At 33.8% G+C, this 72089-nt stretch overlaps 3 protein-coding genes across 3 annotated transcripts; 1 reads left to right on the forward strand and 2 right to left on the reverse strand.

Annotated features, from left to right (window-relative positions):
• Nucleotides 1–19604: 19604 nt before the first annotated feature.
• LOC140892976 (polygalacturonase inhibitor-like) lies at nt 19605–20906 on the reverse strand. The gene has a single exon (XM_073302039.1). It carries the CDS (start codon nt 20850–20852, stop codon nt 19839–19841), a length of 1014 nt encoding a protein of 337 aa, XP_073158140.1. The 5' UTR covers nt 20853–20906; the 3' UTR covers nt 19605–19838.
• A 4368-nt stretch (nt 20907–25274) lies between these two features.
• Nucleotides 25275–28680, reverse strand: LOC140890802 (uncharacterized). Its single transcript, XM_073298862.1, has 5 exons — nt 27806–28680; nt 26850–26934; nt 26589–26758; nt 26110–26384; nt 25275–25696 (listed from the first exon to the last, which is right to left on the reverse strand). Exons 1-5 carry the CDS (start codon nt 28179–28181, stop codon nt 25520–25522), a joined length of 1083 nt encoding a protein of 360 aa, XP_073154963.1. The 5' UTR covers nt 28182–28680; the 3' UTR covers nt 25275–25519.
• A 29802-nt stretch (nt 28681–58482) lies between these two features.
• Nucleotides 58483–61945, forward strand: LOC140892449 (probable mediator of RNA polymerase II transcription subunit 26b). The gene is made up of 10 exons (XM_073301326.1): nt 58483–58617; nt 58713–59295; nt 59557–59625; nt 59707–59789; nt 60271–60326; nt 60402–60535; nt 60644–60671; nt 60791–61182; nt 61268–61358; nt 61674–61945. The coding sequence occupies exons 2-10, from the start codon at nt 58837–58839 to the stop codon at nt 61790–61792; spliced, it is 1431 nt and encodes a 476-aa protein (XP_073157427.1). The 5' UTR covers nt 58483–58617; nt 58713–58836; the 3' UTR covers nt 61793–61945.
• Nucleotides 61946–72089: the final 10144 nt, after the last annotated feature.

Raw genomic sequence — 72089 nt, forward strand, 5'->3', positions numbered from 1 at the left:
ACATCCTATCCCTAGTATTTTAATAATTCTCCTTTGGTTAAAGATTTAGTATTTAATTTGAAATTCTTGTTATTTGGGTCATTTAACTGCATGTTAGAATAGGAAGCATGTTTTACTTGTGATTAGAATTAAGAACTTGTAGTGACTCGTTTGGGAAAAAAAAAATTAGAAGTGGTATGAAACTGTTGGGAATTTTCTGCGTGCAGGGAGAATTCTAGTTGGGGGCAACTCCACGTTTGCGTTGCTAGATTCAGGGGCTACGCATTCGTTTATCTCCCTGGAGTTTATCAGACGGGTAGGCATCACACCTGAGAGTAGTGACAGCGGGTATGCTGTTACTATGCCGTCAGGGCAGATTATGTCTACCTCGAAGGTTATTCGAGGACTGGAGTTAGAGCTGCAGGGACACTCCATTCGAGCAGATGTAGTAGTCTTGCCTTTGAGTGGTTTTGATCTTATTTTGGGTATGGACTGGTTGACAGTCAATGGAGCTTCGATTGATTTTCGTCGGAGATCAGTGTCAGTGAGACCTACAGGGGGCGACCCGTTCACTTTTTATGCATCTCAGAGCAGTGATATTCCTCAGGTGATATCCTATATTCAGGCGAGGAAGTTGTTGAGACGGGGTTGCCAGGGGTTTCTAGCGAGTATTGTCACGACTTCAGAGCCATCTAGCAGATCATTATCAGAGTTAGAGGTGGTTCGTGACTTTCCGGATGTCTTTCCGGAGGATGTGGCAGGAATTCCACCAGTGAGAGAGGTGGAGTTCAGTATTGACTTAGTGCCAGACACCGTGCCTATCTCTAAGGCACCGTACAGGCTTGCTCCTACCGAGATGAAAGAGTTGAAGGAGCAGATACAGGAGTTGTTAGAGAAAGGCTTTGTTCGACCTAGCTTTTCTCCTTGGGGAGCTCCGGTGTTGTTTGTGAAGAAGAAGGATGGCAGTATGAGACTGTGCATCGATTACCGAGAGCTTAACAGAGTCACAGTGAAGAACAAGTATCCACTGCCAAGGATAGAGGACTTGTTTGACCAGTTGCAGGGAGCTTCAGTGTTCTCCAAGATCGATCTGCGATCTGGTTACCATCAGTTGCGTGTTAGGGATGCAGATGTGTCCAAGACTGCTTTCCGGACACGATATGGGCATTACGAGTTCTTGGTGATGCCATTTGGGTTGACCAATGCTCCAGCGGTTTTCATGGATCTCATGAACCGAGTCTTTCAGCCATATCTGGATCAGTTCATCATAGTCTTTATTGATGATATTTTGATCTATTCTAGGAGCATCGAGGAGCATAGACAGCACCTTCAGACCGCATTGCAGACTTTGAGGGAGCATCGGTTGTATGCCAAGTTCAGCAAGTGCGAGTTTTGGCTTGAGCAGGTGGCATTTCTTGGTCACATTATTTCGAGAGATGGAGTTGCAGTCGATCAGTCTAAGGTGGAGGCAGTGCAGAATTGGGGCATTCCGAAGAATGCTTCAGAGATTCGCAGTTTCTTGGGTTTGGCCGGATACTACAGGAAGTTCATCAAGGGTTTTTCCTCTATTGCAGTACCCTTGACTTCCTTGACCAAGAAGAATGCGAAGTTTATATGGAGTTCAGACTGTCAGAGGAGCTTCGATCAGCTGAAGGAAGCACTCACTACAGCACCAGTGTTAGCGATGACAGTACCACACGAGGAGTTAGTGGTTTACACCGACGCGTCTAAACTTGGTTTAGGCGCAGTGCTTATGCAGTGTGGTAAGGTTATTGCGTATGCGTCGAGACAGTTGAAGATTCATGAGCAGAACTACCCGACGCATGACTTGGAGTTGGCAGCAGTGGTCTTCGCTTTGAAAATCTGGAGGCACTATCTTTACGGCGAGAAGTGCAAGATTTTCACCGATCACAAGAGCCTCAAGTACTTCTTCACCCAGAAGGAGTTGAACATGAGACAGCGCAGATGGTTGGAGTTGGTGAAGGACTATGATTGTGACATTAGCTACCATCCGGGTAAAGCTAATGTAGTGGCCGATGCTTTGAGTCGGAAGTCATCAGTGGTAACATGTTTGACTGTGCAGTTACCACTACAGACCGAGATTCAGAGATTTGGTTTGGAGTGCTATCCGAGTGGCCATGCACCGAGCTTGTCAGTGTTGACGGTGCAGCCAGTTCTGCGAGATCGGATTAGAGAGGGGCAGTCCACTGATGAGGAGTTACAGCGATGGAGACAGAGAGATGAGGCTAGAGGAAATCTCTTGTATACAGTGGAGGATGGCATCGTTCAGTACCGTGGGAGGATGTGGGTACCGAACGTCGATCAGTTGCGAGCTGAGATTTTGACAGAGGCTCACGCATCTCCGTACTCCATTCACCCCGGAAGTACGAAGATGTACAAGGACTTGCAGCTATTGTATTGGTGGCCCGGGATGAAGAGTGACATCGGGAGAGTGGTGTCAGAGTGCTTGACTTGTCAGCAAGTCAAAGCAGAGCATCAGCGTCCAGCAGGACTTCTTAGACCTCTTCCCATTCCGGAATGGAAATGGGAGAATATTACGATGGACTTTGTGGTTGGCTTGCCGAGGAGTGCCAGAGGTTGCACAGCGATTTGGGTGATTGTGGATAGACTCACCAAGTCAGCTCATTTCTTGCCGGTGAGGACTAACTATACTTTGACACAGTATGCAGAGCTTTACATCAGAGAGATTGTTAGACTGCATGGCATACCAGTGTCTATTGTGTCAGACAGAGATCCGAGATTCACCTCAGCATTTTGGAAGAGTCTGCACACAGCTTTGGGAACTAGGCTTTTGTTCAGTACAGCATTTCATCCCCAGACAGATGGCCAGTCTGAGAGAGTGATCCAGGTTCTCGAGGATCTTCTGAGAGCTTGTGTTATCGATTTTCGAGGATCTTGGGAGACTAGACTGCCTTTAGTGGAGTTTACCTATAACAACAGCTTTCAGTCGTCTATAGGTATGGCTCCATATGCAGCACTTTATGGGAGGAGATGCAGATCTCCGGTGCATTGGGATGAGGTTGGTGAGAGGATTTTGTTGGGTCCGGAGATTGTGCAGCAGACAGCTGACATTGTGACGCAGATTCGAGACAGGATGAGGACAGCGCAGAGTCGGCAGAAGAGTTATGCGGATGCCAGACGACGCGATTTGGAGTTCGCGGTAGGTGATCACGTATTCTTGAAGGTGTCACCTATGAAGGGAGTAGCGCGTTTTGGGCGGAGAGGCAAGCTTAATCCGAGATACATAGGGCCATTCGAGATCTTGGAGCGAGTTGGCACGTTGGCCTATCTTTTAGCTCTACCTCCAGGGCTAGCGGCAGTGCACAACGTATTTCATGTATCCATGCTTCGGAGATATGTTTCCAACCCGTCGCATGTGTTGGATTTTGAGCCCTTACAGTTGCCACCAGATCTTGTTTACGAGGAGAGACCAGTGCGGATTTTGGCTAGAGAGGAGCGGAGGCTTAGGACGCGGGTCATACCGATGGTCAGAGTCCAGTGGCTGAATCACTCGGAGGAGGAAGCTACTTGGGAGACCGAGGCTGACATGAGGACTCGCTACCCGGAGTTGTTCGGGTAAGTACTTTAATTTCGAGGACGAAATTCAATTTAAGGGGGGGAGAATTGTAACACCCGGTATTTTTAATTACATAAATCCGCCTGCATAATTAGGATATTTAATTATTTAAATTTATGATTTATGGGTTAAATAATTATGTGAATTATTTGTGCATGATTTAATTTATTTTTTTAAGCATTTAACCCATAATTAGTGATTTTTATGATTTTTAGTATTTTTATTATTTGATCGCGTAGACGGGACCGTGGACGGACGAGATGACAACTTTCGAGCCAAATTATTTTATGAGCCTTTTTGGAGCCTTAAAATATTATTTTGAGTTTTATTATCTCAAAATTTTAAGTATTTAATTTTATATAATTTTAGGAGTCCATTTTATTCAAAATTAGCCATAATATTGACTTTTTAGTATTTTTAAAATTCCCTTAAATTGTTATTTCGAGATTTTTATTTTGTTATCAGATTTTTTTTAAAAGTTTTAATTAGGAGTTTAAGTTGTATATTTAATATTTAAAACTTTTTATCCTTATTTATTTAACCTATATTTTAATTAACACAAAAATTAAACCTATTCTACCCAAACCCTATTGCCGATCGTTCCACCATCAGCCGCCCACTTCCACTATCCATTCTCCATCTTCTTCAACAGATAGCTTTCTCCAAGAACACCATAGCCACCCTTTTGAAGGTCCAAGCTCGTTTTCGTCGCCCCGTCGTCCCGGAACCGTCCCACGTTCGTGTTTCTCGTCATCTACGGTGAAAGGCATGATCTTTTCTCTATATTTTTGCGTCGTATCAGTGTATATGCGGGTGTGTGAGTGTGCATCAGAATTGTTTTAGAAAAATTTTTCAGAAAATGGTTGAAGCTTGTTGTTGCATTCATGTTCATGTTTCACGTTGTTTTGATAGCATGGTTTGGTTCAGGGCTGAGGGTTCGGTCAGGAGGGGTCCCTGGGTGCCTAAGGATCGAACCATGGTCAGGCTGTTGGCTGGGTGAAGGCTAGCCGATCGGGTTATGCTTGGAAGGAGTTGTGAGTGCAGTTTAGGGTTAAGTGGAAGAGGGGTTCGGGTTCGAGCTAGGGGCCATGGCTGGGGCTGAGCCATGGCAGGTTGGGACCGCCCAGATGTGGGCTACATCTGGGCGGCGGTGCTCCGGCCAGGGGCGGCCGGAGCCGGCCGGCAGCAGGCCAAGAAGGCCTGCTGCTCTCGGCCGAGAGGAAACTAGGAGGGGGGGGGGTCGGGTTTAGGGTCCTGCAGGGTTCCGGGTCGGGTTGTGGAACTTGGGTCGGGTCAGTAGGTTAGTGGGTCGGGTTAAGTGAGTCCGGGTCCGGGTTTGGTGGGCCGGGCTCGAGTCTTTTTATTTTTAAAACATTTTAAGAATTTTTGGGTTTTTGAGTCAATTAAATTAAAATAAAATTATTTGGACTCCCAAATAATTTTATTTGGACTTTTAAAATTTTAATTAAGTTAGTCCATTTATTTTATGGGCTTTTGGGCCCATAAAAGTTAATGGGCCAGTCTTTGAGTTTTTGGGCCCAATGGGCCAGCTTAAGTGTTATTGGGCTTAGTGTAATTTTAATGGGCTTTATTAATTTAATTGGGCTTAGAATAATTATGTGGGCTTAAAGTTTGAAATAATGGGCTTAAGTATGTTAATGGGCCAGATTTAAGTTAATGGGCTTGTGTGTAGGGCCAGCAGTCCAGGACCATCCATGAGAAAATTTGCATGTGTCCTGAATATATATTTAATTATTTATATGCATTTAAGTTATTTTAATATTTATATGTTAGTAAGAAATTAAATTAAATATATATGATGGACACACATTTTATTCAAGTACATGCATTCATGAAATAATATTTTATGCGTGATTTAATGTTTAAGTTGAGCAATAAAAATATTTTATGTTGGAAGTTGAAGTAGTGTGACAATTTAAGGGGGATTCGTCCCCATATGATTGAAGGGCAGTTTACTGCCAATTTAAGAGGTGATTCGTCACCGGCCACGTACGTAGGTTTCCACGCTGATCAGTATTTAATGTATGATTTAAGGTTACACTACGGATACAACCATGCTATGTTAGAAAATAAATTGCTCAATAATGTTATGTATTATGTTATGTATTATGTTTATTTAATTAAGTTATGTTATGTAATTTTTAAGCATGCTCATTCATGTATATGTATGTATTAGTATTAAATTGGTTTAAATTATTTTAAACCCTTGTTATGTTAGCATGTTGGGCCTCTAGGCTCACTACACTGGTATGGTGCAGGTGAGTACGTTGAGGATGACATTGTACCCACCGGAGGCGAGGACGTATGAGCATGCATGCAGTGGCCCCGTGACCGTGAAATATTCTGAGTCGCTATGCATGTTTTTGTGTTGTCAGCATGATACATATTTTTATTATTTTCAGTGCATGCAAACTTTTATTTATTTATGCAGTATATTTTAATTAATGTTTGACTCAGATATTTATTATTATATTTTTAAGAATGCAATTTTTATTTAAGTATTTAATTGGTTATTCATTTTAAATATTTTTACTCTGTGCATATATGTATGGGCATATATGTACATATTTTATTTAGTAAGTATATAAAAAAAAAAATTTTCCGCATATTTATTTATTATAGAGTTAGGGTCGTTTCAAAACCTGCTGCTCTAACAGAGCAGTAACTCCTGCCATCAAGGTAGCATTGGCCTGCTCCAATGCTGCAAGTGGGTTCTGCGGAGGTGGAGGTGTAGGTGTAGGTGGAGATCCCCCACGTCTGTTCATCGGTCTGGGAGGCATTCTGCACCACCACATATTTCTTTACGTAAATCGTCATGCATAACTAAGTGGTTTAAAAGTAATGCTAACTTAAATCCTTAAAAATATAAATCATACTATAAACACTTAAAACTTACAGACCGATAGCGTGGATTTCTGAGCTCACATAGCAGTAATGACCCCTCCAAGAACCGTGCTTTGATACCAACTGAAACGACCCTAACTCTATAATTAATATATAAATAAATATGCGGAAATTTTTTTTTTTTTTATACTTACTAAATAAAATATGTACATATATGCCCATACATACATGCACAGAATAAAAAGATTTAAAAATAAATAAATAACTCAAATTAAAATGCATCCTTTAATAAAATAAATATCTGAGTCAAATATTGAAGTAAAATACTGCATAAATAAAATGATTAAAGTTTGCATGCACTGAAAATATTTAAATAAAATATTTCAAACCACAACCACTCAAAATAATTAAAATGTATAACATGCTGAAGTATTCAAAACATGCAATGTGACTCAGACATCTATCACGGTCACGGGGATCACTGCCAGTCTGCTCATACGTCCTCGCCTCCGGTGGGTACTACATCCTCTACGTACTCACCTGCACCATACCAGTGTAGTGAGCCTAGAAGCCCAACATGCTAACATAATAAGGATTTAAAATAATTTAAATCACTTTAATACTAATACATAACATATACATGAATGAGCATGCTTAAAATAACATCATGACATAACATAACTTAAATTAACTTAAATATCGTAATACATAAATATTGTTGAGCAGATTATTTTCTAACATCGTATGGTTGTATCCATAGTGTAACCTTAAATCATACATCAAATACTGATCAGCGTGGAAACCAACGTACGTGGCGGTGACGAATCACCTCTTAAATTGGCAGTAAACTGCCCTTCAATAGTTCACATATGGGGACGAATCCCCCTCAAATTGTCACACTACTTCAACTTCCAACATAAAATATTTCCTTTTGCTCAACCTTAAACATTAAATCATGCATAAAATTATTTCATGAATGCATGTACTTAAATAAAATGTGTGTCCTTCATATATATTTAATTTAATTTCATACTAACATATAAATATAAAAATAATCTCCAATGCATAAAAATAATTAAATATATATTCAGGACACATGCAATTTCTCATGGATTGTACTGGACTGCTGGCCCTAACACTCAAGCCCATTTACTTAAATCTGGCCCATTAACACTGAGACTGGCCCAATAACATACTTAAGCCCAATAAAAATTATTCTAAGCCCAATTAAATAATTAAAGCCCATTATAACATTCTAGATCCAAAAAACAACTTAATCTGGCCCAATGGGCCCAAAAGCCCAAAGACTGGCCCAATAACTTCCATGGGCCCCCAAGGCCCATAAAAATTAGTAGACTCACTTAATTAATTTAATTAAGCCCAATAATAATTAAACTTAACCCAAATAATTAAATGAAACCCAAATCATTTTATTTCTAATTAATTGGCCCAAAAACCCATTAAATCATAAAATACTTTAAAATTAAAAAGACTAGAGCCCGGCCCACCAACCCGGACCCGGACCAACTTAACCCGACCCACTACCCTACTGACCCAACCCGGACCACTCAAACCCGGCCCAGACCCGAAATTAGCCCAACCCGTGACCCCCTACCCTTGCTCCCTCTCGGCCGAGAGCAGCAGGTCTTCACGACCTGCTGCCGGCCAGCTCCGGCCGCCCCTGGCCGGAGCCCCGCCGCCCAAACGTAGCCCACGTCTGGGTGGTCCCAACCTGGCCCTAGCCCACGCCCCATGCACCCCACAGACCATCAGCCGAACCCCCTTCCCCGAAACCCTAGCTGCGCTTCCATGGAGACCGATAGGCTCTTGGTTGTTTCCTGGGCTCGTTTGGCTCGAGCCACTCGAGCCATTCGAGTCTAGGCCTCCCTCACACATCCTAAATTCCCTTGACCAGCAGTAGTACGAATCATGGTTAATAAAAACATGAATATGATAAAAAACGCAAGAACACACGCATAAAACCCGCACTATTCTCGTTTTTTCTGAAAATTGTTGGAACAAATCTGATGTCTACACATTCACATACCTAATTTCTGATATGGCACGAAAATAAAGAGAAAGAATCATGCCTTGCACCGTAGTTTGAAGAGAAAGGAGTGCGTAGAACGATTCCGGGACGACGGGGCGATGACAACCGACTTGGAAGCTTCAAAATCGAGCTATGGAGGCTGAAGAACTTGAAGAACATGATGGAGATGGGGGTGAGAAACTGATGGAGGCGGCTGAGTGATCGGTTGAAGGGTTTGGGTAGGATAGGTTTAGGTTTAAGTTTTTAATTTAATTAAAATAGGTTTTAGGATAATTAAAATAATTAAAAGTTTTAAATATAAAATATAAAATTTAAAACTCCAAATAAAAGTTAAAATCTGATAACTTAAATTAAAAATATAAAAATCCCGAAATTATAAATTAAGGAAATTTTAAAAATAATTAAAAGTCATTAAAATGGCTAAATTTGGATAAAAATGAACTCCTAAAATTATATAAAATTAAATACTAAAAATATTGAGGAAATAAAACTCAAAATAATATTTTTGGGCTCTAAAAATACTCATAAAATAAATTGGATAGAAAATTGTCATCTCGTCCGTCCACGGTCCCGTCTACGCGATAAAATAATTAAAATACTAAAAATCCTAAAAATCACTAATTATGGGTTAAATGCTTAAAAATAAATTAAATCATGCACAAATAATTCACATAATTATTTAACCCATAAATCACAAATTTAAATAATTAAATACCCTAATTATGCATGCAGATTTACGTATTTAAAATACCGGGTGTTACAGATTCATTAGTGTAATATAATAATAGTATTAAATATGTGATTATCTGTGAAGGGAAAAATTCTGGCCCACGAGATCTTCCGGCAGTTCCAAATACCATACTTTGAATTACACGAGTAAAATTTTGTAATTGAAGATTTTGTGTCTTCCGCATCTGCTCCATTTCCACTTGCCTTTGTGCTTCTAGATCCTTGGTTGGTTTTGGGGCAAACACATATTCACATTAAGATCTAAAAAACATATGCAAAACATGAGGTTTATTTTAAGTTGAAACGTAACCAATAATTCATGCAAAAAAAGAAAAATAATGACCTTCTTCGTTATCATCAGTTTGTCCCGATTTTATTGAATCATTTTGTATCTGCGATAGAGAATTTGATCTTGAGTCTCGTGATTCAGGTTCATCTCCAGATCTCCTATTGTTTAATTCATCTCTTTCAGATCGTCTTCTTATATTTTGAAACAACATTCGCATTCTTTTGTTTGTCATATTCAAAATCAACCTAAAAATAATAATAAATATCTATTAAAAATAGTTTCAAAGTAAAATAGATGAAAACAAACGAAAAATCAAAAACATACCGAGGGATATGAAAGAAATTACAGCTGGAGGAAGAAGAAATGGATTTATTTAACTAAATAACCTCCGTTTGACCATGATTTGGAAATATAACCTTCTCAATTTTTTTTCTTTATTTTGTTTTTGCATTTTCTTTGTATTTGAAGGTCATTTTGCAAATTTTTTTTGAAAGAAGGTCATAAATCAAAAAATTTGATTGACCAAGGTCATTTTTCAAACTCTCCCAGAAAGAAATACAAGAGTAGGAGATATGAAAAGGTTTAAATAACAAAATAAACAAAATAGAAAGTTGTTGCTATAATTAGTTGTGATATAGCTTATCTTTAAAAATTGATCTCGACAGATTTGAATTCAAATTGGCCATACTATGATATACATTGGCGGTCTTTCCAAATAACTAGGTGGCTATTTGGTATTGGGAAAAAAATTGGCGGTAATTTTGATTTTATTTTGACATGATTAATTAATTGTAAGTTAAGCGAGGCGACCAGTCAGTTTCACAAAAATAAAATTTTTCATTTTTCGTTAGATTTTTGAAAATTGTTTTAGCATCAAGACACTTATTAAATTTTATGTGAGTTTTTTTGAAACTTTTTAAACTAATATTTTGATGTGTTTTAATATCTTATATTATTAGAATTTTTTTTCATAATGAAGTTTCTATTTATGTCATTCATATTATATGAGTATGTGAGGTTTTATACAAATATAATCGTTGCATTAAAATTTTGTATGATTTTTTATTGTGATATTTATTATTGTGTAAAATCACTAATATTTTTGTTTGAAATATTAGGTATTTTAGGTTTTTTTTCGAAATTAGTTAGTCTGGAGGGTCAATCCGCCACATTCGACCCTTACACCATTGTTCGATCACTTTAGTTACATAACAATAAATTAATATAACAATTATGTTACAAAGCCAACTTTTTAGACATGGTGGTGTTATCATGACCGTGTTAGAAACTTATAAGCTACATGTAACAAAAAATTTACCTCGAATTCGGTCTAGTAAGCAAGATTTAATTTCAATCTTCATTGGTCGGGTTGGATTTTTAACTGGGATGGGTCTACACAGACGAACAAGTGTTAAGAGATGCTGGATGTTTGGTTCGATTTCAGATTATATATGTCAAAATCGAATCGACCGAAAAAAATCAAAATTTCATTAAATTAAAAATTTTAATTAGATTATATATTTTAAGAGATGCTAGTTAGTGAATGAATTGTAATTTATAATAATTTTTAGTTTATTATTGTTTATTTTAATCATTTAAATTTCATCAAAATTAATAAAAGCATTTAATAGGAGTGTTATTTAAACACTTTTTTAAATTTTAAAAAAATCAATGGAACTGGTTTACAATAAAGTACATACAGATTGCTACAAAAAATATTTAATATCAGTGTTTTGTAAAAGTGCTCTTTGAAGTTAACCTATAGAAGTGTTTTATGGCATCGGTTCACATGAAACAATGCTCAAAGTTTCCAATATGAGTTCTTTTATGACCGTTTCTATAAAAGTTAAGGCAATACAAACGATAGTAGAAATCGATTCTATTGCCTGAACTTTTACGAACGGTTTAGAGAACGATTTGTATAAACCGCACATAAAAGTATTTTATAAGAGAGGTACTATAAAAATCGATCTTACAAATTAACGCAATAGAAACGGAATATAGAAACAACTGAATAAATCATTGTTAAAAGTACTCAGTAGAAGCGGGCTCAAAATTGTTCCTAAAGGTTAGCACAATAGGAGCAAATGATAACAACGGTTTACAAATAATTGTTGCTATAACTATTTAGTAAGACCAGTATCAGAAGTTCTCCTAAATATTATATCAATAGAAACAGTTGATATGAACGCTTTTATGACCGTTTCTAAAAGTTAACGCAATACAAACGATAGTAAAAATCGATTCTATTGCCTTAACTTTTACGAATGGTTTAGAGATTGATTTGTATAAACCACACCTAAAAGTATTTTATAAGAATGGTATAAAAATCGATCTTACAAAATAACAATAGAAATGGTATATAGCAACAACTGAATAAATCGTTGTTAAAAGTACTAATTAGAAGCGGGCTCAAAATTGTTCCTATAGGTTAGCACAATAGGAGCGAATAATAGCAACGATTTACAAATAATTGTTGCTATAACTATTCAATAAGACCAATATCAGGAATGCTCCTAAATATAATATCAATAGAAACGGTATATAGCAACGGTTTTTACAAACCGCTGCTACACGCAATCTGTAGTAGCGATTTCAAAAACGCTCTTAAAAGGTCAGACAACACAAACGGTTCACTCAAAACCGATCCTACTATGCAACTTTCAAGAGCGGTTTTGGAGACGCTCATAAAAAACTGCTTCTAAAAGAGGTGTTTTTTTTAGTGATTCATGCCTGAGAAATTATGATATTATGATGCCTTGTTGAGGATTGAAATGAGTATGAATTTGAAATGGTGATTGCATTGATGCCTTGTTCGTTTAGAAATTTCAGAAAATTTTGGCATATGGTTTGATTCAAAGTTTGTGTGTTGTTCTTGGTGCTTGGATGGTGAGTTAGAAACTACCATGGCTGAGAATGTAGCTCACATGGTAGTCCTAAGGATGGCTTGAAGTTAGATTTTAAGTGGGAGTTGAGGAACGCTTCGAATTGACTAGAGATTGGGCTCGGTTTTGGGTGTTATTAAAGGCTATCATATCAAGTTAAGTTGAGCTGGTTGGGGTGAGTTCTTGGGGGTTTGAGATGAGCCTAAGTGTTGGTCTTGATCCTAGGTTAGTGGCTTGGAACTTGGGAGTCATATAGCTAAGTTTTTGGTTGAGTATGAAAATAAGACTTGAGCAGAATTTTGGCAATGTTTGAGCTGTCCGGAAACTTATGACTAAGGCAGGGTTAAAATCAGAATTTGGTTAAGGTCTCGGGTCTGAAATTAGCCTAGGATGTTAGAAATATGTTGGTTCAATTGGGAATTAATTTGGTTAAGTTTTGATTGCGTTCTAGGCATTTGAATAAATACGTGCAGAATTTTAGACTTTTAAGCTTGCTATCCGAAATTCTGAAATTATAGCTTGGTTAAGCAAAGAAGGGTGCATTGAGGATGACTTTTTTTTATTTAGTTTCATGTGTGTGGGAGTTGTGATTTAAAGCGGAACTATTTTTGAATAAGAATTGAGTGAGTTGTAAGCTTTATGGGGGAACTGCTCGAAATGTCCTTAGCGCAAATTTATGGTTTAGATTTCCATCCTTGGTTTGCTCTCTAAATCACCATCTCGGTCATCTATATTTGAGTCTCTTGCATGATTATAGAGTAAATATTTATGAGTACATTACATCTACACATGCATGCTATGTCCCCGAATCAAGAATGAAAGAAAATATTTTTATGAACGAAGTGAGATGGTTGTGACTATATGAAAGTATGTGTTTGGACGAGCTGGGAGACGTCTGGGATTTTCTTACCAAATTTATGGTTTTGGACGAGTTGAGAGAAAACCTGGTTTTCCTTACCACCATATGGGTTTGGACGAGCTGGGAGAAATCTTGGATTCCCTTACCACCTATAGGCCAAGACGAGTTGGGAGATATCTCTACTTCCTTGTGGCATAGTATACTGCAGCCATGATCGAGATCGAAAGTACAGAGTCACAATTCAAGGATCTAAGTTCAAAATTTATATGACTATGTTTCAGTACAATGTATGCAGTTACATTGATTATGTTAGACTTAGTCATGCATATTTTATATTCATGTTCTCTCTCTTTTTAGAAGTCGATTTATGTTTAAAGTATTGGGCACAAAGTATTTTTAGTACAAGCTATTTTTAATCTTGCGTGTGCATGTATGTGTATATTACTCGTTATTTCACCACATATTCTTGTTGGGCCCCTAGGCTCACTACATCTACTTGGTGTAGGTTAGATTATTGTAGAGATCGAGGGGCAGGACTATTGAGTGGACTGCGATGCGGGCACGACACATCCCTCCGACCTATGCCAGTCTTCCGCAAATGTAGTTCAAGTTTTAATGATTTAAAGTCTTTATTTTGTTAATTCAATAGTTGTAAATGTAAAGTTAATATTTATAGAATGGTTTGTGGGCATGTATATATCGAATTGTTAAATCTTTTTGGTGTTTGAAGTGTCAAATTTTTTTCTCAGGTTTTCGGTTATTTTTCTCGAGCTAGTTTATTTAGTGTCGTTGTTTGCATTTTAAATTTTCTGTATGTGCCAGGTGGTTGTTATATAAATAGATAGGTCATGCCGAATTTTTTTAAAAAGTTTTGAAAATCCGTATTTTATTTAATTATTATTATTTAAGAAGTCGTTAGGTCGTTTCAGAAATGGAGAAGGACTCATGACAAGAGGTAGGTCTCACAAGAGAGAGCCAAGGAGTGAGTCCAGATACAATTGAAGCAGATCAAAATCCAGGACAAGGGGTAAGCTGAGATGTTTCACTTTCCATAAGGAAGGACATTTCAAACGAAATTGTCCTGAAAATAAGAGGAATGATCGTCTCAAGAGAATAGAATCAGGATATGTATCGGTAGCTACAGATGGCTATGAATCATTTTAAGTACTGCTTGCTGCAAAAACAGAATCAAACGAGAAATGGGTGATGGATTCTGGATGTTCCTTTCACATGACACCAAATCGAAAATGGTTTCATGAATTTCACGAAGTTAAGACAGGAAGTGTTCTTCTAGGGAACAATGTGGCATGTAACATCATGGGGATTGAAAACATTCATTTGAGATTGACTGATGGATGTCAAAGAATCCTTCAAGATGTAAGATACATCCCCGATCTTAAGAGAAATATTATCTTTGTTGGTATGTTAGATGCAACCGGTTGCATGGTTAGCATTGAAAATGGAATCATAAAATTTAAGAAAGGATCATTGGTGGAAATGAAGGGCACTAAGAAAAATGGTTTATATTTTCTGGAAGGAAAAACCATTGATGGCTCTGTAAATATCAAGTCAGAAGTAAAAGATACTACTCTCCTGTGGCATAAAAGGCTAGGACACCTGAGTGAGCGTGGATTGATTGAACTAAACAAACAAAGCCTCCTGGGAAAACATGTAAGTGGAAATCTGTGATTTTGTGAAGAATGTACACTTGGAAAAAGTTGTAGAGTCAAGTTCACCATCAAATATGAAGAGCAAAGGGATTCTGGATTATCTACATTCTGATTTATGGGGGCCTGCCCTAGTTACATCAAAATGTGGAGCAAGATACTTCATATCCATAATAGATGATTATTCAAGAAAATTGTGGGTAACAGTATTGAAGAGCAAAGATCAAGCATTTCAAGCCTTTAAAGATTGGAAAACTCTGTTTGAAACTCAAACTGGACTTAAGGTGAAGAAGCTCAGAACCGACAATGGACTAGAATTTTGCTCTGAAATCTTCAATCAATACTGTAAAAAGGAAGGCATTGGAAAGCACCACACAGTAGCCTATACACCGCAACAAAATGGTTTAGCTGAGAGGATGAATCGAACTATCCATGAAAGAGTAAGGTGCATGATGTCTAATGCTAAGCTACCTAAGAATTTCTGGGCAGAAGCTGTACAAACAGCAGCTTATCTCATAAACAGGTGCCCATCGTCAGCTTTAGAATTCAAAACTTCACAAGAAGTATACAGCGCTAAGGACTTTTGGTTGTTCTGATTTTGCTCATATTAAACAAGGTAAACTAAGTCCAAGAGCAAGAAAATGTATTTTTCTTGGATATCCAGAAGGTGTTAAAGCATACAAACTATGGTGTATGGAACCAGGAAGTGAGAATTGCATAATAAGCCGAGATGTTGTTTTTAATGAAGATGATTTCCCTTTTAGAAAGGATAACAACCAGGATGTGAAATCTAAGAAAGTTCAAGAGTTAAAAACATGAATTTGGACTTCAGAAATTGATGAACCTATTGAGAATGAGCTGGGAAAGGAGCCTATATCAAAAGTTCTTGATAAAACTAGCCAAGACACATCCAATTATCAGTTAGCCAGAGATAGACAAAGGAGAGTGATCAAACCACCTGACAGACTTGGATATGCTGTCTTGATAGCATATGTTTTTATCACAGCTACTGATCTAGTAGAGGTGGAGCCTATGGATTTTGAGCAAGCTGTAACATGTCCAGAAAGGTCAAAGTTGATACAGGCTATGAATCAAGAAATGAAAGCTTTAAAAAAGAATCAAACATGGATATTGGTAAGAAAGCCTATGAATCAGAGGTTGGTAGGGTGTAAATGGATATTCAAGAAGAAGGAAGGAATCTCAGGCCTTGAAGAACCAAGATACAAGGCCAGACTTGCAGCAAAGGGTTTCACACAGAGAGAAGGGGTAGACTTTACTGAGATATTCTCCCATGTAGTGAAACAAACATCCATTAGGTTCATGATGTCACTTGTAGCACAACTTGACATGGAATTGGATCAAATGGATCAAAATGGCTTTCCCACATGGAGATCTTCTTGAAGATATCTATATGAAGCAACCAGATGGATTCACACAGGGAGATTCAAACCAAGTCTACCTTCTCAATAAGTTTTTATATGGTTTGAAGCAGTCACCAAGACGTTGGTACTTGAAGTTTGACAGTTTCATGAGGTCAAAATATGATACGTGTGTCTACTATAAAAAGGCACACACACAGAGCTCCATCTATTTGCTATTATATGTCGATGACATGTTAATAACAAGCACTGACAGAAAGGAAATTAACAAACTCAAAGATCTATTGAGTAAGGAATTTGAGATGAAGGATATGGAATCTGCCAGAAAGATCTTAGGCATTGATATCAAAAGGAACAGAGAGGAAAAGAAGCTTCTTCTGTCAGAAGGTTATGTCATAAAGCTCCATGAAAGGTTTTCAATTATTTCAGCAAAACCAGTAAGTACTCCACTCGGGCAACACTTCAAGCTTTCTGCAACCCAGTCTTCAGATAATGATGAAGACAGAGAGTATATGGAAAGAGTTCCTTATGCTAATGTAGTAGGATGCATTATGAACTGTATGGTGTGCACCAGACCAGATCTTGCATATGACCACATTGGCAAGCACTAAAATGGGTACTAAGATACTTGGTTGGTACAAAAGATATTGGAATTCTATACTCTAGAACACATTTGCATGAAAATCTACTGGAGGGCTTTATGGATTCTGACTAAGCAGGGTGTTTGGACACAAGAAAGTCCTTGTCAGGTTATGTTTTCACAGCAAATGGTGGAGCTATCAGTTGGAGATCTAGCCTACAGAAATTTGTGGCTTTATCAACCACAAAAGCTAAATACATAGCAGCCACTGAGGCTATCAAAGAAGGAATGTGACTTCAAGGTTTTTCGAAAGAGCTTGGTGTAAACAGAGGTGAGATGGTCTTAAGCTGTGACAGCCAGAGTGCATTACATCTAATGAAAAATCCCATGTTTCATGAGAGGTCTAAGCACATTGATATCAAATTACACTTCATCCGAGAATTGATTGAAAGAGGGGATGTTAAGATGGTCAAGATAGCTACTGAAAATAATCCAGCTGATGCTATGACGAAAAGTTTACCTGTTTCCAAGTTTACCTATTGCTTGAACTTGGTACATGTGGTTAGAGCATGGTAAAGACAAGCAATGATGCAACCAAGAACAACAAAGACAACAAGGAAGACAAAGCCAGAGACAAAGGTGGAGATTGTTAGCAAATTAGTCTCTGCTTTGGAAGCTATCACAGGGGATATGCATCAAGATAGGGCCGTTGGATTATAGTTTTCTCAAATGAAATCAAGAAGTTGTTAGAGTCAGTTTTTTGGAGTAGTTATGTAGATAGAAATCAAGTAGCTCTTGTGTATAAAAACAATTGCATTGTACTGTGATTCACTCTGATTTTCTCTCTCGAAATTTCTCTGTGAATAAGTGAAATAAAATACTTGTTGGTTCTTGGTTGCTGTGGATGTAGGTTTAGAAACCAAACCACGTAAATCTTCTTGCAATTCATTTTTTCTGCTTTATATGATTTGTGATTGATCTTAGTGTGATCGAGTTCATCTTATTTTCGATTGAATCAATTTAAGTGCTTCGAAAGGGTATAATCAAGATCTATAAAATCACAACAACAATATCGTAGCATTGTAGAGATATACATCTTAGTTCCGTTGTGTGATAGCTAGATGATATTTTTTTATTTTTTTAAGTAAATTGCGTAAATTACTGATGATAAATCATTCAAAACCTTGCTTCTAATAAGGATGATAGAGTTATAATTATTGATTCTATAAACTAAATTTTTATCATTGAAAAGAAGTGTCATATATAGCAAGATATTAATCATATATATTATATAAATGTCAAACTAATAATAATTCTTATAATAATAAATTAATTTGTCGCATGCATGTTGCGTGTGACTCAATTCTAGTCTAGTTTCCTAGCTCTATGGATTAGGATACCCTACTGTGGGGGATCCCATATGTCCTCTTTGCTTTCCTTTTTTTTTTTCGTTTGTTTTCTTTTTTTTTCTTCAAATTTTATATTTTTTTATTTTTTAACTCAAAAAGTTTATTTTTCATCACAACCCAACATTTTCTCGAACCGAGTTTTTGCAATTTTTCCTGAGGTATCGGAAATAAAACCTTATCCCGATGGGATTCTCGAACCGTCTTGAAATAATATTATAATATATTTTATTAATAATTTTATTAATAGATTGAGCTAAATATTATTGTGTTTCAACACATATAACAATTAATTGTCGATTTAATTTTCTTAATTTTTTATTGTTGAAACGATCGTATAATAAAATCACGAAATGATATTTTATTTTTGTGTGCTTTTTAAAAATTAAATTAATAATTTAATTAATTCATATTTATAATTATCTAATTGGAACTAGAATAAAAGATGCAATTTGACAATCTATTTACTAAAATTTATCCAGTAATTTTTATCATAATATTTTATTAATAATTATACGATATATCGTATGATGTTCTTCTTTTAACAAAAAAACTTGAAGCATTATCATAAATATTTTAATATTATATGCTTTAATTCAAATATTTATTCTATATTTAGAAATTTAAATTCCTAAATAGTATTTTTTTAAAATAAGTAATCACTTTTTCTTGTGTTTTATGAACGAAATCTTGAAAATAAAAATTTTTTTTACCAACTCAAGTGATACCGAATGTTCGCGGTTCGGAATATTCAGGTCCCAATATTTTAGAATTTTTTCTCCACCACTATTTTAAATTTTAAAAAACTTGAATTGAAAAGAAGAAAAAATAGATGATTTGAACATGTAGAAATTGGGGCAAAAAATTGTTTTCCAAAAAATAAAATCGGATTAAAAAATTGAAAAGGAAAATTGAAAAAAATTAGAAAATAAAAAAAAGCCAATTTGGTTTTTTTTTTAAGATGAAAAATAAACTTTTTGAGTTAAAGAATTAAAAAAATATAAAATTTTAAAAAAAAAGTGAAAACAAACGAAAAAAAAAAAGGAAAGCATAGAGGACATGTGCTGTGGAGGAAACGGCCTCCACAGCATCCCCTACTGTGGGATCCCCCACAGTAGGGGATCCTAATCCCTATTTCCCTTGCATTCATTAACTTCATAATATGGCTCGAATCATATGAATCCACTCTTAAATTTGTTTCAAAATGAAAACATAAAATAAAAAAATAATTTCAGAAATTATTTACTCACAATATGAAACCGATATCAAATAAGATTGAGATAATAAAATGATATGACCGAATTGCACGTCACATGAGTGATATAGAGATGAAAAAAAATGTTCATATATATATTTGTTATATATCGATTCATATATAGCCAGCTAGGTTGATTATTGGTTGAACAATCCACATTAATTTACTTAACAACCACGCTTTAATTTATTCTTTATTGCTTTGTTTATTAAATACAGTGTATATATATATATATAGCAAAGCTGTGTGAATATTCTTAATAATATTAATACTTGTTGATGGTGAGCATATTGCAAATCAAGTGCAGGAAGGCAATGGAGCACCACACAAGCATTTGTTGGGTAAGTATGAAGTGCTATCGAAGCTCTGCAGCTTCCCACCCACTGGAATCTTCCCACACAGAATATTATAGCTCACGTTCAAGTACTGCAGATTCAGCTGACTCAATCCCTGCGGCAAACTTCCAGTGATCATATTATGGCTCAAGTCCAATGATGTCAAGCTCTGCGGAAACGCCACGTTCGTGAGATCAAACGCCAACTTGTTGCTCGAAAAATCGGCTATTTCCAAGGCCTTGTTGGTGCCGAACAAGAATGAGATGTCGCCCGAAAGCTGGTTGCCATGAAAGTCCAGATTTGAGAAGCTCAAAGCGCCCAAGGATCTTGGAACCGGTCCCGTCAGCTGATTCTCCGAGAGGTCAAGATCCGGCACCTTTCCGGTGAAAGTTCCGAAGGAATCGGGGATACTTCCGGTGAGTTGGTTCCCTTCTAGCCGGAGGGCGTCGAGGTTTTGGAGCTGCGAGAGTGAAGAAGGGATCGACCCGGTGAGATCGTTGAAGGATACGTCGAGAAATGTGAGTTTCTTGAGTTGGCTAAGAAAGGTGGGGACTGGACCCGTTAGGTTTAAGTAGCTTAGCCTGAGGAAGTTGAGGTTAGTGAGGTTGGCTATCGATTTCGGGATCGGTCCGGAGACGTCGGTGAGGTCCCGCATGTTCAAGAACTGGAGAGACGGGAGGGATCCGATGGCTTCCGGTATCTGGCCGGAGATTTCGGCGTCGAAGAGGTCGAATTGGACTATCCGGTGAGTCTTGGAGTCACATTTGACAACATACCAATCGCAGCAATCGGTGTTGGGATCCCATGAGGCAAGCTGGTAGGGATTGTTCCAGGCTTGTTTGATTTGGAGAAGTACCTTTTTGTCATTGGGGTTGCATTTCTCTGTGGCTGAAAGAGCGGGGAATGGTACTTGAGACATACATAATATGAACGAAAACAAGATAATCATGTGGCAAGATTTTGAGGTACTCCTCATTTTTATCAGAAATATTTAATTTGGCAAGTTTTGAGAGTCTTGAGTTGTGGGATTTTGTTCTGAGTGACCATGTATTTATAGATGATTTTACTATGCATATATGGGTACACCTTATTTTTGAAATGTGATTATCGATCTTATATGCATGCACTAATGGAATATCTCTCCATTGAGATAATTTTGTAATTTTAATTGTTGTAATTTTAAAGATAACGTATAATAGTGCGTAACTTTTAGGAAAAATTGTTTTTTTGGTCCTATATGTTTGTCACTTTGTGATTTTAGTCCTTTATATTTTTCGGATTTCAGTTTTAGTCCGCTATCTTTATTTTTTTTGGCAATTTTAGTCCTTTTTTCGACGTGGCGCTGACGTGACACCAATTCAGTGCTGATGTGGAGCTGACGTGTATAATGCCACGTAAGCATTTTCGAATAAAAAGGACCAAAATTGCCAAAAATCAGAACATGCAGGACTAAAACTGAAACGTGAAAACATAAAGGGCCAAAATCGTAAAGTAACAAACATACATGACTAAATTTGTACGTATAACATATTTTTCTACTATTTTGGTAGATTTGATCAATTACTTGGCATCATGAAACATATATCCCTTGATGTTCAAAGATTAGACTACTACTAATTCTTCAAACTACTTATGGCCTTCACTAGATAATACGCGCGTATAACAAAGTCTAATTGGCTAGCTATCATGCGACTTGAGAAAACAAATCCTCAAATTAAATATGTGGATTTGCGGCTTTCCAACATGCATGATCAACAATATTTGACAAAGTCAAGAATGCTCCGAATTATCTTGTAAATAAAATGGTTTCCAACTTTATTATCGTTGATAATATTTCGTCAGTCAAATATTTAGTTTGGATTCGTATATATGCTATTAATAGTAACGACTAATGAACATGTTATTATGAATTTCATTCTCCATTTTCTCGTTCTTAGCTTGTATATATATAATATATGCGATATAGATTTAGCATTCTCTTATTATATATATTAAAAACGTACGTAGCTAAATTTACTTCATGTAGTTGAAATTTCGATAAGAAATAATAAATAAATAAAACTTTTAGGAAAACCGCCAATTCATGCCATGAAAAAGAGAAATGGTATAAATATAATGAAAGTTCCACCCTTATTTACAATTTATTTTCTACAGAAAAAATTACAGGATTTTTTTAGATTCGTAACTTTTAAAATGGTTTCTTAATCAGTATAAATTTTCCATGAACTTGCCTCAACAGCTTTCGTCCCTGGTTGAGTTAATTTGTCGTACCTCAAAAATATTATTCATAAAGTAGATCCAATGACCATAATTAATTTATTTTTTTCACATGGGGTCAATAATAAATTCTACTTAGACCAATGATATCATTGAATCTTTCGTTATTGTTTTATTATGATTTAGATAGCATTTGCAATAATTTTTAGCGTTAAAAAAGTTATTAAATTTATACCGTATATAATATAGTAAGTTGAGAAAAATCAAAAATAACACAAGTTAACGTGGAATCTGAGTTCAAGAAATATATAAAACTGATTTTTTAATCTAAAAGCCAAGAGTCACCTTTTTTTTAAGTGATAACAAATACTCCCGTAATTATGGATGATACATATCCTACATCTTTTATAAGCAAAAAATATATAAGATGTAATATAATAAAAGTAAATAGAAAGAAAAAATAGATTTGAAAAAGTCGATAGATCTTTGGAAGGCGAAACTTTAATTATTTTGTTGAGTCAATAATATCAGGCTTCTTCACCGTGAAAGCGGATCGATCGAAACCTTATATATATTTATTTATTGAATCATTCAGTGATTTATCCATCGACTTCTGAAATTAGGAATTTGGGATAAAATTCATAATGTTCCCATTTGATGCCGACGATTATATTTATATATCGCAGAAGTACCGAATTAATTTGAATTTGACTCCATAATATGGTGACGTGAATTTTCCCACTATAATATTTAGTATTTACATGAATTTGATAGTGTCATATATAATTATGATAAATATATTAACATTGAACATATAAATATATTTTTAAATTGTCTTTTTTTCTTCTTTTAGCTGAGATAGATTGATTAATTGAGTATTGAATCCGAGAGAATCATGTCCTAAATTTTGGAGTTAGTCATGCTCCACCTCTAGTTAAGCTCTCTCCATCTCTTAAAACCATTAGATCATATCAGGTGTATGTGCTTCAATAGAAAATCATATCATTAATTGAAAATCAAATGGTTAAAATTTGGCCACATCAGTGACATAAACTTTAACATGTTACAAAAAAAAAACAAAGATAGCAGATTAAACTAAAATCTGAAAATATGAAAGACCGAAATTGCAAAATGACAAACATACAGGATGAAAAAAATAATTTTCACAACTTTAACATGATAATTGGCATCAGGTAAACTATAAACCATAGATGTTTTATTACTTATTTAAATGAAATACTTTTTGTATTTATATTTAAATATTTTATTTTTTTTGTTTTTAATTGTATTATATTTCACTGGAATTTTGGCTTGACGTCAGAAAATACTGACATGACGTTAGAAATTGTTGACCATTGAAAATTATTTACTTGCCCAACTTCATATTGGCATTACAGTGAAATATAATTAATATGGAGAGATTTTTTTTTTCGGTCAAAAAATAGAAAATATTTAAAACAAAAAATTTCACCATACGCCCTCATGTTATTTATACTAGTAACTTTTGGTATCAATTTTTTAGCCAGGTATATCATTTTTTGGATTAAATTAAGTATATGATATTTTTATAAATATTAAATTGTAATATAAAATATAATTTTATGTATAATAAACTGTAATTATATTGGAGAAATGGTATTTTAGGGGCCAAAGTCGGAAAAAAGTTTTTTTTTTTTTTTTTTTTACAAAAATCAAAGATTGAATTTTTATTTTACTCAACACCCTTGGCCTTCCCTTTGAATATTTTAATTTGTTTGATGCATGCATTCACTTATATCCATATTATAATTATATATGTTAAGAAAGACGACCATAACATTTTTCTAGATTCTTTGAAATGTCATTTTCGGACAAAAAAATACATTATTATTATTATTTTATTTTATTTATTTTGTTTTATGGTTTGAATTTGCTCCATTTGTGGTGTTATATACTAACGACACCTTGTATACATTCGTTAATAGCTCCCAATTCGGCTATGTAACGCCCCACTGTATCAAAACGTGTCTTTTCAGCGTACTTATGTCCTCACTCACACGCATCCTGAAAAACTTTTTAGGGGGTCACTCATCCTATAATTGCCCCAAGTCAAACACGCTTAACTTTGAAGTTTTTATGTGATGAGCTCCCGAAAAGAAGATGCACCTTCTTGATATGAATAGTACATATGAAATTTTTTTAAGCCCTCCTCAACCATGTAGTCCCATACCTACACAGTCTCAGAATCCCTCTCATTCCGGCACGGGATCGGTTCATTCATGTCTCCCCCGCCTAGAAGCCTACCAGGAGCCGCTCATTGTCCGTGCAACCTCTTGGCACCGGCGATCACTCTCTGCCTCCTCAGCCCCGGGCGTCACAGGCTACCTAGGTGGGGTTGAAGCTACCTGATATAATTCTACCTTCGGTAAAAAAAAAAAAAAAAATAGATACTATCTTCATTCTTACCAACTATATCGATACCAAAGTGATCATATTTGACGTTTGAAATGTTGTACGTTTATAAGATATGAGTTGTTTCAATATAATTAGATAAGATTTGAGTTGTACAAGTATTAATTGCTCGATCTTACTCTAATATGTTGCATGTGTGCCGTATCCGCAACAATTCTAGTACGAACAATAGAAGGTCAAATCTTAAACCATGAAAAAAGAAAGAGGAGTTTCATATGGATGTACTCTCTGTTTATGGTTCTAATTTTCCCTTGCATTCGTTTAACCTGATAATCTCGGATAAATAAAATAATCTTTAGAACCTTTATGAAATATTGAAAAAATTATTCAGCCCCTCACAAAAAAAATAAAATATAATTTAAAACAAAGGGAGTAAATCTACTTGTTTGTTGTCGAAGTTTTTTTATTAACAAATGACATTTCGTTCTAGCACAAATACACCATACAGAGTTTTCAATGTCTGAACGCACTTTCAACACGTGACAGACATAACAATTCGTACCCAAATGTGTAATAATTTTGTAGTCAAATGAAATTATATTCCCTGGTGTTATCAATTTCATATATCAAAACAAAAAACCCAAAAAAAAATATATAATATCTCCATTCAAACCCATGGCGAAGTCCGTCGTGAAATTTACCAGACGGAGGTTGATCTTCCCTGATTTATCAGCTTAAAAAATGACAATTTGGAACAACCGTATGAAGGGGTACAGCAAAATTCCATAATGTTTTCCATTTAATTCTGATTATTCATAGTACAAACTACCACCATGCAAAAGATACTAATTAGAACATGAGCTTCACATAATCAGAGTTTCTCTGGAAGAACTTTCTTCTATTATTAATAAATAAATCAAGATTTCATGTCCCAAAGCAACCCTTCTGTTATATCTTTTATACTTCAGTGTACAAATGTTGGTTAAAGGTTGAGAAATAATGCAAAATTCAATAGTATGGGGTCGGCACAGGATGTCATGAAGGAGATTCTTTCCATTGTAATCTATCAAGTCCATCCACGATGGCCTTGCGAAACTGCCCATTGTGAAGAAGAAAAGACGATACATGGCCACCATTCACCCACCTCACTTCAGACCCAGGCCAAGCCTTTTGAAGCTCCAACACAGAGTGCTTCGGGATGTAGCCATCATCCTGAAATAGAAAAAAAAGCGAAGGAAAAAAATCCCATGAAAAGTGAAACTTCTACTGAAAGCAAAGTTATGACAAACGATGATACATTTCTGATTCCGAGTTTCATTGGTAACATGATCGGTAGCGATGACTTGATACACTTATGGTTGAACTATGGAACGGAGCAGAGATGACAAGAATGATCCGGGACTAATATCAAATTACATTAACAGCCTAGGAACTGTCTCAGTAAATTGTCAGGTTTTAAATCATAAAGACTAAACAAACCTCATCACACATGAAGTTCAGCTTTACATACTCAAGTTACTTTGATCATGGTCTAAACCTTTCAGGCTACTAATCAAGAAAATCTGGGGTCACATAAATCTTCTTTTCACCAAGTTTTGATAGGCAAATTGTGACAAAATACTTACGGTAGCAGCAACAAATATGACAGCGTTAGGATTCCTGGGGATAGGAAATCGTGTGACATCCGTCAAAGACAACACATTTCGCATGCGCTCTCTAACTTCCTCGATAGTCATGGCAGCCTTCTGCAAGGTAAGATCTTCCCTAAGTGCTTCCCAAGCAGTAGCATGCTTTAGTACCCCCTCACAAAATGCCACAGCAGCGGAATGTGGAGAAAGAAAGGGTAGTGTAGCAATAGGTGTGGGATACAGGGATCCAACCATGGCAGCATGTACTCCTCCTGCATTAACACACTACTGTATAAAATACTTTTTATGATCTATGAACACCATAAAAAATATTATTCTAAGTGCTGGGGTTTAGAGTCTAGACGATACATTACAAGTCTGCACTTCTTAAAATTTACACGAATCTCTCCCAAGGGTCGGAATCCTAGAGGTTTCAAGTTAATTAAAGCACACTATGAAAAATAAGTTATACTTACCCATGCTAAGTCCACAAACACCCATTTTCCCAAACCCTGCTTCAGAATCTAACCAATGCAAAAGACTGCGAGCCTCTTCAATAGTCGCTCTTCCTAGTAAGAGCAGATCACTTACACACAAGAGTTTTGCTCCACACTGAAGCATGGGCCGTCTTTTTCCATAAAAAGGGCTAAAAAACCAAAGCTTGAATTAGATTCCAAATTTTGAAGAGAAAATAATCATTCATCAAAACTACCAGTTGAAAAGACTTTGATCCCAACCTCTCGAGCACCATGGTTGCTATGTTTTCCTTCAGCAATGGTCCGCCCAGACGCAACCTCCGGCTAAATGAATGGTCTCCAGTGCCTTAACATGGAAGAAAGAGAATCAAAAGAAAACAATTCACTTTCCCATTGTCCGTACTCATAAGGAATCAGGATTGACTGAACATACGGTTCATATATAAGTTAGTGTGCAAAGTATACAAGTATGCATGCCCACATATGGATAAACAATAAAAATGTACAGAGTACAGAGAGGGAGAATTCTTGGTAAAGTTAGATGATTCATCAAATTGTGAACAGAAAAAAGTTTTTGAAACAGTGCACAAAACAACTCCAACCACTTTCGACCTTATTGAAGCCTCACCCTAAAAGTTCATGAATCCATTTATAGCTCAATGCGCTTAATCCACGCAAAAATACACAAACCTGTAAAGATGCATTATTTAGAAATTTCGACTATTCTGCAAAGAGAAATTGTACAAAGTTTGAAAGAAAAGAAGGTTGGCTTCAAGGCATATTTCTACCAGAAGGTGGAGCAGTGAAAACATGTCCTACCTAACACCACCATGTGAACAAATACATCCATTTGGAGGATGAACTTCATGGTTGTGGGACTTCAACTCAAAAACTCAACCAAACCAAATAAGTAACAAAATGTCGAGATGCAAAATATGGACAAAAATGGTGATCCAATCTATCTTCATTAGACAGGCTTAGAAATGCCAAACAACGTCGTCGACTGATGTCAAATTAAAGCCTCGAATAAACGAGGATAAGACAGACTAAACTTATGCCTTCACAAAATGAAATCAATCACTCATAACACCATACTAGAGAAGTAAAAATAAGCTCAATGGTTACATCATCTTCATATGCTTTGATTAAATCAAACAAAAACAACGCAGATAATTAATTTATGAGAAGGTATTGCTACCACAACAGTACCATTCTACCTGCAAGATGAACAACACATGACAACTTCTGCGGTGACACGAACTTTGGCGATAGGAAAGCAACCCTCGCATTGTGACATTCAGGGGGCAATGCACCGAGAAGCTGCTCGTCACAAGGAGTTCTAAAGAACCCTTCCCTAAGGCAAGCTGTCTTTGATTCCCAAACTGTTTTCCAAGTTGGTTGGATCAAAGCAGGAGGCCAATTTTGGCCTTCTATTTCAGGAAACAATTGCTTTATCATTCTCTCCAAAAGTTCAAGCTTTGTACCACCCCATCCCCGAGAAAAGAATTGAGGACTTATCTTCGTTCTGTGCAACAATGCACCATACACATGGTCCAATAAATAGCAAAGAGTCCCAAGATTTACCGTAACCATTTGTTTTAGAGCAAAAAACTGATGATTGATACGAATATGCTCACAAATCAATGCGAGAGTGGACTATACTTCCAGGATACTAGTATCAGAAAAGAATAGCTATGGCTCAAAGTGATCTAATTCTTCGCAGAACATGCCACCATGGAACAATCAAGATTTCCATATGCTTTACCAACAAAGGAAAAACCATAGATCTATAAAATCTTGAACAAAAAAAATGCTAGTAAACGAATACGAAATCCAACAAGTCTTCAATTTCATAGAAAATACCAGAATCACAGCTAAACAGAGGGAGAAAACGATAGCCCACAAAGAGCAAAAGAAATTTTCGATACTAGTACGCCAAATTTGTCAAAATCCGAAAATGTATGGACAATTGGAAAAGCTTTTGTACCAAATAATTGGAGAAAATAAAATTTAGGGGATATCCTATCGTGGGAGGTATCAATCAATTCAATCGACGAGGAGAAAGGAGGAGGAGAAGGTTGGGAGAGGGAGAAGTAGGGCCCATAAGGATAAAGTTTTTGACGTGTAAATGAAATCTATAATTTTAGTTTTATGATAGAATATTGACAATTGATTGATTGGGATTTTTTAATAATAATATTAATATTTAATATATATATATATATAAATATATCCATTATCTATTATTTATTCCAATTACATATACATCTTTGTGGCTTAAATTGTAAATTTATTCATGTGTTTTTCGTTCATTAATGCTTTTAATTTAATTTGTTTTTTGTTTTATTTTTATTATAATTATAATGATATTGTATTAAATATATCTATTATTATTATTATTATTATTATTATTATTATTATTATTATTATTTTACATATATAAATATGTGAATTGAATTGTGAATTTACTCATATTATCTTCTTTCATTAATGTTTTTAATTTAATGTGTTCTTTGTTGTTTATTATTATTATTATTATTATTATTATTATTATTATTATTATTATTATTATTATTATTATTATTATTATTACATATATTATTTTATTACATTACATATATACATATGTGAGTTGAATTGTGAATTTACTCATATGTTCTTCTTTCATTAATACTTTCAATTTAATGTGTTCTTTGTTTTATTATTATTATTATTATTATTATTATTATTATTTTATTACATATATAAATATGTGAGTTAAATTGTGAATTTACTCATATGTCCTTCTTTCATTAATGTTTTTAATTTAATGTGTTTTTTGTTTTATTATTATTATTATTATAATGATAATTAATGTGTTCTTTGTTTTGTTATTATTATAATTATAATGATATTGTATTGCATATATCTATTCTATATATTATTATTATTATTATTATTATTATTATTATTATTATTATTATTATTATTATTATTTATTACATATATAAATATATGAGTTGAATTTTGTGAATTTATTCATATATCCTTATTTCATTAATACTTTCAATTTAATGTGTTCTTTGTTTTATTATTATTATTTATTATTATTAATATTAATATTATTATTATTACATATATAAATATGTGAGTTGAATTGAATTTAATCATATGTTCTTCTTTCATTAATGCTTTAAATTTAATGTGTTCTTTGTTCTATTATTATTATAACTATAATGATAATTAATGTGTTCTTTATTTTGTTATTATTATAATTATATTGATATTTGTATTACATATATCTATTCTATCTATCTATCTATTATTATTATTATAATAATAATTATTATTTATTTATTTTATTACATATATAAATATGTGAATTGAATTGTAATTTTACTCATATGTTTTTATCTCATTAATGCCTTCAATTTAATGTTTTTTGTTTTATTATTAGTATAATTTATTATAATATGCTGATAATCTATTTTCATTACATATATAAGTATGTGAGTTGAATTGTAAATTTACTCATATGTCATTCATTCATTTATGTTTTCAATTTAATGTGTTTTTTGTTTTATTATTATTATAATTATAATGATAATTAATGCGCTCTTTGTTTTGTTATTATTATAATGATATTGTATTACATATATTATTATTATTATTATTATTTTATTACATATATTATATATGTGAGTTGAATTGTGAATTTACTCATATATCATTCTTTCATTAATGCTTTCAATTTAATGTGTTCTTTGTTTTATTATTATTATAATTATAATGATAATTAATGTGTTCTTTGTTTTGTTATTATTATAATTATGATTATAATGATATTGTATTACATATATCTATTCTATCTATTATTATTATTATTATTATTATTATTATTATGATTATTATTATTATTATTATTATTATTATTATTATTATTATTATTATTATTATTATTTTTATTATTATTATTATTATTATTATTATTATTATTTATTACATATATAAATATATGAGTTGAATTTTGTGAGTTTATTCATATAATCTTATTTCATTAATACTTTCAATTTAATGTGTTCTTTGTTTTATTATTATTATTATTTATTATTATTATTATTATTACATATATAAATATGTGAGTTGAATTGAATTTAATCATATGTTCTTTTTTCATTAATGCTTTAAATTTAATGTGTTCTTTGTTCTATTATTATTATAATTATAATGATAATTAATGTGTTCTTTGTTTTGTTATTATTATAATTATAGTAATATTTGTATTACATATATCTATTATTATTATTATTATTATTATTATTATTATTATTATTATTTTATTACATATATAAATATGTGAATTGAATTGTAATTTTACTTATATGTTTTTATCTCATTAATGCCTTCAATTTAATGTTTTTTTGTTTTATTATTAGTATAATTTATTATAATATGCTGATAATCTATTTTCATTACATATATAAATATGTGAGTTGAATTGTAAATTTACTCATATGTCATTCATTCATTTATCCTTTCAATTTAATGTGTTTTTTGTTTTATTATTATTATAATTATAATGATAATTAATGCGCTCTTTGTTTTGTTGTTATTATAATGATATTGTATTACATATATTATTACTATTATTATTATTATTATTATTATTATTATTATTATTATTATTACATATATAAATATGTGAGTTGAATTGTAATTTTATCCATATGTCCTTATCTCATTAATGTCTTCAATTTAATGATTTCTTTGTTTTATTATTAGTTTAATTTATTATAATATGCTGATAATATATTATCTATTATATATGTATAAATATGTGAGTGAATTGTGAATTTACTCATATGTTATTCGTTCATTAATGCTTTCAATTTAATGTATTCTTTGTTTTATTATTATTATTATTATTATTATTATTATTATTATTATTATTATTATTATTATTATTATTATTATTATAATTATTATTATTATTATTATTAAAGCGCTCTTTGTTTTGTTATTATTATAATTATATATATTGTATTACATATATCTATTCTATTATTATTATTATTATTATTATTATTATTATTATTATTATTATTATTATTATTATTATTATTATTATTATTATTATTATTATTACGTAAATAAATATGTGAGTTGAATTGTAATTTTACTCATATGTCCTTATCTCATTAATGTCTTCAATTTAATGTTTTTTTTGTTTTATTATTAGTATAATTTATTTTAATATAATGATAATCTATTTCACATATAAATATGTGATTTGAATTGTAAATTTACTCATATGTCCTTCGTTCATTAATGCTTTTATTTTAATGTGTTTTTTTATTATTATTATAATTATAATGATAATTAATGCGCTCTTTGTTTTGTTATTATTATTATTATAATGATATTATATTACATATATATATTATATTTATTATTTATTATTATTATTATTATTATTATTATTTTATTACATATATAAATATGTGAATTGAATTGTAATTTTACTCATATGTTTTTATCTCATTAATGCCTTCAATTTAATGTTTTTTTGTTTTATTATTAGTATAATTTATTATAATATGCTGATAATCTATTTCCATTACATATATACATATGTGAGTTGAATTGTAAATTTACTCATATGTCATTCATTCATTTATCCTTTCAATTTAATGTGTTTTTTGTTTTATTATTATTATAATTATAATGATAATTAATGCGCTCTTTGTTTTGTTGTTATTATAATGATATTGTATTACATATATTATTACTATTATTATTATTATTATTATTATTATTATTATTATTACATATATAAATATGTGAGTTGAATTGTAATTTTATCCATATGTCCTTATCTCATTAATGTCTTCAATTTAATGATTTCTTTGTTTTATTATTAGTTTAATTTATTATAATATGCTGATAATATATTATCTATTATATATGTATAAATATGTGAGTGAATTGTGAATTTACTCATATGTTATTCGTTCATTAATGCTTTCAATTTAATGTATTCTTTGTTTTATTATTATTATTATTATTATTATTATTATTATTATTATTATTATTATTATTATTATTATTATTATTATTATTATTATTATTATTATTATTATTATTATTAAAGCGCTCTTTGTTTTGTTATTATTATAATTATATATATTGTATTACTGTTGAATCCGATATTTTGGTGATAACAAACAACAACTCATTGTATAGGAATGTGCTGCCAACCATTGTATTTCAGGAATCTACTACAACTTCTACCGGAAGCCTGTCAACCGCCTTTGCTCTCGACCGGCTGAAGTCACAAGCCTATCGACTGGCTATCAAAACCAGCAGAAGATAAATCTATCTACCGGAAGCTTGTCAACCGCCTTTGTCTCTCGACCGGCTGAAGTCACAAGCCTATCGACTGGCTATCAAAACCAGCAGAAGATAAATCTATCTACCGGAAGCTTGTCAACCGCCTTTGTCTCTCGACCGGTTGAAGTCACAAGCTTATCGACTGGTTATTCAAACCAGCAGAGGACAAATATCTCTACAGGTAGAATGCCAACTGCCTATCAGGATATCTCAAGACAAGTACCTGTGACAAGATGTTCTTTGCAAGATCTTTTATTAAAAGCAGAACCGGCGTGTCAGAAGATATGTTGACTCCTGCAATCGAGACAACAGGTTGCACCAAAATGGCAAAAAACACAGAATGACTACAGATAAAGCATTCGACCGTTTATTCCAGTTTTGGACCCTGGAAGTTGTCTGCAGTGTACGATCTTCATGCAGAATCATCAATGCATTTATGAGCATTAAATGTGCATTCAATGCAGCATCAGAACGTTCAAAATAAAGACGTTGATGATTGACCTATATAAAGGGAAGATTGCTCAAGAAGTGACAACAACGTCTACAACAAAAAAAAAGAGAGACAAGCATTTCAGAAAAATCTCAATCAACTCAATCACTTGAATAATATCAGAAGTCCTCATCTGATATACTTGAGCACACTTACAAGATCACTCATCTGCTGCTCAAATAAACCCTCGCCTACAGTTCACATATCTGATCGTCAAGGATCATCCTAGGGTTTTCAAGCCTCTCGACCGCTCTGCAGTTTGAGAAGCTCAACTCAACTATACACATTGTTGAAGAGAATTGAAGCTACTCTGAAAGCTTCCACCAGTCTGATAAGAACTGAGAATCTTATCTGTGTAAATCTAGGAGTTTCGGATTAGGCATTGGATAAGTCCTAAGTCTGAAGTGGGTGTATTACAAGACGTTGTAATAACCAAAGTCTTCTAGTGAATTCCTTCCTAAGTGGAAGAAGGGGAGACGTAGAAGGATTAAGCCTTCGAACTTCCATAAATCGTGCCTTAGTCTTTACTGCTATTTATCTTACTTTCTGCTCATACATTGCATTATAAACTTTGCATCACTAAAACCTCTGAACTATTTCCGCACTATTTAAGTTGTTCAAATCGTTTTAGAAGTTGAGAAAACAGATTAAGTGAACTAAACCTCACTTGATCATTTCAAAAGTAGAAGAAGAAAAGTTTCAGAGTGTATTCACCCCCCCCCCTCTACCCTCTGAACCGATCCCAACAAGTGGTATCAGAGCGGGTTCCTTTCTCAACTGCTGATCTGAAGTTTTAAAATCATGACTTCTTTCAACAGAATTCCTATGTTTTCTAAAGAAGAGTATGATGATTGGAAAATTCGCATGCAGGCACATCTTGCAGCACAGGATGATGACATGCTATATGTCATAACAGACGGTCCTATCAAAATTATGAAGGTCAACCCAGCTCTAGCCGATGGTGCAGGACAAATGATTGAGAAACCAAGAGCTGAGTGGACCACTGAGGACAAAAAGAAGGCTAATCTTGACAATGTGGCCCGGGACATCCTATACAAAACACTGGATAAGAATATGTTCAGCAAAATCAAGTCATGTTCCACAGCAAAGGAGATTTGGGAGAAGCTCACTCAGCTATGTGAAGGGAATGACCAGACAAAGGAAAACAAGCTCACTTTGGCCATTCAAAAATATGACAACGCCAAAATGAAGCCAGGAGAAACCATGGCTGAATTTGATGAACGGTTCAGTAGTATCATCTGTGATCTTATTGCTTTAGGTAAAACTTATACTAACCGTGAAATTGCTGTGAAGGTTATGAGAGCTTTACCCAAAGAATGGGAGATCAAGACAGTGGCCATGAGAGAGTCAAAAGACTTAAGCAAGGTTGAACTGCATGATCTCTTTGCAGATCTCAAAGCCTACGAGTTCGAGCTCAACATGAGAACAGAAGATGAACCATCTACTTCTCAACCAACCAAGGCCTTAACCTCAACCGTGACATGTCCACCGGTCGAGGAAGCTCCAAAGAGATCAGCTGAGCAAATCAGCAATGAAGCCATGACACTCTTTGTCAAGAAATTTGGTAGATTTATGCGTAAAAACAATTCTAAATTTAAAAATTATCATAAATCGGACCATACAAAGGATGGTCCTACTTGTTTTAAGTGTGGCAAGTCAGGCCACTTCATTGCAGACTGCACCAAGCCTAAGAACAATGATCAAAAGCAATTCTCCGAAAGAAGAAGGGGTAAGGAGGATAAAAGGACGTTTAGAAAAGGAAGAGACCAAAGGGTTCTAGTAGCAGACGAAAGCAAAAGCAAATGGGCTGAGTCTGACTCTGACAACTCCAATACCGGAAGCTCTTCAGATGACAGCGATGATGAAAAAGTGGAATGCCTTATGGCCGATATCGAAGAAGAAGCTGAGGAGGTATTTGACTTTGGCTCACCTGAATTTACTCACAGTGATTTAGTTACCGCTTTACACGAAATGGCTAATGAATACAAAGCATTATCCAAGGAGTTCGAGGAAGTAAAGGCAGAAAGAGCTGACCTAAAAGATAAGTCAAGCAAATCAAGCTGCATGCAGCAAAAAGAGCTTGATGGTCTTAAGGTCAAGCTAAGTCTGCTGGCTACTGAGAACGACACCTTGAAAAGAGTATTCCAAGCTACCTTGATTGAGAATAAAAAACTACTTGAAACCATTAAGGCTTGGAATAAATCTTCTGTAACCATTGACAAGATTCAAGAAATCCAAAGACCGGTACATGATAAAACCGGTCTAGGGTTTGGAACAAATGAACAGTCTATGGAATCCTGTATTCAGTCAAGCCTGGACAAAGGCAATCTTAACAAAATAAGATTTGTCAGGTCCAGCACGATATATGAACACGATAAGTGCAGCTTTGACAAAAATCAGAAAGTATCTAACGAACGAAGCTCTAAGCATAGAGGGCTGGGATATGTGGATCCCCAGACCTCTAATCAAAGAGGAACTTGGATCAAACCAAAACCTAATGAAAGAAGAAAGGGAAACCAATCTAATTTCAAAAAGGCCATGGAATGAGTCTAACTACTCTAAGAAAAGATGGTCAAAGGAGAAGCCTTACCAGTACTTTAATTGCAGGCCAGTTCAAAAGAGGTACAGGCTAACTGATGAAAATCAAAAAGGCAAGCAGCACACAGCAACCTCACAAGCACACACATTTACTGCCTATCGACCGCACAGATTTCTGGACACACACACGGGCAAACCTGTAAGGGTGTTCCAGGTGTGGGTCCCGAAAGGGCTAATCCGACCTGGACCCTACTAGATATGGGTACCAAAAGTTCTTCACTCTTTGCAGGTACTAAAAGTCCAAACGGGCGAGAAAACCGCTTCTATCAAGGACACTACCTGGTATTTAGATAGCGGTTGCTCACGACACATGACAGGGAATCCAGAACTTCTAACAGAAGTGGTGTTGTGCAAAGGACCAAAGATCAGCTTTGGAGACAACTCCAAAGGTAAAACCGTGGGTAAGGGTAAGATTATCCATGGTAACATCATTATTAAAGATGTGTTACTTGTTGACAAACTATGCTATAATTTGATGAGTATTAGTCAACTATGTGACAATGATCATTCGGTCGAGTTTCACAAACACACTTGCCTCATAAAAAATGACAAAGGTGAGACTCTTATGACCGGTTTACGAGACCTAAACACCTACAAGGTAAACTGGTCTTGCTCACATATTTCTTCACCTACTTGTCTTACTGCTCATCATGATAAACATTGGTTGTGGCATAAGCGGTTAAATCATCTAAATTTTAAGTCCATTTTTAACTTGAGGAAGCATGATTTGGTTTCTGGTCTGCCCGAAGGAGATTTTATAAAAGACAAAGTTTGTCCTACTTGTCAACTAGGAAAGCAGGTGAGAGCAACCTTTAAAAATAAAGGGTGTATGTCTTCTTCCAAATGTTTAGACTTACTTCACATGGACCTATTTGGTCCTATACCAGTAAGAAGCATAGGGGGAATGAGATATGCTCTTGTTGTTATTGATGACTTTTCTCGATTTACTTGGGTCATCTTTCTCTTTTCAAAAGATCAAACCGCACCTCACCTGATTAAGCTTTTTAAACGCTTCGCAAAATGAACAATCTACTGTGATAGATAGAATCAGGAGTGATAAAGGGACTGAATTTTTAAACACCACTCTTACGACTTATCTAGATGATCAGGGAATCAAGCATGAGTTGTCAGCTGCTAGATCCCCACAGCAAAATGGGGTGGCTGAAAGAAGGAACCGTACTTTAAAAGAAGCAGCCAGAACTATGATTGCCGATTCAAATGTTTCTCAAAGGTTTTGGGCAGAAGCAGTTAACACAGCTTGCTATACTCAAAACAGATCTATGATTAATAAACGATTTAACAAAACTCCATATGAGATCTGGAATGGCACAAAACCTGATATTTCATACTTCAAAATTTTTGGGTGCAAATGCTTTATCCACAACAATGGCAAAAACCATTTGACAGCCTTCGATGCCAAAGCAGACGAAGGAACTTTTATTGGTTACTCAGCCGTTAGCGGAGCTTATCGAGTGTTCAATCAAAGATCACTAACGGTCGAGGAAACCATTCATGTTGTTTTTGATGAATCTACTCTTTGTACAGAACAAACTCAAGGGAGCATAAATGATCTGAGTCATAGACTGGAAAACACAAATCTACAGGAAGAGAGTGACAGTGATCTATATCCTCCAAAGAAGGATGATCCAGTTCCCTCTACCGGGTGTGATCAAACAAGGCCAGAAGTGGATCCACCGGTTGATAACAATCCTCCAGCCAATGATGATCCAGTAAACGAGGACGTTCATCAACCAATTGATGACAACCCTTTAGGGAATTATTTTAGGTGGAACAAAGATCATCCACCTGGGTTGGTCATAGGTGACCCTTCTGCTCCTCGAAAAACACGTGGTCAAATGATTAATGAATTCTTGCATGCAGCTTTCATATCTCAGGTAGAGCCCAAGAAAATAGATGAAGCTCTATCAGATGTCAGCTGGATTGAAGCTATGCAAGAAGAGTTGAATCAATTCACCCGCAACAATGTTTGGCATCTAGTTCCTCGACCGAAAAATCAAAATGTGATTGGAACTAGATGGGTGTTTCGTAACAAGCTCGATGAACATGGCACTGTTGTGCGTAACAAAGCTCGACTTGTTGCTCAAGGATTCAGACAAGAAGAAGGCATAGACTTTGAGGAATCCTTCGCGCCAGTTGCAAGACTAGAAGCAATCCGCATCTTTCTTGCTTATGCAGCCTTCAAGAATTTTAAAGTCTATCAAATGGATGTGAAGTCTGCATTCCTCAATGGTCTACTTCAAGAAGAGGTGTACGTTGAACAACCACCAGGTTTTGTCAATCCTACTCATCCTCAATATATCTATAAACTTGACAAAGCTCTCTATGGATTAAAACAAGCACCGCGTGCTTGGTATGACACATTACTAAAATTTTTACTAGAACATGATTTCCAAATTGGAACGGTCGATAAGACCCTGTTTAAATTTGTAAAAGATGATCATGTGTTACTAGTACAAATTTATGTTGATGACATTATATTTGGGTCAACTAACCCCAAGTTGTGCTCAAAGTTCTCTAAACTGATGAAGGAGAAGTTTGAAATGAGCATGATGGGCGAGCTAAAATTCTTTCTTGGACTTCAAGTGAAGCAACTTGAAACTGGAATATTCATCAATCAGTCCAAGTATGCCAAGGAATTGGTAAAGAAGTTTGGAATGGAACAATGCTCAACTGTATCTACCCCCATGAGTACATCAATTAAGCTTGATAAAGATGAAGGGGGAATTCCGGTCGAGGTAACCATGTATCGAGGCCTTATTGGTTCACTGCTTTATTTGACTGCCAGTCGACCGGATATCATGTATTCAGTTTGTTTATGCGCTAGATTTCAAGCAGCACCTAAGCAATCTCATTTCATTGCCGCCAAACGAATAATTAAATATATTAAAGGAACTACTAATGTGGGTCTTTGGTATCCCAAAGATTCAAATCTTAATCTTATTGGCTATTCAGATGCAGATTATGCAGGTTGTAGAATTGATCGCAAAAGTACAAGTGGCACATGTCAATTCCTTGGAGATAGACTAATTTCGTGGTCAAGTAAGAAGCAGACATCAATTGCTACCTCGACCGCCGAAGCAGAATACCTTGCTGCTGGCAGCTGTTGTGCTCAAATACTCTGGATTCAACAGCAGCTTAATGATTATGGGATTCGGTCGAGTGAAGCTCCAATCTACTGTGACAATACAAGTGCCATAGCCATCACTCACAATCCAGTGATGCACTCTAGGACAAAGCACATTGATGTCAGGCATCACTTTATCCGAGATCATGTCTTAAAGAAGGAAATCAGGCTGGAATACATCTCTACCGATCAGCAAGCAGCAGACATATTCACCAAGCCTCTACCGGACGCTAAGTTTTCATATTTTCGAAATATTCTTGGCTTAGTAGATTTAAATTAGTATGCATGTGTTTAGGGGGAATGATTGTCAATATGACATTAATAGATTAGCTGTTACGTTGCCATAAATATTGGCATATCATCCGCCTTTAACTAGTCTCTGACAGGCTTCGTACTAGCAGCTTGGTGCTTTGAACCAAATGACATTAATTGGGCGCCTTGATTATGCTCTTCAAAACTTTTTGAAATTCAAAAATACTTTTCATGACGTCACCCTATGGCCCATAGGTTCCTATATATACTTCTTTACATTCGTATATCAATCTTTCACCTTTGCTAAAAGCTTTCATATTGTATTAAACGCATCATCGAATTATTCTCTAGATTTTGCTTACTCTCTGCTCGAGTTCTTATCTACAGCTATCATGTCGATCCAGAAGACTTGCCTCGCAATCAACTTTGATTCCGTTGTTAAGGCAAACAACGCAGGAATATCTGAGGTCTTCACCATGCTTGAAGCCTCTGGACTGAAGAAATTTCTGGAATGCAGCGCCATCTGCGATTTGCCTGTTTTGAAGGAGTTCTTCGCAACCGCTCAAATCGAGCATGAGACTATCAAATGCTTGATCAAGACAGAGGTCTACTCCTTCAATCAGAAGTTCTTCGCCAGCACATTTGATCTGCCCTCCAGGGGTTTGACAAAATGCACGGATCTTCCAGATGGTAACTGCTCTTATTGGTTGAAGGAGTTCTCAACTACTGATGCTCCGATCAAACTGCCGGCCCAGAAGACATCTCTCAAAGCTCCATTCAGGCTACTGACTAATATCGTGGCCAAGAATCTTCTGGCCAAGGCTGGATCTTACGACAAGGTGACGCTGGAGAAATTTCAATACATGGCTTGTATTGCCTCCAAGATCAACGTAAACTGGTCAGACATTCTGTTCAATATTCTATGTGAAATGATCAGGGGCAAAGGGCAATCCGAGGGATTTGCTTTGCAAATCTGCCACATCTTGGGCATCCTTGGAGTGGACTTTTCCAAGACTGAGCCTCTGCATCCCACCAAATGGCTCAACAAGTCTACGATTCTCAAATTCCTGAACAAGAAAGAGACTGCGGTCGACACCTTGCCCTCAACCGCAAAGGTTATTGCTATCCCTCAACCGCTTTCAACGGTTCCGGTCGTGGTCAAACCAGTCCATACCAAAAAGTCTGCCAAGCGTCAACTGATCATCGAATCTGACTCTGAAGATGAATCACGTGAGAATGTTCCACTGATTCAAGCTTTCAGCAAGTCATCCCCGACGGTCTCCAAAGCAGCTGTGTCATCCACGCCTGCAGGCGAGAAGAAGAGGCAGCACAAGAAGCTAAAGTCCCTTTCTGGACTTGCTCCTACCCTGCCAACGGTCGAGACTACTACCGTTGTTGCTTCTACTGCTCCTCGTCCTACAAAAGGTGTGATAATCCGGGAAGGTGCCTCATCAGCTCCTGAGGTCACTCTAGCTGATCCCAAAGACAAAGGGAAAGGTGTGATGATCTACATACCCAAGGCTCAACCAGCAGCTACGATAGAACTCAATATGATCATCTCTCACGTTCTCCGTACTGTCAAGCGTCATCTACAACGTTTTGACAGATGGCATCACTCCCGCACTCACTTGACACTCGCTCAAATATTTCCCAAATGGAAATCTCTCAACGTCATTGAGCAGAAGATGCTTCTATTTGCTGATACTGAAGACATCGTGGAGGCTCTGGGAAGAAGACATCTCATAGACTTGAAGCTTCGAGGAAGCCTGCTATCTCTGCTAATTAATGAGCGTGTCAAGAATTTCAAATCCAAGAGTCCTACCGCTGCCGATGACTTTGTGATTTTGACTGGACTACAGGATAGTCTACGTCAAATCACTCAATTACTTCAGCACTTCCAAGCTCTAAACAATGTCAAAACACCAGCTTCAGCAGCCTGTTTACAAGCTTATGTGCTGGAAGCACAAGTGATGATGAAAACCTTTCTCACCCAAGATCAGGGTGAAGAAGACGTCTATGCTCTCCCTTCTTCAGATGGGATTCTGACCGATCTCATCACTGCTGACCTCTTTCAATCATCTGCTTTAAGATCGAGTGTGGCAGCATCTTCATCGATCGACCCCTCCTCAACCGCAGTCCAAGCAGTTACTCAACCGGAAGCAGTTGTGATTGCTTACTCCTCTCCAGTGACGACCACTCACACTTCTCCCGATCATTCACAAGATGTTTTAGAAGTGGTTGCACAAGAGATACCTGTCACTTCTGTGACAGAGGCTCCTTGCAGTAGTGAAGCAACAGTGCCCCCATCGGAGATATCAAGCACTATTGTATCACCTGCATCTTCAGAACAGCAAGTGACTGATGCTGATCCAGCACTTCAACCGTCTCCATCTACTGAAAAGTTTATGGAAGATCTCATTATGGATGAACCAAGTGCTGATCCTGGTACTCCACCAACCATATTGGCTGCAGTCGAAACTATTATATCTCCAACTGTACCATTATTGGAAGGTCCATCGGGTAGCTCTCCAGCCAGTTCACCCGCACCACATCATCAGAGTCTAGCCCGGTTTCACCAAGAAATGACCCAGAAGGGCAAATGCTTCAGACTGATGATTCTTTAATTGAAGCCATGGCCGCAGCTCTAGATCATACCTTGATAAATCGGCTTCATGAGCTCATGCAAACGGTTAGGTCCTTCTCTCAAGACATAACAAACTCATCCTTATCGGTCGATAATTCACGCCAGACGATGATTCGGCATTTCGAGACCGTGTCTCGAGACCTTGCTCGTCTGTCCACAGAGATCACTAATCATCATCGCACTCAAATCAACACGCTCTCTACCGTCTCTGAACAAGTTATCCGATCCGAAAACCGCCTTCATAAGCAGTTGAATGATCGGATGGACACTATGCAAGCCACTCTACTTGCTCAAATCGATGCAAAAATGGACACTATGCAAGCCTGCCTTGGCACTCAACTCACTGAGGTCATCCTTCGACTCAACCAAGGTGATGCCAAAAAGGGGGAAGAAGAGCAACGTAGAGCAGCAGAGGCAAGAAGACGTGAAGAAGAGTCCAGAAGAAAAGAAGAGGCCGACAGAAGAAGAAGAGAAGGCGATAGGTCAGGAGGAGCCAGTTGGTTCAAAAGATGAACAACTTATCTCTTTTTTACTTATCGCAGCTGTATTTTTTTTGTAGGTGTAATAAAAATGCTTATTGTACTTAATGAAATTCATTCTCTCAATGAAGTTCATTTTAATGATTTCATATTGTTCTTGGAGCACTTAAGTTTTGTCATCACCAAAAAGGGGGAAATTGTTGAATCCGATATTTTGGTGATAACAAACAACAACTCATTGTATAGGAATGTGCTGCCAACCATTGTATTTCAGGAATCTACTACAACTTCTACCGGAAGCCTGTCAACCGCCTTTGCTCTCGACCGGCTGAAGTCACAAGCCTATCTACTGGCTATCAAAACCAGCAGAAGATAAATCTATCTACCGGAAGCTTGTCAACCGCCTTTGTCTCTCGACCGGCTGAAGTCACAAGCCTATCGACTGGCTATCAAAACCAGCAGAAGATAAATCTATCTACCGAAAGCTTGTCAACCGCCTTTGTCTCTCGACCGGTTGAAGTCACAAGCTTATCGACTGGTTATTCAAACCAGCAGAGGACAAATATCTCTACAGGTAGAATGCCAACTGCCTATCAGGATATCTCAAGACAAGTACCTGTGACAAGATGTTCTTTGCAAGATCTTTTATTAAAAGCAGAACCGGCGTGTCAGAAGATATGTTGACTCCTGCAATCGAGACAACAGGTTGCACCAAAATGGCAAAAAACACAGAATGACTACAGATAAAGCATTCGACCGTTTATTCCAGTTTTGGACCCTGGAAGTTGTCTGCAGTGTACGATCTTCATGCAGAATCATCAATGCATTTATGAGCATTAAATGTGCATTCAATGCAGCATCAGAACGTTCAAAATAAAGACGTTGATGATTGACCTATATAAAGGGAAGATTGCTCAAGAAGTGACAACAACGTCTACAACAAAAAAAAAGAGAGACAAGCATTTCAGAAAAATCTCAATCAACTCAATCACTTGAATAATATCAGAAGTCCTCATCTGATATACTTGAGCACACTTACAAGATCACTCATCTGCTGCTCAAATAAACCCTCGCCTACAGTTCACATATCTGATCGTCAAGGATCATCCTAGGGTTTTCAAGCCTCTCGACCGCTCTGCAGTTTGAGAAGCTCAACTCAACTATACACATTGTTGAAGAGAATTGAAGCTACTCTGAAAGCTTCCACCAGTCTGATAAGAACTGAGAATCTTATCTGTGTAAATCTAGGAGTTTCGGATTAGGCATTGGATAAGTCCTAAGTCTGAAGTGGGTGTATTACAAGACGTTGTAATAACCAAAGTCTTCTAGTGAATTCCTTCCTAAGTGGAAGAAGGGGAGACGTAGAAGGATTAAGCCTTCGAACTTCCATAAATCGTGCCTTAGTCTTTACTGCTATTTATCTTACTTTCTGCTCATACATTGCATTATAAACTTTGCATCACTAAAACCTCTGAACTATTTCCGTACTATTTAAGTTGTTCAAATCGTTTTAGAAGTTGAGAAAACAGATTAAGTGAACTAAACCTCACTTGATCATTTCAAAAGTAGAAGAAGAAAAGTTTCAGAGTGTATTCACCCCCCCCCCCCCCTCTACCCTCTGAACCGATCCCAACAATTACATATATCTATTCTGTTATTATTATTATTATTATTATTATTATTATTATTATTATTATTATTATTATTATTATTATTATTATTATTATTATTATTACGTAAATAAATATGTGAGTTGAATTGTAATTTTACTCATATGTCCTTATCTCATTAATGTCTTCAATTTAATGTTTTTTTTGTTTTATTATTAGTATAATTTATTTTAATATAATGATAATCTATTTCACATATAAATATGTGATTTGAATTGTAAATTTACTTATATGTCCTTCGTTCATTAATACTTTTATTTTAATGTGTTTTTTTATTATTATTATAATTATAATGATAATTAATGCGCTCTTTGTTTTGTTATTATTATTATTATAATGATATTATATTACATATATATATATTCTATTTATTATTTATTATTATTTATTATTATTATTATTATTATTATTATTATTATTACATATATATATATATATATATTTGTGAATTGAATTGTAATTTTACTCATGTGCCCTTATCTCATTAATGACTTCAATTTAATGTTTTTTTTGTTTTATTATTAGTATAATATATTATAATATGCTGATAATCTATTACATATATATCTATGTGAGTTGAATTGTGAATTTACTCATATGTTCTTCGTCATTAACGCTTTTAATTTAATGTGTTCTTTGTTTAATTATTATTATAATTATAATAAAAACACATAATATAAATATGTGGGTTGAATTGTAATTTTACTCATATGTCATTATCTCATTAATGCCTTCAATTTAATGATTTCTTTGTTTTATTAATAGTATAATTTATTATAATATGATAATCTATTATCTATTATCTATTTATTACATATATAAATATGTGAGTGAATTGTGAATTTACTCTTATGTCCTTCGTTCATTAATGCTTTCAATTTAATGTGTTCTTTATTTTATTATTATTATAATTATAATGATAATTAATGTTATGGATATATGTAAACGAGCCGAGCCAAGCCAAGCTTTTGAATGTTCCAGCTCGGTTCATTTATAAACGAGTCGAGCCCGAGTTTATTTAACGAATATATTCATGACTCACGAGCTTATTCGAGCTTTTATCGAGCCTAAACGAGCTTAATATATTTAAACTATAAATTTAAATATTCATTAAATTAATTTAAAACTAAATTATATATTTGAAAAAATTTTAATATAATTATTAAAATTTGTAATTTTATTCTAATAAATTAATTTTTTTTTTATAGATTTTTCAATATTTTTCATAAGTAAAGGGTAAATTTATAAATTAAATATCAATACTATTATTTTTTCGTCTAAGAGATGACTTACAAGCCTGTTACTGAGCATGTTCACGAGCTAACGAGCCGAATATTGTAAAGCTCGAGCTTGGTTCGTTTGCCTTAACGAGCCTCATTAAACGAGCTCGAACGAGCTTTTAACGAGCCGAGACCCAAACAGTTTGCGAACTGTTCGTCTCATTTATATCCCTAATTAATGCCCTCTTTGTTTTGTTATTATTATAATTATAATTATAATGATATTGTATTACATATATCTATTCTATATATTATTATTATTATTATTATTATTATTATTATTAATTAAATATATAAATATGTGGGATAAATTGTAATTTTACTCATATGTCCTTATCTCGCTAATGCCTTCAATTTAATGATTTCTTTTTTTTATTATTAGTATAATTTATTATAATATGTTGATAATCTATTATCTATTACATATCTATTACATATATAAATATGTGAGTGAATTATGAATTTACTCTTATGTCCTTCGTTCATTAATTCTTATTACATATATAAATATGTGAGTGAATTGTGAATTTACTCTTATGTCCTTCGTTCATTAATTCTTTAAATTTAATGTGTTTTTTGTTTTATTATTATTATATTATAATGATAATTAATTCGCTCTTTGTTGTGTTATTATTCTAATTATAATGTTATTGTATTACATATATCTATTATTATTATTATTATTATTATTATTATTATTATTATTATTATTACATATATAAATATGTGAGTTGAATTGTAATTTTACTCATATGTTCTTATCTCATTAATGTCTTCAAATTAATGTTTTTTTTGTTTTATTATTAGTATAATTTATTATAATATACTGATAATTTATTACATATATAAATATGTGAGATGCTTGTAAATCTATTACATATATAAATATGTGAGTGAATTGTGAATTTACACTTATGTTCTTCGTTCATTAATGCTTTCAATTTAATGTGTTTTTTGATTTATTTTATTATTATAATTATAATGATAATTAATGTGTTCTTTGTTTTGTTATTATTATAATTATAATGATATTTTATGTTAGGATCGAAAATACGTGTAGAGGGGGTGAATACACTATTTTGAAATTTAAATTTTCTTCGATCTGATTTGTGAAAATCAGACATAAGTTTTGTTGCTTAAAAATTTGATCTACTCGAAAGATTTGAAATTATCAGGCGAAAGAAATCTTCCTCGCAGATTGAATACTTGTAAGGCTAAGACAAATAGAATAATGTAAGTGCAGTAAGTAAAGAGATAGAGTTGTTTCTGGATGTTCGGAGATGAATTCTCCTACGTCACCCCTTTTTCTGTTTCCAGAAGGATTCCACTAGAAGACTTTGATTTATACAAGGCTTTGTACAAATCCAATCTGTTCGGATCGAAAAATACGTGTAGGGGGGGGGGGGGTGAATACACTATTTTAAAGTTTAAAGTTTTTTCGATTTGATTTGTGAAAATCAGACAGAAGTTTTGTTGCTTAAAACTTTGATCTGCTCGAAAGATCTGAAATTATCAGGCGGAAGAATTCTTCCTCGCAGATTGAATAATTGTAAAGCTAAGACAGATAGAATAATGTAAGTGCTGTAAGTAAAGAGATAGAGTTGTTTCTGGATGTTCTGAGATGAATTCTCCTACGTCACATCACCCCTTCTTCTGTTTCCAAAAGGATTTCACTAGAAGACTTTGATGTATACAAGACTTTATACAAATCCAATCCAATCAATTCTTTGAGAGAAACTCCTAGCAATATTTTTTTTCTCGAAGCAGAACAAACTTTATGCTTTGAGTTACACAATGAAGCTATAAAGTGTGCTTCGGTAATTTGATCTGGATAGCTGTGAATGGCTTTGATCTGATCGATTTTGTATATGCTTTCTTTTGACTTGATCGATCTTTGAAATATTTTCTAACTCAGAGTGTCGAGACTTTGATCTGATGATATGGGTATCTGAGTTATGCTGAGTGAAGGCTTTTCAATTTGAATGAACTTTGATTTTTGATAGCTTGTGTTTTTCACTCTTGGTCTCGTATCTGAATCTTTGAAATGCTCGAGTATTTATAATCTTCAAAAGTTTCCAGTGAGCCGCCAACAATCTCTGAAAATGAGCCGCCAACATATCTTATTAAATAGCTCAAAAATCTTGATTTTGATGGAGGCAGATCAACGTTCAAAATATCATTAAATGATTTTGTCTTTTTCTTCAACAACCTCAGCAACAGTCACTTAGGAGTAAGACTTTGATTTGGTTGATAGCTACTTGATCTGTCTTAGATCGATCTGTATAATTCGTTGAAAGTCTTCTTGATTAATCCGGATATCGGACGCTTGATCTGGCAGTTTCAATTGGTTTATCCGGATATCGGGCATTTGATCTGGTATAAATATTTGATCCTTTTGATATCTCGGACATTTGATCTGGTATATATATTTGATCCTTTTGATATCTCGGACATTTGATCTGGATGAATCCGAATAGATTTAGTCTTTAAATCATTTTATTACTTGGTTTTGTTTTGACTTGTTATCACCGAAACTTTAGAGTTTGATCTCCAACAATTTTCCCCTTTTTGGTGATGTCAAAACCAAGTTAATATTCGGATCAAATTTTGATAAGGATGATAGATCAAAGTGCTTTCCAAAAGTGTTTTATCATAGGTCGAATAATAATTTTAGACAAAATAAATATCAAAAATTAATTTTCCAAGATAATCATTTCATTGATCTGATCTACTCTGTTTTTCTTCTGATCTGATATTTTTTACTTCTTTCCTTTGTTTTTGGCTTTAGATGAGATAGCCTTTTCCCCCTTTTTGGCATCACCACTCTCAGATAAAAGGTCCAGGATAACCGTGAGTTGGGTACCAAAAGTGTCATGAATCTGTTTGTTGTGAGCTTCAGTGGAGGCTTCGAGACTTTCAAGCTTTCGAAGAATATTTATATATTCTGTGGTTTGTTGCTTCTGAACACTCAGAACAGATTCACTGATGTTATTTACCATTGTCAGCACGTGTGACTTGAAATCACGAAGTTCTGCAGAGGTCTATATTTGATTAATGTGCAATTCAGTGACTATAGTACACAGCTGAGCCAATGATTCAGAAAAAGAGTGACCGGGTCTAACTTCATTTGGACGAGAGGAGGAAGGTACTGCAGCTTCAGTTGAAGTGGAGGCACAAAGTTGAAGCAGTGGAGCAGAAACATCAGGAGGTGTAAGAACAATATCTTCCATAAGCCTTGACGATTCATCTGGATCTATGATGGAGATCTCTGAGAGAGTTGCAGATGGAAGATCCAACTTGTCTTTGAACATGATGGTAATAGGCCTGAATATACTATGAATAGGATCTGTCATAACTACCTCAAAGATAGGAGGCAGATCCATTACCAAGTGTTCAGAAAAGTCTATCCTCATAGAATCGTCAGATAAGTGAAGACTTTGTTCTTCCTCAGGAACAAATGGTACCATTGCTGTGTGCGGATCAATATCAGAGATCTTCATTCGTTCTGGAGAGTCCATGATCATTTCTTCAATAAGGGAATCATCCGGAACAAAATTATCAACTAGCAATTCATTTGCATCTTGTTCTTCAAAAGAAATAATGGTTTCAACTTGTAAGGTGTTGAGAACAGTTGATGCAGCCAATGGTACTTCTATTTCAGTTTCATTGATTGAAAAATCAGGAGGGACAGAAATGTCAGTCTATTCTGTATTGACAAGTTGATCACTTGACGCATCTTCAAAGTGAGAAGGAATCACTGGTTCCTCAGATAGAAATTCCTGAGCAGACTGATCTGTGGGAGCAACAACAATGATCAATGACTTCCGTGGAGGAGGAGCAACTCTAACAGGTGAGACGGTTGGAGAGATTGGATCAGCAGACAGACTTATTTCATTTGACAAGGTCAAATCATCTATTGCAGAATGCATATCAGATGAATAAGCATGCGCTTTGATCGGAGCTTCCAGAGGAAAGTCTTGTCTCATTAAATTAGCATTTGTAGTCAACAAATGAGCGTCATTCTCTAGTTGATTAAGTGCGGCAGTTATATCAAAGATATTCAAACTTGCAGGATGGATCTTTGCTCTCTGTATTCTGATGTGAGATCGAAGAATGCTTTCCTGAAGCCGGATTTTACAAACTCTCTTCTTCCCAGAGCTCGAGAGATGACTTGAGTTTCAGCCCATTCAAGAATTCGTTCCTCAAGAGATGCAATGCTCTCCAGTTTGTTCAAATTCTTTATATTTGAGAAGTGATCCTCAGTGCGATGAAATACCCATTTGTAAAAAATCTTCATCTTTATATCGACATGTTTGACAATGCGATCAGCAGTCAGATAAATAAGCCACTGGATCTTTGACTGTGGATTTGAGACATCATCAGGCTTTTTGAAAAATCCAGAGCAAATAGTAGTGATATTCATTTGAGTAACTGGAGGGACAACACTTTCAACCATAGAAATAGGAATAGCGGGAACTGGTCCAGGCTGGATAGGCAGAGGGATCCGAGGAGGAAGTCTACTTGTCCTTCGTTTCTTTTGAAAATTTGGCTCAATAATGTCTGCAAGATTCATTTGGTCTGACTCTGAAGTCTCTGAGTCAGAAGAATAAATCACCACCTTTCTCTTTGCTGAAGATCTTCTCTTTGATGTAGCCTTTTTGGGAGGTGAGACTTCTCTAGCTGCTTCGATTAATAGTGGCTTGGTTTCATCCGAAAGAGTAAGGTCTACAATTTCATCTGAATGAGATGAACCACGTTTGAAGACTATTAATTTCTTAGCCATGTATACTTCAATTGCTCTCTCATTCAGAGTCTTGTGCAGATGAAGTGCAGATGAGGGTACCAGATGGACATTTAGATCATTCAAGATATCTCCGATTTGAACTGCAAATCCTTGGTATTGCTCTGCAGGAGCAGTTATCATAGCAGATTGGATGTTGAACAAAATGACAGACCAATTCACAGTAATGCCAGCAGAGATAGCAACCATAACATCAAATTTTTAGATGTAATTGCATCAAAAGAACCTGCTTTGGCCAGAAGAGACTTGGCCACAATGTCGTGCAAAATTCTGAATTTCATCTTCAATTCCTTCTTCTTGCAAGGAATGCAGACTGGTTTGTCTCTCAAGGAGTACATGCTCTTCATCTGTTGCTTCGTTTCGGCAGAGATTGTCGAGAAATCAGTTATGCCGTATCGTGGTAGATCGAATGAAGTGGTGAATAAGGCGGATGTAAGTTGGACTGATTCTCCACCCAAGGTTGCAGAGATAACACCATCTTCAAATTTGGCTATCTGAAAGAACTTGGGCAATGCCTGTTTGTAGAGCGATTTCCCTCCTTCAAGAAATTTCCACAGCCCAGATGCTTCAATTGTTCTGAACATGTCCACCATACCTTGATCTGTAAGATCGAATATGGTGTGGAAATCAACTAGAAGAACGTTTTGTGTAATGGGTGTCATTTCGTTCCTGCAAAAATCAAAGAGATGAATGCGAGTAGTCTGTTCTTGCAAAGAAAATTTAGGGTTCAGTATAAATGTCAAGTGTTTGAGTGTAAATCCATTAAGTTTAAGTATCCCAAATAAGTGGCAAATGACGTAAGAAACTATTCAAATTCAAATTAGATGCGGCTGATGAGATACGCGGCAAATAATAATATTCTAATAAAGTCTCGGGAATGCAAAACGACAAACAAAAATCCCTTATAAATAGGGCACTCGGATGAAAAGTTCGAGTAACCTTTCGAATTTTCAAGGCAAGAGAAATCAAATAAGTGAATCATGAGTTCTGATTTGTCTATCGAAGAATTCAAAGAGGAGTTGCAAGAGTTCATCCTTAAATAGGTGATGAGTCTCTGGTTCAAGGTTGAGGAGATCCGGATGTATCACCAGGCTCCACTCTCTCCACGCAAATATGAGGATGAATGCGAGTTGGAAGATCGCAAAGATAATTATATGGAGCTACTGGGTGCCATCAATGTTGATGAGATTCTTACACATCAGGGTGTGTCCTTTCTGATGTACAGGAAGGAAGTAAAGGTCCTTACTCATCTGATTAATTCAGGTGAGTTCAAGGGAAGGTGTTTTGATCCGACCGTGATTGAGTGGTTGAACCTGTGGCTCCTTGATGCTGATGTGAGGAAGAGATTCTGGGGTCCAATGAGAATGACTCTAGGTGATTAGTTTAAGTATATGTAAGGTGCAGTGGGATTTTGTAAGCTCCCGAAGTTTATGGAATGAGATATTTTGCTCAAGTCTTTTTGTTCTTGTACCTAAATGTAGATTAAACTAAGTGAAGTAAGCACAAATAATTCAAAGTAATGGTTTAAACAACACTTAAAACCAACTAAGATTATATAAATCAGATAAAGTTGACCCAAATGAAAGATATAAACATTTCATCTTAGGTAGATAAAACATCCAAATAGTCAGAATAAAGATTACCTAAAAATTAAACAGACAATAAATTAAATGTGTAGGCATACGGTAATGATGATATTTTGAGAATTTTGAAGCAAAATAATGTATACATACATAAAATAAAAGAAATAATTGTGATTGGACATGCTGTCTGTGAAATAATTACGTGACTGCTCAACTTTCTGTATGGAATATGAACTAGTATTTAAAGTCAAAGTAAATTTGATAGGTTTTGAGAATCTCAAGAAGGATTGATGCAATCCCGGAGATATGCAGATCAATTTTAACAGCCCATAAAAAGCATTGATTGGACAGCTGTGAGGTTGATACAACCAATGTCGCTTCATTTTCTTGAAATGTACCTATAAAAGCAAAGCTCAATGAAACATTAGAACCACAAAATAAAACAATCAGAAAATAATGGCCAATATGAATAATAATAGTGATGTCCTATCTGTTGAGCAAGAGTATGAGATCCGGAAGGATCTGTACAGGAGCAGAGTTTTCGAGCGAGGGATGAGGATATGGCATTTCCTTGATTATTTACGCTGTCCTCGCCGTGTTAACCTTCCTCCATTGTCTCCTGCAATGCGTCATCGTAATCATGCTAGAATGAGATTGTGCAAGTTCATGCTTGGTACTCAAAATACTCGAGACGTTTTGAAATCTTCAGGAGTTCGGCTTCTCATTATTCTCAAGGAGCGAGATGAGATGCAGAGCATATGCTTTGAGGGTGACGTCTGCAATGGTAAAGGCTCCCTAAGTGCTTGGATGATCAACTGGAGCCAAGAAATGCGTAGTAGAATAGATCTTGCTCGTGTAACTTATGAAGCAGATCAATGAATAAAATGCGATATCTTATGTTTTTCATCTGTTCCTCTGTTCTTGAACAACCATATGATTATTATAAAAGCAGATATTCCCCCTAAACAGGTGCTTAATTAATCAATATCAATTAAACCAAGAACATTTCGAAAATAAAAGAACTTAGCGTCGGGTAATGGCTTGGTGAAAATATCAGCAACTTGCAGATCAGTTGAGATATGTTCCAGAAGAACATCTTTCTTTTGAACATGGTCTCGGGTGAAGTGATGACGAATGTCAATGTGCTTCATTCTGGAATGCAGAACAGGATTGTATGTGATAGCAATTGCACTAGTATTGTCACAGAAGATAGGTGATTCAGATGAATCAACACCATAATCTCTGAGTTGCTGTTGAATCCAGAGCAATTGTGCACAACAACTTCCTGTGGCTAAGTATTCTGATTCAGCTGCAGATGTAGCAATAGAGTTTGTTTCTTACTAAACCAAGAAATAAGCCTGTGTCCAAGAAATTGACAAGTCCCACTTGTGTTTTTACGATCAATTCTGCAACTTGCATAATCTGCATTTGAATAACCAATAAGATTAAAACTTGAATCCTTTGGATACCATAATCCGACATTCTGAGTTCCTTTAAGATATTTTAGAATTCTTTTGGCAGCAATGTAGTGAGATTGCTTCGGATCGGATTGAAATCTTGCACACAGACCGACTGAGAACATAATATCTGGTCTGCTTGCTGTCAAATAAAGTAAGGAACCTATAAGTCCCCTGAATAGAGTTTGATCTACTGAAGGTTCAGCTTCATCTTTATCCAATTTGATTGAAGCACTCATTGGAGTACTAGCAGCAGAACAATTCTCCATTCCGAATTTCTTTAGAAGTTCTTTTGTATATTTAGTCTGATTTATGAATATTCCTTTATCCATCTGTCTGACTTGTAATCCTAGGAAGAATGTCAATTCTCCCATCATACTCATCTCGAATTTGTCTTGCATCATCTTAGAAAATTTCTTGCATAATTTGGGGTTAGATGACCCAAATATGTTATCATCAACATATATTTGAACTAATAGAGTATGATCGCCTTTGACAAATTTAAAAAGAGTTTTATCTACAGAACCAATAGTAAAGCCATGATCATTAAGAAAAAGTGAAAGAGTATCATACCAAGCTCGTGGAGCTTGTTTCAACCCATAAAGAGCTTTATTTAGTTTGAACACATGATCTGGATAGGTTTGACTTTCGAATCCTGGGGGTTGTTCAACAAACACTTTTTCTTGGAGAAGACCATTGAGAAATGCACTTTTAACATCCATTTGGAATACCTTAAAGTCCTTGAAAGCAGCATAAGCAAGAAATATTCTAATAGCTTCAAGTCTAGCTACATGAGAAAAAGTTTCATCAAAATCAATACCTTCTTCTTGTCTATAACCCTGTGCTACTAAGAGAGCCTTATTTCTTACTACGGTACCACTTTCATTGAGTTTATTTTTAAATACCCATCTAGTTCCTATTATGGATTTATCTGAGGGCCTAGGAACTAAATGCCAGACAGAGTTTCTTTCAAATTGGTTCAGTTCATCTTGCATAGCTTCTATCCAGTTACTGTCAAGAAGAGCTTCTTCAATTTTCTTAGGTTCTATATGAGAAATAAAGACAGTATGTATGAATTCATTAATCATCTGACCTCTGGTTCTCAAAGGTGCAGATGGATTACCTATTACCAAATTTGGTGGATGATTCTTGGACCATCTGTAATATGGACCAAGATGATCTGTGTTTCTTGTTTGAGCTTGATCATTGTAAAGTTCAACATGATCTCTGTTTATTGAGATCTCATTATCAACTGGTGGTTCTTCTGGTCTCTGTTCTTCAACCTGATCTTGCTCACATTGAATTCCTCTATTCTGTATGATCTGGATCTCTTCTTCATCATCTGTGTCAAGATTTGAATATTTTATTATGTTACTAAGATCATTTAAGCTTGGAGATTCATTAGTGACAGATGTTTCATAAAAAACAATGTGAACTGATTCTTCAACTGTTAGAGATTTAGTATTAAGCATTCTATAAGCTTTACTAATAGAAGAGTAACCAAAATAAACCAGCATCTGATCTAACATCGAGTGCAGTCAGATGAGTCTTACCATTGTTGTGTATGAAATATTTACAGTCAAACACTTTGAAATATGATATCACTGGAACTTTACCATACCAGATCTCATATTGATAAAATTAGAAGTGACAGAGGAACCGAGTTTACAAATCAAACTCTGTCTACTTATCTGGAAAATCATGGAATCAAGCATGAGTATTCTGCAGCTAGAACACCACAACAAAAATGGTGTTGCAGAAAGGAGGAATAGAACTCTAAAAAAAGCTGCTAGAACAATGATTGCTGATTCAGGTATTTCACAAAAGTTTTGGAAGAAGCTGTAAAAATAACTTGTTATACTCAGAATAGATCAATGATTAATAAGAAAGTCGAAAAAACACCTTATGAGATCTGGTATGGTAAAGTTCTAGTGATATCATACTTTAAGGTATTTAGTTGTAAATGCTTCATCCACAACAATGGTAAGACTCATCTGACTGCACTTGAAGTCAGATCAAATGCTGGTTTGTTTCTTGGATACTCATCTGTTAATAAAGCTTATAGAGTATTCAATACTAAATCTCTAACAGTTGAAGAATAAGTTCACATTGTTTCTTATGAAACATCTGTCACTAATGAATCTCCAAGATTAAATGATCTTAGTAACAAAATAGAAGACTCAAAGCTTGATATAGATGATGAAGAAGAGATCCAGATCAGACGAAATAGAAAAATTCAATGTGAACCAGATCAAGTTGAAGAACAGAGACCAGAAAAAAATTGATAATGAGGTTCCAACAAACACATATCATATTGAACATCACGAGAATCAAGATCAACAAATAAACACAGATCAACTTGGTCCAAATTAGAGATGGTCCAAGACTCATCCACCGAACTTGGTAATAGAAGAAGGGGCGACGTAGGAGAATTCATCTCCGAACATCCATAAAAAACTCTGTTCCCTTTTACATACTGCATTTACATTACTTTATCTGCCTTATCTTTCTAATTATTCAAATCTGCAAGGAAGATTTCTTTCGCCTGATAATTTTAGATCTTTCGAGCAGATCAAAGTTTTAAGCAACAAAACTTCTTTCTGATTTTCACAAATCAGATCGAAGAATTTCTAAAAGTTTTTTAAATAGTGTATTCACCCCCCCCTCTACACATATTTTCGATCCTAACAAGATTTTAACTTAAGATAATATTTTTTTACTCCTAAATATTATTTATATAAATTTGGAAGCAACCCGATCGATTAATTTAAATTTTAATTTTTATTTAATATTGAATAAATTTAAAAATTATATAATTTTTAGCGAGTCCAACCTAGATTAGACACGTTGAATTACGGATACTACAAATCGGGTCTCGTAGTTTAGCCAAACCTATTTCGTTACCTTAAATAGTTTGAACCCGAACTCGAATCCGACATAATTCTATACTCGATAATAAATTTTTGCATTTTAAGTTTACATATATTTTAATTAATTTAAAAACTTTAAATTCTTTTTAAAATATTATGTAAATATATATTTTTAAAAAATCAGATAATACCCGACATGAACTTAAACTTATGGTTCTTACTTCTTACAAATAACAAATTAAAGGACCCGAAAATGAAAAACCCGATTCTAGAAATAGAGTAGTCAAAATGGATTAGATTGATCATGACAACCTATTTTGATCATGAAAAATTGATGGGTTGAATTATGATTTTAGTGTCTTGTTTGGAGGCAAGGCTCTTAAATAGAATATAGGTTATGGTTGTACGGCACACGGATGCCCGTCCCTCCAAATCTTAAAAAAAAAAAATTACAATTTTGTATTAAATTTTTTTAAATTGTTGTGTCAATACACTTATTTTTAATGTATTTTTTGTTTAAAAAATAAAACTAATATTTGATGTGATTAAATGCTTGAGTATGTGATTTTTTTAAATACAAAATATAGTAGATGATACTAAAATTTTTATACGATTTGTTTGATTGATTGTAATATTTATTATATATATTGATGTGATTTAAAAAATTATCATATAAAATTGCTTTTTTTTTTTGAAGTATCAGTGTTGTTCACATTTATTTATTTTATTTTATTTTTGAAAGATTAACATGCCTAACCTGTCACCTAAAATTGGATGGGACGAGGTTTTTTTTGGGCCCGCCGAATTGTCCCATTTGATGATGGATGGACGTTTGCCTTACAGAGAATTTTGGGCTCGGGAGGAATTCGTATTTTTGCCCAATGTCAAATCCTTCAATTCCTAATTATAGAAATTTTTGAATGATTGAGACTTTAAAATTTGGATTTTCTAGTTGGCTAAATATTATTCCTTAGCCAAATCCACTTATTATATGTTGTCACAATTGGATATAGCAGCACAAAATTCGCTGCAACTAGATATGGTTAACACATTAAACCAATCTAAATCCGATCTATATTCGATTCAATTAATCCAAAAATATTATAATCGTGTTGATCTAAAAATAGATTCGAAACCATTTTAATAAGATCCATCAGAATAAGATAACTAGGTTAAAATCGTTTTCACACCTCTATATTATATTTCATGCACACTACATATATAAATAAATAATTCATAAATAAATTAAAAAATTACTAAAGACTTATATATGATTTCTTTAGACACATTTTAATAAAATATTTTGGTGAAAACTGATTTTATTCGAGTGTAATGCAATTTTTTATTATGTATCATGTTACAATTATAATCTGGTAAATCTGAAACCGATACAATAAAATATGATATCAGATTGGTTCAATATTTCGTATTTAAAAATGGAAAATATTTTAAAATCTATTATTATTGTAATGACGATTGCTCCATTTCTATTTTAATTTTGTATACTAAAACTTTTTAAAAACTAGTGAGTCCCGCGTAAATTCTTACGGACACCCTTTGCTCTAATTGTCACATGTGAGTGAATTTAGCACGGCCCAAATAAAATCGAGTCGCCGAGTATCTATCTAATGCAACAGTCTCGTTACCTGCCTAATCGTTCCAAATTACTCAACGCCACTTTTATGCATCAAATCTAATTAATGATTTAATTATTAAAACAATCTGTTTAAGCCTTTATCGTATTATTATTTATTCAATCAAACTCAAAAAGACAAAAGTCAAATTTAAATCTATAAATTAAAAAAAAAGCAAGCATTAGATTACAAAAATGATTACAACGTAATTTTTAAAATTACAAAATTATCTGACATGTATTAATAAAAATAGGATCATGTTGCAGGCACAAATTAGATCACACATTAGGTTATTAAATGCATTTGAAATTACAAAAATACATTTTTGAAAGAGTTTTTTTTTTTTTTTTAAAAAAATGTAAGGATGAATTTATGATATCAAATATAATTTGTAACCGAATTTGTAATTTTCATTGTATATTTAAGATTTTTCATGAAAATATTTTTTCATCGAGATAATTTTATGATATTGATAAATTGTAACCGAATATGTATAATAATATTTATGAATTTTGTAAGCAGCATCACAAATATTTGTCGCAGCATACGTACGCAAAGAACTGAAACCGCCCCGTTATCTTTGTGCACATCAACTGCCCAATTTCTTCATATTTTTCAAACTTTTAAGCCCACAGAAAATATTCCTTCTTCTATCCAAGCGATACATTCGCTCTCCATATAAGGTGTTCAAGAGAGTGATATATGATAGATAGATGACAAATTTCTCTCTCAATCGGTAAATAGACTTTCTTTAGACTCTGTTCTTTTCTTTTTCTTGGGATTTGTCGGAGTTTTTTAATCTTGAAGGGAAGAATTTAAATTTACATGCAGAACCCAACTTCTTGAAAGAGATTGAATTCGGACGTCTTATCTTTGATCAAGAAATCCATTTTCTTTATCTGGGTAGTCGAAGAAACGCTAGCTTGGAACTGAATCTAATCGTCGAATTCTGACCATGGGCGATGCATCAGTGAGTCTCGATACATGGAGGGATTTTTTCAGAAGTTCAAATTCTGATATCTTTAATGTGATCGAGCATGCAATAATGGTTGCCGCCTGCGATTACCCTTACGATTTCAAATTGAAGAGGGATCGAATCGCTGAGATGTTATTCGTGAGTCAAATGACCAAGTGTTCTGGCTGTGATAGGACTGAACCTTCTGTTATAAATTGTGGTGGTGTGGAGAACAATAATAAAATTAGGACTTGTACGGAGGAAAGCAAGGCGAACAATAATGGATGTGGTGATGAATTTGATGAAAGTCGAAGAAGGGCGGTGAAGGCGAGTTGGAATTGTGACAACAATTGGAGTTTCGGAGATGCTGAAGCATTGACCGATGAAATTGATGAAGAATTTAAGGTTTTTGATGAGGTTTTGAGGATCAAAGAAATTTTGGGTAATAAGGATGAAGAGGTTGGTTTGTTTCTGTGTTCATTATGGTTCAATCTATGTTGTATTAAATATTGCTAAAAACTTGGTATTTTCATCTAGCAGATTGAGGTCTACTTTTGTTGATGTTTTCTCGGTTGAACTGACGAATGGGATTCTCTTACTTGTTTTTTTTTTATTTGGTTTATGTAGATGTTCTTTGTATAATTGTTGCTTACTACTTTAGCTATTGCCTGTGTTTGTTTTAGTTATGGTTTTGATTGTTGCCTTGTTTTTCTTGACCAGTCGGTGGAGTTATTGTTTGATTCATTGAGGCGGCTTCAACTTATGCATATCTCCTTAGAGACACTAAAGGTTCGACCCGAATCCTTGTTTAGGATTATATTCTTCTGCGACATTTTGTTCTTAATCTTGTTTCAAATGATCTCATCTCAGGTTACTCACATTGGAAAGTCTGTTAAGGTTCTGCAAAAGCATGCTTCCAAGGATATTCAGAATCTTGTTGCGGCATTAATGGAGTATGAACTGTCTTCTATCGCCTAATTATGATACTATCGGTTTTGTTTCTCCTTGGAGTATAGTTTGTTTTGGAGTACTAAAGAGAAAGAACCTAATCATACTGATACGTGTCAAAATACATTGCATTACTATATATCTCTTACCTTGTATGTTAGATGGCGGCAGAGCCAAAAGACTGAAAGAGTAGTGGAGAGGAGTGAAACTAGAAGTTGAAATATTTTGAGAAAGTGAAACTATACTTCGTTGTATATAGAATGTATAGTAATTCTGCGAGAGGAGCCGTCCTCTGCCAACTCAACTTTGGTTCCCCCACTTTTGTTTGTTCCTTTTATGCCATACCACAAAACCCCATTTTGAGTCTATAGTTATTACTGATATTTCGAATAGTGGCTACATTGGTGAACTAACAATCTAGAATGTTTTTCCGGCGCATTTAAAGCTGTTAATGAACGTTTGTTCCTTTTCTGTTTGAAAATTCAGGGAATGGAGAATTATGATTGATGCATGGATGAAAGCTACAACAGCCATTACAAGAAGTTAGTCATAAAGATTTTCTGATTATGAACTAAAATTTGTGTTTCTTAATTGTGAATAATGGATTATTTTCTTAGGTGGAGAAGCCGAAACAGAATCAGTTAAAATGACCGCTGAAGAAGAAGAAGAAGAAGAAGAGGGAGGGCTTCCGTCTCCTCCGCTAGATGAAGGAGCTTTCTTTACTACTACTGCTTCAATGGAGCTGTCAAAGGTGTCATATCTCCTCATTTTGTTGTTAAAGTTCTGCAATTTGTGACTTTTCTGATTTCATGACATGGTTAACTTATTTGTTTTTTCTATCTTTTCATGATTGGTGAAGTTCTTTGATGGCATGGATGATGATGGAAGTGAGTTTCTCCCTTTTAACGCTTTATATGTTATGTTATATTTTGGCTATTCGGTTCTTTTAATAAGAATTGCCCTTTCGAAAACGAATAAAGATTCATGCTCTTGGTTACGGTTTCAGACCTTGGAAACAGTGGGGCCTTCAACAAGAACCAAGAAAATAGCAGAGAGCTGTCCCTTGAGAAGACGGACATTCAGAAGTTGAAGCTCAAGGATCCCGGTAATTCAAGCTTTCCTCCGACTAGCAGGAAGGTTGAAAAGAAAGAAAATCAGGAAACTACATTGAAGAAACAAATGCTTGAACCAAATAGGCCTCAAAATGGTGAATGTCGACTAGCCAAACCAAAACTACATTGTATTGAAACTCGACTAGATGGGCGAAACCCTCAGAGCAATCAATCTAGGCCCATGAAACCAAATCCAGCGCTGCAGCCGAGGGTTGAGAGTAACATCAAGATTCAGCAGAAACCAGACACAGGCACAATTCAGAAAAAACCAATGTCTCCCAAACAGGTGAGTTGTGCAAGTACAAGAGGTATCAATGTGAACCTGTTGGCTCAATTACTCTCTCATGTCTCCACTGTTCTTGTATCTGCAGAAATTGGATTTTAACAACGAGGCTTCGGTTCAGATGAAATTAGAGGTGGCAAAAAGAAAGCTACAAGAGTGTTATCAAGCAGTCGAAAATGGTTAGTTTGCCTACTTCCTATTGTTTAGCACTTGTATATATATATTAATACATCGGGTCACGCCTCGGAGCATAGGCCATACAGGAACAAGGCCGTAAACAAGACTCTATGCAGTGAATCCTGATAGCGAATGCTTTGCATTTTTCGTTGTCTGGGAAAATTATTAACCCAACTTACAATATATGTCTATTACACTTTAAGACCTTTCACAAAACAGAATAAGGTTCTATATATATAGTGAGAAACTTGTACATATGTCATATGATCTATCATTAAACTCTTTCATCTAATATTAATCATCACACATCTCAACAGCCAAGAAGCGGAGAACAATACAAGTGGTGGAGCTTCACGATCTTCCCAAAAAGAGTTTTGCGCCGAGGAATAATCAGCACATGAAGGCCGGCTTATCCAACAAGAAGAGGCGCCGGTAGCTACTGTCAATTTCAAATGAGGATTTTCATTTTAGCTCTTAGGATCTTCATTTTCGCTCTTTCATAATTATAATCCGTTAATTAGTTTCAAAAAACTTTGTATTTGAGTTTGATAAATATAAAGAGGAAAAAATTTGAGAACTAAAAACACGAACCTTGTGCAAATGTAAAAAGAAATGATGATCTCATAATCGATAAATATATATTGGAGTATGAATAAATACATAAATAACACACACATGTGTATAATTGTTTTTTGTATAGCAATAATGTTTTTTTAAATTTCAAGGACCAATGAGATCCACCACAACTAGCGAAGTCAAATTTTAAATAAATAAAATTGTATTTTTTTTTTTTGTAAATTTACACTATATTTTAAAATTTAATTTAAAATCCAGAAAATATTGTTATTTTTACTAATTTTCTAGATCTTTTTCAATACAAAAATAATAATTAAAAATAAAATTTTAGAAATCTAGGTTTCGATTTATGAGGAATGTTTACGCTTAAATTAAGTACAATAAGCGTATTAAATTAAGTACAAATGTACAATAGGCCTATTAAACCATTTAAAATTAATAATAAAATTAAAAATGAAGGATTTAAGCATTTTAAATAATAATAATAAATAAAATTGAAAATGAAGTACAATAGACCTATTAAACCATTTTAAAATAATAAATAAAAGTTTATTTAAAATAATAATAATAATAATAAATAAAATATGTAAAAGAAAGGAGCATCTCATAATCAATAAATATATATTGAAGTGTGAATAAATACATAAATAACACACATATGTGTATATATGTTTTTTGTATAGCAATAAAGTTTTTTTAAAAAAAATTTCAAGGACCAAAGAGTCCACCACTACTAGCGAAATCATATTTTAAATTAATAAAATTCTATTTTTTTAGTAAATTTACACTTTATTTTAAAATTTAATTTAAAGTCCAGAAAATATTGTTATTTTTACTAATTTCTATATCTTTTTTAATACAAAAATAATGATTAAAAATAAAATTTTAGAAATTTAGATTTCGATTTATGGTGAATGTTTACGCTTAAATTAAGTACAATAGGCCTATTAAACCATTTAAAATGAAGGATTTAATCATTTTAAAAACAATTAATAAAATTGAAAATGAAGTACAAATGTACAATAGACCTACTAAACCATTTAAAAATAATAAATAAATGTTTATTTAAATAATAATATAATAATATAATAAAGGGAGAATGAAGGTAGAAAGATTGGAACATCGCACCTATTAGAAATCAACATTACCTTACAAACTAAGCTTGTCATCTTACATGCAAATCATGTTAACTTTTTATATATATAAATACTATAAACAAAAAATTCATCTACTTTTTCCCCATAAATCTACTTTTTTCCAATCAGTTATTGTTGAATACTTTAAGTGGATGTATAATTCTTATATTTAGTTATCATGTGAATTATTGGGGATAATTTTTTTTCGAAAAATGTAGAGACATGAGATAAATTAAGATATATAAAAATATCTTTTGATTTTGATAATATAATATTAAGATACTAATAGAGAAAAAAAATAATTTAAATAGAAAAAGATAATTATTTTTAGTTTCAAATTACGGTAAATATAACATAAATCCCTAATCGAAGTCTGAACTTTGTGTTCAGTCCCTGGTTCAGAACTTATGTATTATGAATCCCTGACAAAATGAACTTATTTGTTTTAACTCCCTAATGAACACCAAAATACCTAATTGCCCTCATTTTTAATTCAAAACCCCAAATACCCTCATCTACATATCGTATCTAATTTCTCTCCATTTCTCTGTCAATAGTTCGAAAGAAAGAACGAAGATACCACCGTGATCTAGTTTCTCTCGGTTTCTCTGCCGATAGTTCGAAAAAATTTCACGACGAAGAAAGAACGAAGATACCCATGCACGTGAAGAAAAGTGCGAAGTAAGTTGAAATTAAATCGAAGAAAGGTACGAAAAAATCGAAGAAGGTACGAAGAAAAACAAAATATTTCTCAATTTCTATCGTTCGTTTCGTTCTTGGAAAATATTTGGGGGTTTTCAAATATTTGTTATTTATTTTAGCTTATTGACACATTTTCCCCCAATTTATAGGGTTTGTCGTTGATTCTGTTAGTCTATCTATTTTCAATTGAATTGATTTCGAGGTAGTAAATCGAAATTTGTAGTGTTTTGTGCAATTCGGTTTCCATTTGTTTTTAATCTTTTTTTACAAAAATTTTCGTGATTTTGAAATTATAATTGGCTATATTAGTTTATTGACAACCATTTTCCCCAAATTTTAGGTTTTGTATTTGATATTGCAATTCAATAGATGTTTAGTTGCATTGAATTGTCTTTCCAAAAATTTCTAAAATTCATAAATGGGGTGCAGTGCTTTATTAGTATGCAGCAAATCGAAATTTCTTGCATTTTGTACATTTCGATTTTTATTCTTGTATTTTTCTTTTTGTTTTGGTTCCTGTTGTGGTGTACTGCAAGAGATTTAAATTGATGTTTTTCTTTTTTTTTTCGACTCACTAAATTGAAAATTCATTGAGATTGATATTATTATTTATTTGGAATTTTAAGCATATTCTTCAAAAATTGAAAAGAAACACACACACACACACACACACACATATATAAGGCATACAATATGTAGTTGTGTTTATAGAATTTTGTTTCTGGTTTTTAATATAGGAATGGTTGTAGAAGAGAAATCAGTTAATGATCATCATGTGAAGAAGAGTGGAAAGGAATATTTCTAACGATGTTCCCCTCCTGGATTAAAATACACTAATAAATTTTTGTCTTGAATGTGTAAGAAGAAGTTCTCAAGAAGTTGACAACACATGATAAAAAAGGAAAATACGCAGAAACGATTATGGAGCATTTCTTGAAAATTTGACATCTATCACAATGGGTAGACTACAGGAGTTGAGTGAATATTTATTTAAAAGATGTAGATATATCATTTTCCCCATGAATGACAAGTTGCATTGGTTTTTGTTGGTTTAAAAACGAGATGAAGGGGTATTTATACTGTGAAACTCCATGCATGATTCATTTGAAGTTGGGACAACAAAAGTTTCTGTAAGTTACACCATATTTTATTTAAATACAAATTAAGTATGAATTTGAAATTATTATTTGTTGTAGGAAAATTTTTTGGCTGGTGTCATACGTCACTTCTCGGGATTTCAGATAGTAAGTGAGCCAGTGCTAAGAGAACCTTGTCGTCAACAAGGAGCAACCCTCGATTGTGGCGTTTATTCATGCATGCGGATGGAGTGTGTAGCTTGTGACATGAATGAGATCTAGACATATGCACAAGATGTCCAGATCGATACTTATAGAGCCCGTGTGACAACCACAATACTATCTGATGAAAATGGGTTGTTGAAAAACAAGTTTCAGTAGTTAATAACTTATCATTATGCTTATGACTAAGAAGTTCTTGTAGATGTGGTGATTGAAAATTGAAAGTCTATGTTGTTTTGTTGGTTTTAATTAAATTATGTGATGAACATAAACAAATGGTTGTGGACGTATTTGAAGTTTGGTTATATTTTGGTTGAAATTGGTGCGTTGTGAAATTAAAAGTTTTGGCTATATCAGTTTCTGTTATACGTAATACCAAATATCATTGATTTTTTACTCGATTAATTTGCAAGTATAATCGATATTTTTGATATTGTTCTTAATAAAGTAGCATATGTACCTTAATCAACCAAATAGTATTTTATAAATAGAGCATCATGTTCACATATATGGAGTACAATATTTTTTCGATCTAGCACAACTAAGAGTGAGTCATCTTAACCATGCTCGTTTTCAAATCGAGCACACCGTACAAATGCATTGAGTACAATATGTATTTGATCGAGAACAATGTAGAGTGAGTCCATATTATCCAAGATAAGGAACAAAATTGCTTTTGCGGATCAAGTTATAGTGTGATAATGTCGAGATATAAAATCATGGTGAGTAGACATCCAAAAACTTCAAGATATCATGGACACAAGAACTTTAATAGAGATAAATCCATATGAGATTCAATATTTCACTAGTAGTGCATAAGAAAGTATACCATGACATAGTTCTATCACTCATTGTGATATACACCAGTATCTAAAATGTACAAGATATTGTTGCAAGGTAAATTTCAACATATGGATTCAAATAATTGATCAACCTAATATCATATTTTTATAGTGATTATTAGAGAAATTATGGAGTACACAATGTATCATATTGAGTATATTAGTTGTTAAATCGAGCACACTAGACACATTGATTGAGTACAATATGTCGTCAATCGAGCACAATATAGAGTGAGTCCATATTATCCAATATAAGGAACACAATTGCTTTTCGGGATGAAGTTATAGTGTGATGATGTCGAGGTACAAAAAAATCAAATTGAGAACATTAGTTGTTAAAGCGAGCACACCGTACACATGCATTGAGTACAAATTGTGGTCGATCGAGCACAATGTAGAGTGCGACCACATTAATCAGTTAAGGAACACAATTGCTTTACAAATGAAGTTATAGTGTGATAATGTCGAGGTACAAAAAAGGTCAAATTGAGTACGTTAGTTTTAAATTGAGCACATCGTACACAAGCATTGAGTACGACATGTTATCGATCGAGAACAATGTATAATGAATCCATATTAACTAAGATAAGGAACACAATTGCTTTTCCCAATGAAATTATAGTGTGATAATCTCGAGGTATAAAATCATGGTCAGTAGACATCCAAAAACTTCAAGATATCATGAACACAAGAACTTTAATAGAGATGAATCTATATGAGATACAATATTTCACTAGTAGTGCAGAAGAAAGTATACCATGTATAGTTCCATTACTTTTTGTGATATACACAAGTATCTAAAATGTACAAGATATTGTTGCAAGGTAAATTTCAACATAAGGATTCAAATAATTGATCAAGCTAATATCATATTTTGTGAGTAACTATTAGAGAAATTATGGAGTACACAATGGATCATATTGAGTATATTACTTGTTTAATCGAGCACATCGGACACATGGATTGAGAATATGTCATCGATCGAGCACAATGTAGAGTGACTCCATATTATCCAAGATAAGGAACAAAATTGATTTTCTAGATGAAGTTATAGTGTGATAATTTTGAGGTATAAAATCATGGTCAGTAAACATCCAAAAACTTCAAGATATCATGGACACAAGAACTTTAATAGAGATGAATCTATATGAGATACAATATTTCACTAGTAGTGCAGAAGAAAATATATCATGATATAGTTCCATCACTTGTTGTGATATACACCAGTATCTAAAATGTACAAGATATTGTTGCAAGGTAAATTCCAACATATGGATTCAAATAATTGATCAATCTAATATCATATTTTGTGAGTGACAATTAGAAAAATTATGGAGTACCCAATGTATCATATTGAGTACATTGATTGTTAAATCGAGCACACCGAAAACATGGATTGAGTACAATATGCCATCGATCAAGCACAATGTAGAGTGAGTCCATATTATCCAAGATAAGGAACAAAATTTCTTTTCCGGATAAAGTTATAGTTTGATAATGTCCAGGTACAAACTAGATCAAATTGAGTACATTAGTTGTTAAAGCGAGCACACCGTACACATGCATTGAGTACAAATTGTGGTCGATCGAGAACAATGTAGAGTGCGACCACATTAATCAGTTAAGTAACACAATTGTTTTCCGAATAAAGTTATAGTGTGATAATGTCGAGGTACAAAAAAGATCAAATTTAGTACGTTAGTTGTTAAATCCAGCACATCGTACACAAGCATTGAGTACAATACGTTGTCGATCGAGAACAATGTATAGTGAGTCCATATTAACTAAGATAAGGAACACAATTTCTTTTCCGAATGAAATTATAGTGTGATAATCTCGAGGTATAAAATCATGGTCAGTAGACATACAAAAACTTAAAGATATCATGGACACAAGAACTTTAATAGAGATGAATCTATATGAGATACAATATTTCACTAGTGGTGCAGAAGAAAATATACCATGTATAGTTCAATCACTTGTTGTGATATACACCAGTATCTAAAATGTACAAGATATTGTTTCAAGGTAAATTCCAATATAAGGATTCAAATAATTGATCAAGCTAATATCATATTTTGTGAGTAACTATTAGAGAAATTATGGAGTACACAATGGATCATATTGAGTACATTACTTGTTTAATCGAGCACATCAGACACATGGATTGAGTGCAATATGTCTTTGATCGAGCACAATGTAGAGTGGGTCCATATATTCCAAGATAAGGAACAAAATTGCTTTTCTAGATGAAGTTATAGTGTGATAATTTCGAGGTATAAAATCATGGTCAGTAGACATTCAAAAACTTCAAGATATCATGGACACAAGAACTTTAATAGAGATGAATCTATATGAGATACAATATTTCACTAGTAGTGCAGAAGAAAATATATCATGATATAGTTCCATCACTTGTTGTGATATACACCATTATCTAAAATGTACAAGATATTGTTGCAAGGTAAATTCCAACACATGGATTCAAATAATTGATCAAGCTAATATCATATTTTGTGAGTGACAATTAGAGAAATTATGGAGTACACAATGTATCATATTAAGTACATTGATTGTTAAAATCGAGCACACCGGAAACATGGATTGAGTACAATATGTCGTCGATCGAGCACAATGTAGAGTTAGTCCATATTATCCAAGATAAGGAACAAAATTTCTTTTCCGGATAAAGTTATAGTGAGATAATATCCAGGTACAAAATAGATCAAATTGGGTACGTTAGTTGTTAAATCAAGCACACGGTATACATGGGTTTAGTACAATATGTCTTCGATCGAGCACAATATAAAGTGAGTTCATATTAACCAAGGAACGCAATTGCTTTATTTGGATGAAGTTATAATGTGATAATGTCATGGTACAAAATCGATCAGATTGAGTACAATAGATTTTTAATAGCGTACAATGTACACATGAGTTAAGTATAATATATTGTAGATCGATCATGATTTATATATACATCTGTAGTTATAAATTTACATATGGCACCCAATAAAGCAAATTGTGTTCTAATAAATGTGTTCAAAATTAATATGTACGATTACAGACACCATTGAAACCAAACCTAAAGAAATTTAACATATGAAAGCCAAATTTGTCTCACTCAACCCAACATTTTTTCTTCAAAGTATACCAAATATTTTAATATTTGTACTTATATTTGCATATATTGTACCCAATACAAATAATTATGTACTCAAATTTGGGTTTAAAATTGATATGTATGATCTGAAACTTTACTTCAACCAAATAAAAAAAAAAGTTCACACATGCAATATCAAACTTTCCACAAACATACAACACTAAACAAAATAAACATTAAGCTACTTAACATGGATCAGAAACACAACAAAAAATTGTCAACTGATACAAGTTTAGCATAAAGAATCACAACTCATTTTTTATTATTGAAAACTTATAGGAATACAATGCAACAGAACATAATTAAGCAATGACATTAAGGCAAACCAAGTCTCTGAAAACATAAATTATCCGCATTATATTTAGATGCATAAATTATCCATCCACAACTCTTTTCAGTACAAGTTGCAATGATTTTTTCGCTATCATTCATTATGTACGAAAATGATCGTCTTGTAGCAATAACATAATTTTTAACACATCTTCTAAATTCAGAAGCATTCTTGAATGTTTGACCTATTCCACAGATACAATTAATCCAAGCATCTAGTGTATTGCACAACGAGGCTTGATCGGCTTCATTAGCACTATTTGATTTCTGTACGTCTTCTTCATCAACCCTTACCAATTTGATATAAACATGTTAAGTGCAACACAAATGAGTAATTAACATACACAACTATTGGATGTAAATAATATTAGTATTGTCAAATAATTCATATCATGTGCACTTCTGCTAAATATGCGTTCAAATATATATTGGTCTTTATGAAGCAATAATCTACAAGAGAAATGTATTTATATTATAATACTAGAATATTTTCAAATTTTGCATGATTTCAAGCTTACTAGATGTAAAATAAAAAAAAATATCAAAATACAATATAGAGAGAAATCTAATATATTTTAGCTCCCGAAATTTAGGCTGCTAAAATGCTCGTTTTTACTCTATGTCCTCAATTCAATCATGGTCAGATTCATACACATATGTAGATGAATCATATTTAGGACATCATCATTGTCGTTTAAAGTCACGCACGTCTTGCGTTGTGGAGTTAAGTATTGTAGAATCATAGATTCTGAACTAATCTCAGCACATTTCTTTCCAAGCCTCACAAATATATCTATCAAACTACAATAACTGAATATTGAAATCACAAACAACTGATTCTTGCACTTACAATTACCCAAAAATGAAAGGTTGCAAGACCCATTTTCAGATTCTATTTTGAACCTAATACACACAACAAAAAAGTACAAAGTTGATTGATATGCACGTTTCAATAATGTAAAGAATTTTTAGATAATTTTAAAAAAGGTAAACAATTTTTTTATTAAATAACTAAACAATAAACTTTAAGGATAAAATTGCATTCCTATAAAGATGAACACATCTATTTGCAATCAAAAAAACTTTAGACTTCAATATTCTGTAAAAAAGAACACATCTAAATAATTTTTAGAAAAACTTTAACGCTTCAATATTGAACAATTTTTAGTAATTATTAAATGATTTAAATTATTTTCATAACAAAACTCAACCATAAAATTTGAGGAGAAAATTTTATGCATCGAGAAATTTAAATATTTTTAGATTAGCCATATAGGATTTAATAGAAATTAACTAAAATTATGATACTCTAGAAATATAAATCTTATCTTTAAGACAAAAACGATGAATTCAGACAACTTCTCGATGATCAATGCCGATAATTTTCGTCGCTCTATATAAACTAAAATTGTTTCACGATTATAATATTAGGGAATTATTAAATTGAAACAACAAATAAATCACAAACTCACCCATAAAGTTGCAATTTCAGAGAATAGTTCATAAAGCTTGGGAAAGAAACAGACCTTCAACTCTCTTCCAATAGTTTTTCGTTCGATTTTTAGAGTTCAGAAACTCTACACTTCAAGGATCTTGTCTCCTCCCCGATCACTGGCTTCAAGGTTGATGGATTTATGTGCACATCGTCTTCAATGTTTTAGGGTTCTTGAAGTGGGTGATGTTCCAACGAAAGAGGGATAAATATTGTCCGATGGAATTGTGCAGGTATTCTTATTATATTTTTATTGTTGATTATATTTTTATTGTTCCAACAAATAAAAAGGGTAAAAGTGGATTTCAATTAAGAATGAGGTCAATTGAGTAATCTCATGTCTATAAGGGAGTTAAAACATATAAAGAAGTTGTGTCAGGAAGTGAAAAAAAATTTCTTCTGACTTAGGGACTGAGAAAAAAGATGAAAGTAGTGTTGGGGATTTTAGGACAATTGCCCCTTGAAATTATCATATAAAACATATAACGAGCTGCATGTAAATTGTAATAATTCAATAATTTTTTGTTTCAAAAATTACTGTAGAGGCATGAGATAAATTAAGATGCATAAAAAAATCTTGTGATTATGATAATATTATATTAAGATATTAATAAAAAAATAAAATAAAACAGTTATTTTAATTTGAAATTATCATATTAAAATACATAATGAGCTATATAAATTGTAATAGTGTACCGAAAGAAGAAATACACATACTTTTTACTCTTATCATTATAAAAACAACTAAATGTGTAGCGATCCAACCCAGATCACCTACTACTAAGCTAGATTTAACAGCGGAATAAATATCTCAACAATACAAAACAAGTTGGCAGAACACAATCGACACTAAAAACCCAAGTAGAATACTTTGTTACACAACCAAATCAAAACTGTAACAAATCCCTAGAACTAAGGGAACTCTAGAAACCACTGTTCCAGATCTCAATGTAGTACCTAAAATCTAATCTACTAAATCGCATGCATTAAATTTAATAAATATTACGATTATTATTTTTTTAATTTTAATTGATTTAAATTTTTTATTTGATTTATGTGTTAATAAAATATTAATTGTTTAAAATATATTCATTTAAAATATTTTATTATACTAATTAATTGTTTTAAAGATTATAAAAGGTTTAAGATTTATTTATTTAAATAATTTTAGTTTTTTAAGATTTTTTTATATAA

The sequence above is a fragment of the Henckelia pumila genome, chromosome 3, assembly GCF_033568475.1.
Source record: "Henckelia pumila isolate YLH828 chromosome 3, ASM3356847v2, whole genome shotgun sequence".
NCBI classification, from domain to species: Eukaryota; Viridiplantae; Streptophyta; class Magnoliopsida; order Lamiales; family Gesneriaceae; genus Henckelia; species Henckelia pumila.

Bases quoted from the DNA above. Each gene is read 5' to 3' on its own strand.
- LOC140890802 (XM_073298862.1), bottom strand. From the start codon at position 28,181: ATGGTTACGGTAAATCTTGGGACTCTTTGCTATTTATTGGACCATGTG. The intron at 26,935-27,805 runs GTAGAATGGTAC...TTCCATGTTAAG, and splicing joins ATGTGTTGTTCATCTTGCAG to GCACTGGAGACCATTCATTT. The intron at 26,759-26,849 runs GTTGGGATCAAA...TTGGTTTTTTAG, and splicing joins GCAACCATGGTGCTCGAGAG to CCCTTTTTATGGAAAAAGAC.
- LOC140892976 (XM_073302039.1), bottom strand. From the start codon at position 20,852: ATGAGGAGTACCTCAAAATCTTGCCACATGATTATCTTGTTTTCGTTC.
- LOC140892449 (XM_073301326.1), top strand. From the start codon at position 58,837: ATGGGCGATGCATCAGTGAGTCTCGATACATGGAGGGATTTTTTCAGA. The intron at 60,327-60,401 runs GTTAGTCATAAA...TTATTTTCTTAG, and splicing joins TACAACAGCCATTACAAGAA to GTGGAGAAGCCGAAACAGAA. The intron at 60,536-60,643 runs GTGTCATATCTC...TGATTGGTGAAG, and splicing joins CTTCAATGGAGCTGTCAAAG to TTCTTTGATGGCATGGATGA.